The sequence below is a fragment of the Hemicordylus capensis genome, chromosome 6, assembly GCF_027244095.1.
Source record: "Hemicordylus capensis ecotype Gifberg chromosome 6, rHemCap1.1.pri, whole genome shotgun sequence".
Lineage (NCBI taxonomy): Eukaryota > Metazoa > Chordata > Lepidosauria > Squamata > Cordylidae > Hemicordylus > Hemicordylus capensis.
Window position 1 is genome coordinate 164,365,939 of NC_069662.1, and position 56,103 is coordinate 164,422,041.

The following is a 56,103-nucleotide window of genomic DNA, read 5'->3' on the forward strand; positions in this document are numbered from 1 at the left end:
GGTACCTGCCATGGCCATTGACCTGGGGCCAGAGGCAGGGTTCCATGAGGCAGGGTGAGAGTGTCACCTCAGTTGTGGGTGTGAAGACAAGCACAGGAGGTGGCAAACACTGCCACTCCCACCACCATGGATACACTCGCCCACAGACAGGGAGGGCATCCTATTGTCCTTCACTTCCTAAAGCAGCTCAGAGCGGCTTACAATAAACATTCAAGCCATTTAAAACATAAAATAAAAGCAATCAAAGTATTAACATAAGAGCCCATTTTAAAATCATTAAAACCATTTAAATAGTATTAAAAGCCAGGATGGATCTTTATGGCTTATCCAAAGAGGGATCTTTATGACTCTCTTGAAGGCTTCCAAAGATGATAAATCTTATACCCATGAAGACCACGTTCCACAACCCAGGGGCAGCCACTGAGAAATCCTGATCCCAAGTCACCACCAGATGATCGGGTGGCCCCCAAAGATGGACCACTCCTGGTGTTTTGGGCTGCCCCTGCTTGGGCCTGTCTCCATGGAGAGGAGACCTGGTCTAGTGATAGCAAGCATGACTTGTCCTTTTAGCTAAACAGGGTCTGCCCTGGTTGCATATGAATGGGAGACTAGAAGTGTGAGCACTGAGGATGGAGCCACTCTAGGAAGAGCATTTAGGTTCCTAGTTCCCTCCCTGGCAGCATCTCCAAGATAGGGCTGAGAGAGACTCCTGCCTACAACATTGGAGAAGCTGCTGCCAGTCTGTGTAGACAGTACTGAGCTAGATGGACCAATGGTCTGACTCCGTATATAGCAGCTTCCTATGTTCCTATGAAGGCCGTTCCCAAGAGCACCAGTGGATGCCTTCAGAGCAACTCTGCTCAAGACAAGGGTCTCGAGGTGGCAGTGGCAATGGATTGATTCCCCCAGCACCCAGAGAAACTTATCAATGAGGCCTCCATGGGGAAAGTAGGGCTGAGATTAAACTGTTCATCTGAGAAGTTTTGCCTCAGCAACTGAATGTGGGCCAATAGCCCACTCCGTTTTCAAGGGGATAGGCAACGTTCACAGAGGGCATGGAGGTGAAATTTGTTTGCTGTGCTGTTGTTCGTTCGCTGTGCTGTTGCTGTGCATTGGGCCTCTGTCATTATTACCTTTGTCTTTATACATGGGTTTTGTTATCAAGTTTTTGTCTGTTACCCGTGTTCCCCTTGTTTTTTCGTTGTACTCCTCCTGGCAGCTCCCATTTGTAATGCGCAGAAGCGCTCATCGGAGCACTGCCGTTTCATCGTATCACATTGTTCTAGGGGGCTTCTGGGTAAAGCCAGCAGAAGAAACACTGCAGGGCCGCTGAGTTTCTCTCCCATACCCCTATGGATTCCACCCCCACAAATCCCCTCATGTTTCACCCCCTGCAAATGGATTGGCATAGCCACTGGCGGATTAGAGAGGCAGTAGAGGCAACTGCCTATGGTGACAAAATTCCCCCAGTGGCAAATTTTAGTGTTGTGGGGGGGGGATGAAACTTTAAAAGGGGTGGGGGGGAGCTCAAATCTATTTTTTAACTTTAAAAACACCACCGTGCTGCGGGTGGCAATACCCCTCCTAACCCAAGCCCACCCACCTCCCAAATGACAGCTATGGCCCGATTTCAGGCTTTTCTGCACATGTGGCAGTGGCTTTAAAGTTAAAAAATAGACTTGCCCTCCCATCCTTCCTCCCTTGCTGCTGGGGCAGCAAATCTTTGGCCACCTATGGGCAGCAAAGAGCTTAATCCGCCCCTGGGCAGAGCTCAGTGGTAGAGCATCTGCTTCGTATGCAAAAGGTTCAATCCCTGGCAGCATCTCCAGGTAGGGTTGGGAGAGACTCCTGCCTGAAACCTTGGTGAAGCCGCTGCCCGTCAGACAATACGGAGCTGGATGGACCAAGGGTCTGACTCGGTAGATAGCAGCTTCCTATGTTCCTATGACATTTGGTCTTAGTCTTAGAAAGTATAATTCCATTTATATTTTAAATTTTCTTATTTTAATTAATTATTTCCCCACATTCTCTTTGGTTCCCTGGGTCCATCTCTTTTCTCACTTTGACTGTACAGCCCCTGCTGTTTAATATAGAACCCACCCTGAGACTTAGTGAGAGGAGGGGCTGTCAATCTAACCAAACAAGTACATTAAAATCCCGACCTCCTCCAATGTGGATAACCTAATTTGCACAACACACCCATGATTAGATGTTCTCATCATGCAAATTACATGCACTCTGTCAAATAGATCACATTTGCATAATTTGCTCAACCTTGGGTCTGGCATGCTAATGACCTGGATTCTAGTTTCACCAAGATGTAGTTGCTGGAGAAAATGACTAGGTCCCATCACAATACCTTAATGCCCAGTTCTGAGTTTCAAGGCAAGTGAAGGGCCAGTGATTCCCATCTGTGGAAGGGCAAAAGAAAGGACCCTGGATTGGACACTGAGGAGGGCGGAATCTGTCTCCCTCTGCAGGGAAGTCAAGCTACAGAAGTCTCATGTGAGGCAGGCAGGGGCCAAGGGAGGAATGTATAGGGGGCCAAGTGAAAGAGGAGTGATCACCTGGGGCAAATCAGGAGGGAGAGTCTAGTGCCATCTGGAGAGGGTAGGTCTGGGGAAGAGTGGCTGAGTTTAATTCCTCCAGGATGGAGCCTGATGGACACGGGGATGAAGTGTATAGCAAAAGCTCTCAAGCCACAAATAGCTGGGCAGTGTGGTGTAGTGGTTAGAGTGCTGGACTAGGACCGGGGAGTCCCGAGTTCAAATCCCCATTCAGCCATAAAACTAGCTGGGTGACTCTGGGCTAGTCACTTCTCTCTCAGCCTAACCTACTTCACAGGGTTGTTGTGAAGAGAAACCTAAGTATGTAGTACACCGCTCTGGGCTTCTTGGAGGAAGAGTGGGATATAAAACATTCATCAATCATCAATCATCATCATCATCATCATCATCATCACCCTGAGACGTCTGTAATGCATCCCACAGAGATGTTGAAATTTCAATCCAAGCCCCAGGGAAAGTGCTGGAGGACTTAAATGAGGGGACTCCTGCAGCAGGGCACAGCCCCCTTATGCCTGGCACCACCAGAGCAGCTCACAGATTAAAGGAATTACTTCCCAGAGTAGCCTCATCCCCTGAGGGGAATATCTTACAGACATATAGTCTGCCTCCCATTCCAATGCAAGCTGGGGCAGACCCTGCTTAGCAAAGGGAACCATTCATGCTTACTGCCACAAGACCAGCTCTCCTCCCTGCTGGCAACCCGAACTGACAGGAGATTCTTTCATTCAGGACAACCTCCAGGTTTGAAGGACCCTTGCAAAGATCCTTATAGACCCCTTCCCTTTCCTGTGGATGCGAGTGTCTTTCATTCTTGGCAAGCCAACAGCAGCCACAACAATGTTCTCGCCATCGGCCATGATTTCTCCCACAGGGCATTGCATGGTATCAACCAGACTTGTTTCCCAGGACTTCTTCTGTCCTTCAAGGTGACACTCCAGAGAAATGAAGTCGCATCTCCCCAGTAGCAGATGCACCCTAAAGGCAGGTATCACTCAACCCTCTCCCTTTGCCTTAACCCAGGGAGATAGAAGATTCCACCCGCTTGAAGCTGATGGTTTTCCACAAGTGAATTTCTGTTTTGATGCAAGACAGCCTGTGGGGAGAGAGATCACTGTCGTGCTTTCCACCACAGATTTGCTAGTGGTGCTGGAGGGATAACTAGCACACACAGAGTGCCATGGCAGTTTGGGACCTATGACAGTCATGCGCAGAATACATGGATCATTAGCAGGAGGCATATAAAGCTGATTGGTCCATCTAGATCAGTACTGGCAACATTAACTGGGATCAGCTGTCCGGGATTTCAGTCATCCCTTGACCTACTTAGAGATGCCAAAGACTGAACCAGAGACCTTTTGCATGTGAAGACCCCTGCTAACTGGGCAAAGAGGCACCGTTTTAATGTGGTGATTCTCTTTATTGAGCAGGGGAAGAGTAACTGACCCTATCCACCCCCAGCACAGCACCTCCAGTGACTGTTGCTGGTGTCTGTCTTATGTTTCTTTTTAGATTGTGAGCCCTTTGGGGACAGGGAGCCATCTTATTTACTTATGCATAAGTATCATCCCCTGCTAACTGGGCAAAAAGGCACCTTTTACCATGGTGATTCTCTTTATTTAGCAGGGGGAGAGTAACTGGCCCTCTCCACCCCCAGCACAGGACCTCCCGTGACTGTTGCTGGGGTCTATCTTGTGGTGTGGTGTTTTTTTAAAGAATGTGAGCCCTTTGGGGACAGGGAGCCATCTTATCTTATTTATTATTTCTCTGTGTAAACCGCTTTGGAAACTTCTGATGAAAAGCAGTATGTAAATATTTGTTGTTGTTGTAAAGCAGATGCCGTACCACTGAGCCCGAGCCTTCCTCTAAAGGCGAACGAAGCAGAGTGGCTAGAGCAAGGAAAGCAGTTGCAGCTCCCCTAACTTCTGAGCTGCCATGATCCTACCTCAAATCTGAACATGAACCCCATTATCGGTAGCCCTCACACTCACCCCTTCCCACCCAACCCCGCCCTGCAGACAAGAACTGGCAAGGCAAGAAAAGGCAGGTGCAGCACCATGGATAGCTCCAGGGGACAAGCTCTTTAAAAGCAGACTGAACTCTTTTTAAAACACACACACACAATTTAACGTTTTTTGACATTTTGCATTTTACGTACATCTTTCCCCATTTCCCCCCACCCGCCCCAAGCCCGTCCTTCCCTCCTCTAGACAGCCTTTGCACGCTGCGCTGTCTTGGCGGGGGGGGGGGTGGGAAAAGAAAGGAGAGATGGGGGGAAAGAGAGAGCAGAAGAGGGGGAGCAGGAGGGGAGGGGAGAAGAAGAGAAGGAGAAACCCCTGCTAACTGGGCAAAGAGGCACCTTTTAAGGTGGTGATTCTCTTTATTTAGCAGGGGGAGAGTAACTGGCCCTCTCCACCCCCAGCACAGCATCCCTCCAGTGGATGTTGCTAGTGTCTATCTTGTGTTTCTTTTTAGAATGTGTGAGCCCTTTGGGGACAGGGAGCCATCTTATTTGTTATTTCTCTTTGTAAACTGCCCTGAGCCATTTTTGGAAGGGCGGTATAGAAATCAAATTATTTATTATTATTATTATTATTATTATTAAACACACCACTGCACCAATAGATGTGAGTAAATCAGAAAGGGTGTTTTGGGCTGGTTTTGTTTGTTTGTTTGTTTGTTTGTGTGTTCCTCTAGCACTAGTAGTACTTACATTTATATACCGCTCTATAGCCGGAGCTCTCTAAGAGGTTTACAATGATTTTAGCATATTGCCCCCAACATTCTGGGTACTCATTTTACCGACCTCGGAAGGATGGAAGGCTGAGTCAACCTTGAGCCCCTGGTCAGGATCGAACTTGTAACCTTCTGGTTACAGGGCAGCAGTTTTACCACTGCGCCACCAGGGGCTCCTCTACACCTTAAGGCAGGCTTCCCCAACCTGCAGCCCTCCAGATGTTGCTGAACTACAGCTCCCAGCATCCCTAGCCACAATTTATTGTGGCTGGGTATGCTGGGAGTTCAGCAACATCTGGAGGGCCGCAGGTTGGGGAAGCCTGCCTTAAGAGATTAAAAATGGCCTCAGATAGTTGTTGCTGGAGATGTGTTCCCCATGCCAACTTCACGCTTATGTTCTGGGATTGCCCCTTAGTGCAAGGATTACATAGGAACATAGGAAGCTTCCGTAGACTGAGTCAGACCACAGGTCCATCTAACGTAGTATTGTCTACACAGACTGACAGTGGCTTCTCCAAGGTTGCAGGCAGGAGCCTCTCTCAGCCCTACCTTGGAGATGCTGCCAGGGAGGGAACTTGCACAGGAACATAGGAAGCTGCCATATACTGAGTCAGACAACAGGTCCATCTAACTCAGTATTGTCTACACAGACTGCAGCAGCTTCTCCAAAGTTGCAGGAATCTCTCTCAGCCGTATCTTGGAGATACCAGGGAGGGAACTTGGGACCTAGATGTTCTTCCCAGAGCGGCCCCATCCCCTGAGGGGCATATCTCACAGTGCTCACACATCAAGTCTCCCACTCATATGCAACCAGGGTGGATCCTGCTTAGCTAAGGGGACAAGTTCTTTCAAGCTCTGGTCCATCGTCAAGGTGCAGGGCTGGATCTCGTGCTGGTCTTGTCTTCTCAGGGTAAGATTCAGGCTCGGGCCTGGGTGTCGGGACATATCCATGCATAAACCTACTCCCTCTCCATTCCACTGGCCTGTCTGTGTATCCATTATTAATATACACAGCTTTGCTCCTTCTCTGGGCTCTGGTTGGTGCTTCCTAATAAGAATTTACAGCAGAGTACCCTTTGGGTGAGGAGCAGATTGCATCCACTGGCTGGCAGCCGAAAATCTTTCATCAGCATTCTAAGGCATGGTGTGCTGAGGAAGCTATCCAAGGTTGTTTTGACATCGAGCCTTCGTTGTGTTGTGCCTCTCAAGATCCTCTCTTATCTGGGGAGAAATCTGCCAGGGAGGAATCTGCTACAGGCAGACAGACAAGAGGCTCGTAGGGATAGTAGTAATGTGAGAGGCATTAGACCTGTCATGACTTAGCATGCAGATGGATATACCCATTCCGCAGGATTCAGGAAGGAAAATGGAAGCAATGGAAGCTGCCATATACCGAGTCAGACCATTGGTGCAACTAGCTCAGTATTATCTACACAGACTGGCAGTGGCTTCTCCAGGGTTGCAGACAAAGGTGTCTCTCTCAGCCCTATCTGGAGATGCCAGGGAGGGAACTTGGAAGTTTTTGCATGCCAGCATGCAGGTGATCTTCCCAGAGCAGGCCCGTCCACTAAGGGGAATATCTTACAGGGCTCACATGTAGTCTCCCATCAAATGCAAACCAGGGTGAACCCTGCTTAGCAAAGGGGACAATTCAAAAGAACAGCCCTGCTGGATCAGGCCCAAGGCCTATCTACTCCAGCATCCTGTTTCACACAGTGGCCCACCAGGTGCCTCTGGGAAGCCCCCAAGCAAGAGGTGAGGGCATGCCCTCTCTCCTGCTGTTCCTCTCCTGCTTGCTGCAATTCACGCTTGCTACCACAAGACCAGCTCTCCTCCCACAGACACATGCTTAACTAGGATCTTGGTTTGGGAATTTCCAGCAATGATGCTGAAGCGAGCTTGGACCTGATTACAGACAGCTTATATACACATATAGCCAACTGCCAACATTTCGTCGCATTCTAAGCCTTATTCACACATGATGTTCAACACAGGTACAATATGTGTGCAGTGTACACAGATACAGACCTGAACACAGGTACAGACATTCACATGTTATGCTGAACACAGGTACAGCAGTACACTTCCTATCTCTACCATGCATTTGAAGGACCTGTAGCCAGGCTGACTCTTAAAATCAACAGAGATACAGCCATTTGCACAAAAATATGTACCTGGGTTGAGATATCAGTACATTTATTTGTTTGTTTGTTTGATTGATTATTTATTTATTTATTTGTTAAATTTATACCCCGCCTTTCATTAAGAAAATCCCAAGGCAGTTCACAATAAAATTTAAAAACAAGATTATAAAAAAGACACATTAAAACATTGAGCTAAACAAATATAAAGACAAATCTGATTCTAAAAAAAATTAAAACTCAAGCATAAAAACAGTACAAAATACAAGAAGCAGCGGTGGAGACAATGATTTGACATACTTTCTAAAAACTGTGATGGAGACTGAGGAGCGGATACCCACCGGGAGAGCATTCCAGAGTCTGGGGGCAGCAACAGAGAAGGCCCTGTCTCAGGTACACAACAACTGAGCCTCCCTCATTGTCAGCACCCAGAGCAGAGCCCCCTCAGATGACCTTATACAATATAATGTCTGAACAGGGCTACAGTTATCCACACATTATGTTCAATGCATATACAGTACAGTAGTACACTTCCTACCCGTACCCTTCATTTGAGGGAGCTTATACCTAGGTTCACTTTTAGATATACATATGTACCATCCGTCGCACAAACCCATGTACATTGTACACAGGTACACTATTCACTATTTTCTAGCTGGGAGCCACTTGCGGGGGGGGGGCCTTCAACACGAGAGACATTTCCCAGTGTCCTCCACACAGTACAGTGCTTTTCTCAGTGCTGGGAGAGCCCTTTAAGAGAGGAAGAGCCCTTTTTAAAGAGCTCTAAGAGGTCACCGGTTTGAATCCCCGCTGGTAGGTTTCCCAGACTATGGGAAACACCTCTATCGGGCAGCAGCGATATAGGAAGATGCTGAAAGGCATCATCCCATACTGCGTGGGAGGAGGCAATGGTCAACCCCTCCTGTATTCTACCAAAAGAAAACCACAGGGCTCTGTGGTCGCCAGGAGTCGACACCGACTCGACAGCACAACTTGAGGAGGAAAGCGCTGGGAAGGGTTCTACTTCCCAGCACTCCATGCATGCCTTCCAAGATGCTGCCGGGGCTCAAGAGGTCTCCGTTAGCCTTAAAGGAGCAGCACTGCATGGGAAGAAGGGCTGTGCTGATGATGCCAGGGAGGGCTGTGCAGAGTATTTAGCTCCAGCCCAAGCTTCACACAGGCCCAAGAAACAATTTGCCAGGGACCTGCACTTAGGATGATGGGGGCCACCACTGGGCTCTTGGGCCTTACAGTAACACTGATGTCATGTCTGAACAGGGCTTTCCTGGGGCCCAGAACCAGAAGAACCCGACACAGGCCGGTGCAATGGCATGCCGTGTAGGCACGGTGGAGCTGGAGCCAGGATTGGTCTCCTCCTCCCTGCACCAAGAGGGCCACTGGACTAGGAAGGAGACTTTGCCCAAGATGCAAACATCAGCCCAAAGCCAGGGATGGTAGCTTGGCAGTCAATCAGCTGCCCTGCAAGCCAGAGGTCCCTGTTCAATCTCTGGGAATGGCTCCTGCCAAAAATGAATCATATAATTCATTTTCCCATTAAAGTTGTACATGAGTATTTTTATGGTTTGTATTATAATCATATTCATATATTTCATGAATATATTTTTGACATTTTTCATACTTGATTCGTTTCTTCCTTTTCCTTTTCCTTTTTCACTCTGTTGTGAGCATTGACCCCCCTTTGTGTTTACTTGGCACCTGGGAGAAGCCGCTGCCGGTCAGTGTTGACAGGACTGAGCTAGATGGAACAAGGGTCTGACTCAGCGGAAGGCAGCTTCCTGTGTCCCTGTGCACTTGGGGAGCGGTCTAGTGCCTCTGCCTGCAAGAAAGTTTGCCAGATCTGCTTCGTTCCCTCTGTCTTTTGTGCCCATAAGTTTCCTCCTGTGTAACAAATCGTACTTATGGGAAGGTAATCTGGATCCTGACAGTGGTGGAGGGGGGAAAGGGTGGGATTTTCCTCCTAGCTGAGTGCCTGACTGCCCCGGTTTGTGGTGTAGCTTGGCCATATTACAATAGTGGTACTGAACATGATTGATCTTTCACTTGAGTATGCAAACGATTCTGAATGACGTCATTATTACTGAGGGATGTAGGAGCCACTGCACACCTCATTCGATGCAGCCAAATTCAAATCCAATTTGCCTTCCGTTAGGAGGAAATGGAGACCCCTTTTAAGGATCCACCCCACCCACCCCAAGCAAAACAAACTCAAACACCCACCTCACCGCAACTCCTCTTTCCAAAAATTTGCTCAGTACAATTAAATTGGCAACTTGCAGTTAGAACCGGAACCCCGCGCTGGGGAGAAATGAGATGCACAATTAGTCACTGGCAGCTTGAGCTAATGTTGGGCCGTAACTCCACTTCCACACATGCACAGGCGGTAGAAATCAAGGCACATGTGTATTGCAATATTGAAAGAAGCAGTATTCCTCCAACTGCAATCAGGACTAATAGTCATTTTGTTGAGAGCAGGGAATATACAGAGCAATCTCAATCAGCCCACGTCCAAGAGGAAAACCATCCTCTAGCTGCCTCTTGGGTTTCCCTGTCCCGGAGGAGGCTCTGAGGAAAGAGGCCTGCTGCAACGTCTTCCCTGGGAACTCTCATGCACTGCAGTGAGAGCTGGTCTTGGGCTTGCAAACATGAATTGTCCTCTTTGCTAAGCAGGGTTTGCCTTGGTATGCATTTGGATGGGTGGCTACATGTGAGCGGCCGGTGGGCCACGGAGAAATGGCCACCGAGGGAGAACTAGGGGTTCAGATGCTCTGCGCTAGGTCAGCTTGTTTTATTTATTTCTATCTATGTACCCCGCTTTGGGAACTTTTGTTGAAGAGCTGTATATAAATATCCGTCGTATTCATATTCGTATTCACAATAGCCATATACCAGCATTTATAACTCTAGCAGAGGTAAAGCATTAAGTCCGGATGCATGTCCATCAGAGCGTCCATGTAACATGGGAATTCTCTTGTTAACATTATAGCCAAGCCTTTTACTTCATACTCAGAAAAGCAATTTATTTTATTTGAATTTAAGCCTGTGATTTTCTGGGGAGACGGCCCGTTTTACAACCTCACTTAGAGGGCCTTGCAAGGGGATAAGGGTTCCCCATGTAACAAATGAACCCATGGCAATGGAATTAAAGTGCGTGCCGAACAGGTAACATGCATCTCAGCCCTGTGACTCCAAATAAAACTTCCCAGCTTCCTTCAGCAACTTTTTATTTCTGGCTTTGAAATATCACACCAGCAGTGAGCACTGGGGTACAGTAAAAACCAGGACAGTTCTATCTGAATTTAGTTGCACATTCTGCCAAGGATCCAGATGGCCTTCATTTGGCAGGGAAATAAATGTATCCCTCCAATGTGTACTATAGCACTATCGGCAGTCTGGGCTTGGAGCAGAGAAAGAGCCAGGCGTGAGCACAAACCGTGTTTTGGGAATAAGAGGAATTCTGTTTTGGGAAACTGCATTGGAAGCCAATCCTAGGGAAGCTGCGTCCCTGGACTTCAGGTCCTTGCATGCTTCTTGCATTTGGAGAGCAGAAACAAGCTCCACCCCTTTGTGAATGTCAGTGTCGTGAAACTAAGTTTTGAATTCAAGTTTATTCCTAGCCCCACAACTCTCCTCCACCAAATCCAAAGTGGTACAGTCCATTCTTCCAGAACAAAGGGGCAGAGACCTCTCCTGGAGAGCAGCAACACACAGCAGAGCTCTTGTAAAAACTCAACTATTTATTGCTTACAACTCACTGGAAAAACCCAGTGCATAAAACACAGCATCAGTGAAAAGAAAAGAAAAAGGCACAACTTATCTGAATGGGCATCTCTAGTTTCTAGTCCACCTGGACCTCCCTGGGGAGACTGCATGCCCCACCACTCATGCAGACTTCTGCTGAACTGTTTCCCCAGTTCTCTCATGTGGCCTCTCTCATCCTGAGGCCTTCTGGGTATGGCTCTTAATGAGGCAGGGCGTAACTACAATAGGGCAAGGGGAGACAGTTGTCTGGGGGCCCATGGCCTTGGGGGGGCCCCCAGAGGCAAGTCACATTATTGACTCCCCCAGCCACACACCCGCCTGGGCTTCCTTCGACAGTATTCATCCTCCAAAATTGAGGTGAGTGTTAAAACCTGTTGCTACCAGAACAGCATGTCTTTCTCTAGTACCATTAAATGACTTGCATTGACCACAATTTACAAAACCTTTAAAAAAATAATTTAGGATGATGTTCTATGGTAGAACATAGGTTGTGTGCGTGTGTGTATAAATAAAGTTTACTATGGTTTTTGTTACCACTATTCATCCTCATTTAAGATTTCTTTGCTTCATGAGCTGAGCTTCGGTGGGGTGGCATTTTAAAATCTTGTCTCTGGGCCCACTCCAACCTTGCTACGCTCCTGTAAATGAGGAAACGCACAATGACCTGAAGTTGCAGAGAAGAGCATTTATTGCCCAATGCGTTTTGAGTATGAGTATGTAAGTCTTCCTCAGAGGCCATTCTAATTCAATGTTTTCAAAGAAATATGAGAAATGCCCACACCAGCAGATCAAATCATAATCAGATGAGATGATGGTGTGCACCGTTTCGGTTTGAAAATAACCAAATTAGTTGCCCTTGACAAAGAGTCTCCGCACTCAAGACTCATTGTGCCATAAATCATTTTCTCTGCACCTTGACAGTCACATATTTTGTTTGTTTGTACACACACACACACACACTTTTTGTCCCTGAGTTTGGTGTCTTCTGCCACTGTATTCTACCACCTTATCCTGCAGAGCGTGTGGTGTGGAGCGGCTTCTTCTGTTGGAAGTGTGAAAGCAGGACATCCAGCTGCCAACGTGCCCGGCTAATCAGTTTTAAATCCCAAGGGCAACTCCTGCCATCTGTCTTAACACTCCTCAGCAGAGCACACGGCCCACAGCAAGGGGCAGATACAAGCCACTGAAATGCCATGGCCTTTACCTTTATTGGCTGTGTGCATTTCTGAATAGAGAGGCCGTTTATCTACAGTAGCTGATTGACAAATGGCTCTAATCTCCCGCCGGAGCCTGTCAACTGATTCAAGCTGGAGCTTTGCCAGGGGCTTTGAATCTCTGACTCTGCAGCGCACTAGCAGAGAATATATACAGAACAGTCAGCCAGCATGCTCATATATGCCTTGTCAAAGCTGTGCGTGGGGAGCACCTCCAAGCTGGCTTTAAAGGGGGGTTGTCATGCACGGAAACACCTCCAGTTCTCATTACCCAGATGGGCTAGTCTCTTGCTTCTTCCAGAAACGTGGGAACAGCCTAAAACTGTGATTGTCTGTGCCATGCGACACTCTGTGCCATGGCAACACATGAGTAGACCCACGACAAGGAGACTACAGCCACTTATGCTCTGTCTGGATCTTTGGTAAATAAGGTTATAAAAACTGTAATTTTATAAATATGCTACAAAAAGGCCATAAGTCTCTCCTCCGGAAGAAAATAACCTCAGTAGTGCTACCCAGTCATGCAACCCCAAGAACTTCTCACCATCTGGGGAGCTGGGTGAGCACAAGCTGCCGTCCATCACAGTTTCTGAGGCATATGCCGTGTGACAAGGCCATATGTCGGGTACCATCTTTTTCTGATTCTAATATGCCCGCATGCATAATACGCACTTGGATGGACATGAGGCAGCTTCCTGTGTTTCTATGACTTCTGTGACAGGGAGTAAGCATGTAGTGGTAGAAAATAGAGAGTAGGTAACATCAACAACTTTATTTTCAAACCTGCTTGTCCTCAGAGCAGGGGGTGGGGTATGTGTGTCAGCCTTTGGGCTCAGAGCTGACAGAGAGGCGGAATGGGGTGGGTGAGATGTTGGATGATTCTCCAAGGTTCCCATGACCATCATCTTCGGCAAAATTTTCAGATTCCAGCTCTGGATCAGTGGATTCAAATATCACCCAAAGGCTGGTCTCTTCACAGTCTCCAAACCGGTTGGTTGGGCAGTATTTCTTTCTGAACTACAACAAATATTCCTCGCCATATAATGGTAGGGTCTATTGCCTCCTACATCTCTTTGATCCACCAGGTGATAACAGAAAGGTGTGGTTTCTTCATATGGCCTGATGGGATGAGTTCCCTCACCCAAGAGTACATCCGCTCCACATGTTTCCTCTGAAACAGCTGCTTGAAGGGCCAATTAAGGGTGTGCAAACAGGTTCGATGTCAAATGTGTGCGACATTGAACTGGTTTGGTTCGACAGTTTGGGGTTGAACCCAATCACCCCCTGTTCGGTCCGACCCCAGACTGAACACCCCTGAATGTTCGGGGGGGTGCGGACCACTTTTAGTTTAATTTTTTTTCTAATCTTTACTCCCCTCGAGGGAGTTCCTGGAGGTGGCAGGGGGGTCCGTGGAGGTTCCCCCTCCCCCCGCCAGCCTTCCTCATGCCTCCCTCAACCAGGTGAGCCACACAGAGGCCAAGCGTGCAGGCGCGCGGGCTGCATAATGGCCACTGGGCCACCGTGTGAAGGCTGAAAACCGGTCGAAGGGCGGCCGAACCGGCCGAGGGGGGCATGAGGAAGGCCGGCGGGGGAGGGGTAAACTCCGTGGATCCCCACCCCCTGCCTTCAGGAACTCTCCCAAGGGGAGAAAGAGTTTTTAAAAAATATTCATTAAAGTGGTCTGCGAAACCCCACCCCCACCCAGACCCGACCGGACCGGGAGGGGTTTGAGGGGATGCCAGACAGAACTGGCCCGGTTGGATTCAAGGCCTTTCCAGCCTTGAACCAAACCAGGCCAGGCGGTTCCGTGCACATTCCTAGGGCCGATTGCAACTCACACTCATGCCCTGCAGCTAGCTCGTCATGCCCACTGGGATGATTATGGCGAGGACTGGTTTTACGGATGCCATTCTGTGGGGCCTGAATGCGTCCAGTACCAGCATTCAGCGTCTTCTGTGGGGCAGGGGGCAACCAGACCGATCTAAGCCAGTCCTCAGTCAAATGTTGATCCATCCAACCCTGTTTGTGTGCACATACTATCACCCCATGGGGCCAGCTTGCATTATTTGGCAGCATCTTCCTTTTAAACACGATGTACGGAGACAACTTCTCATTGCCAAGTGCCCCAGCATCACCATGAAGTGATTCTTCTCATTCCCAGTTCTCAGCAGGACAGTTTTCTCCCCTTTCCTTGAAACTGTTTGCCTGTGAGGAAGGTTGAAGCTCAGTGGTGTCTGGTCAACATTTGCAATTTGCCAGCAGAGTTCTGGTGTTGCTTACGGAGCTGCAATATGAATCGCTGATACTGGCACAGCTGGTGATCAAAGTCCTGTGGCAGACGTCGAGCTACTGAAGTGCACCTCCAGATGGACAGCTGATGCTTCCCTGAGGCCTTGAAAGTGCTGAGGGCATCCATCCTTAGAGAAAGCTGAATTGCTTTCGAGCGGATTCCCCCAGTGCTGACAGCACACCTTTGGGATCGCCCATCCAGAACATACTGGAGCAGTTGCCTTTTAGGGGTGTGCAGAACCAGTTCAAATTGAACCGGGTTAAATTCAAACTGACCCAGTCTGACCGGTTCAAACTCAAACCAGACCAGCCTCAAAAAAAGGCTGCTGGTCCGAGTTTGAACCGAACTGGGCCTGGTCTGTCACGGACCGGTTCGAACTGGTTCGAGGGCCTATGCCCTCAAAAGGGGAATCGGGTGAAGATTCCCCTTTACAAGCAAAGGGGAATCCTTCGTCAAAAGCTTCTAAGGGCAGCCAGGGAGCAGTGAGAGTGCCCCTTACTGGCACCGGCTGCGGGTCCTCTAAATCCTGGCACTCTCCTCCAATAGTGTGGCCCATGCAGCAGCAGTGCCATTCTGGCCTTCATGCATGGGGGTCCTAGAAAGGGGGGCACCTTCCCCTCTGCCCCTCAAAGTCAGGGGACCAAGCTTGAACCTTGCACCTGAAAAAGAGCCTGGAAGGGGACATAACCAACTCCCCCTGTCTGCCTGGAAGTCATGGGGGAGACCTTGAATCTTAAGCCTGGAAGGGGGCCCAGGAAGTGGTGAGCCACCTCCCTCTGTCCAGCTGAAAGCCAGGGGACAAGCCATGAACCTTCAGCCAGGAAGGGTGCATGGGAAAGGGGTCAGCTAAGAGGTGCTGGAGCTTCCAATGGGGATAGATTCGATTGCTTTATGCAAGAAGGAGTTCCACAGCCCTGGCCACTGTTTTGGATTCAACCCAGTCTCTGATGGACTCTCGGGGTAAGCCTTACACATACTTGGGCATGTGCCAGGAGACCTCTAGGAGAACCAGGTTTTTGGAACCGATGGCAGCTCAGTTACCCTGTCCAACTGAAGGAAATGATGGGAGCCTGGATAACCATCCCACCTCTGCCCAGGAAGGGGGCTGGAAGTGGGGCAACCACCTCCCTCTGTCTGCCTGGAAGAAAGGGGACCAACTTTGAACCTTAAGCCAGGGGATGTGGTTACAGGCTGGGGTATAGGCTGGTTTGGCGCAGGGAGAGAAGCTTGGGGCTCCTACCCAGGAAAAGGACTTGGCCAATGAGCAGTTGTTTGAGTTTGGTTTTCTGCCCTTCAGCCAAGCCCCTTTCCTGGGTAGAAAACCTGGAAGCCAGGACTACCCCCCCTTGGTTTGCCCAAAACTCAGACCTGGTTGCCTGCCTGGGCATTTATGAACCTACCTTCCTCTCGCCCCCATTTCCCCCTGTGAAAAAAGCACATAATAAACAGGAAAAAATGGTACTTTTGCATTTGTCTGCCTGGTTTGACAGCTGCAATTTAGAAAAAGAGAAGAGCTCGCGCACAAACGAAAGAGATTTCACAAGCCCTCTGCACAAATAAACGCAGCGATAATCCCTGCCACAGCAGAAGAGACAGACCCACATTATGCGGGGAGCCTGGCATTGAAATCCAGTTGACTTCCACAGGGCTTAATGCCATCTCTGGTGCCGTTCAGTATGTCCGCCGATAATTCAGCTGAAGGACCAGACAACAGTGCACTTATCCAATCTGCAGATGGGAGAAGAGCTGGCAGGAATTGCAAACACTTTCCTTATGTATTGCTGTGTGCTCCCCACTTCCCCAAACCAGAAGATGCCAGGGATGTGGCCAGCTCAGTGGCTATGGAGACCTTCAATCTGCTTGACATGAAGACGGTCCCACATTCCGTTCCTGGCAGCGTGTCCAATTAGGGCTGGGAAAGACTCCTCCCTGGAACCTTAGAGAAGCTGCTGCCAGTCAGTGTAGGCAGTTCTGAGCTAGATGGACCAACAATCAGAGTCAGTATAAAGCAGGTTTCTGTGTAAGGCCATAGCTCAGTGGTAGAGCATCTGCGTGTCCTGTAGAAGGTTCCAGGTTCACTCCCTGGTGCCATCTCCAGGTAGGGCTAGGAAAGATTCCTGCTTGGGACTTTGGAGAGCTGCTGCCAGTCAGTGTAGACAACATTGAGCTAGAGTCAGGCCTGCTCAACTTAGGCCCCCCAGCTGTTTTTGGACTACAACTCCCATAATCCCCAGCCACAGTGGCCAATAGCCAGGGAGGAGTTCCAGAGGCACTGCTGCTAGATTCATCCCCCTTTGGATGACAGGGTACTGGAGACTTGAGGGCATTTTTGTAATATTTGCTTTCTTTACAAACATACAAGCAGAGCATAAGTGAGTTCAAATAGTAGGCAGATACAAGGCAGCAGACCCTCTACTTTAGGGATTCTCAACCTTGTTGGGCTGCAAACCCACCCCCATCATGACCTGCCACAATGGCCAAAGGCTGGGGGTCATGGGATATGTAGTCCACCAACATCTGGGAACCCAAGTTGGAAAACCCCTGGGAAGGACCGCTAGGGTTCCCTGTGATTCTAAAAAGCTGCTACTTTCGTTTGAGTTCCCTAGTCAGAGCAACACGTTAACAGTTCTCCTTGGGACTGCAAAGCAACCTCTTCTCAATGAGAAGCAGATCGTCATTCATGCTCTCAGGTCATTTTAGGTTACCCATGAGGAAGATGTTAGCACAGTTTAATTAAAGAGATGTCCAGGCAGGTAGCTGAGGTGCTCTACCGAATCAGGGCCTTGATGCAAAAACAATCTCGCTGGTAATAGGGCCTTTGCATAACCTTTTCTGTGGCTGAATTATTCAGATGTTCCAGCCAAATGAACATTTAACACCGAAGCAATCAATTTGGAATGGGGGGTGGATTATGTTGGCTATCCTTTTGCATGGTCTTCAAGGAGATTCCATTGCCAGTTCTGTACTGGAGGGAGAGAGAGAGAGAAATAAAATTAAGACATGACTGCAAAAAAAGATTTATTTGCATGAAAATGTGAAAAGAAAGATTGATGACACCGTCTCCTAAAACCTAATCTTTCAGCACAACAGCAAAGCTTGGTCTTTCATGCCAGGAGTGAGTGAAGGAGAGTCATCTATCCAAAGCGGAAAGATAGCCAATCCTATCTTTCCTAGCTCTGTAGACTTCCCTGACAGGTACTTCTTGTTAAATTACAAATCTCCCTTAAAGTACTATGGCTGTTTCCCCCACACGGTGACTGAATCAGGATCCAATTCCCCCACTGTAGAGACCAAAGTCAGTTTCTCATATAAATTACTTTGTTAAGGACCTATTTGGTGCAAGGGGTTGCTTTTCCCAATGATCCCTATGGCACATACATGAAATTTTGCCACCTTTTATGAAAGTTCTGTGTCCTTAGCAGCATGTCGGCAAGCAGAAATTAATCAGGTGTTCCTGTTGCTGTATCTTCATGCTGTGAAAATATTTGCCTGGTGATTTCTGTCTGCTTTCCAGTTGCAGAAGGCACTTAAGCTTTGTCTACAGAAAATCCTGCATCCAGGAGCAGAGTTCAAGTTCTAAATTTAGAGGCAGTGTGGTGTAGTGGTTAGAATGCCAGACATCTGTCCAGCCATAAAGCTCAGGGGTGATCTTGGGCCAATCACCATCCCTTCGGCTAACCTCCCTTACAGGGCTGTTGTGGGGATAAAATGAGGAGCAGAAGGAAAACTGGCTATGTTGTCGTGAGCTCCTTAGAGTAAGAGTGGGACATACATATAATAAATAAAATACCCCATTACACTTCCTGTTCCATTTGTTGTCTCTCCCCATGTCCAAATCAGACTGTAACATCTTTGGGGCAGGGACTTGTCCATTCCCCCCCAGTGTTCTTGGGTTTGTTATTCTGTAGCAACAGAGTGCTAGGGGTGCTACATTGGGATGTGCAAAAAAATAGGGTGTTTCAAGTTTCCCCATTGTTCCCTATGGCCAAAACACTTGAATCATTTCAAAGTCTGTACCGTAAAGACAACCAAGTTGACCTCTGTTTCGACAAAACATTTTGGCCTTCTGCGTTTTATTTCAAGCTTGAAACAAAATCTGTTTGGCCTGGCCTTCCAGGGCTTTTAAGCTGTTTTAAATTGTTTTAAAATGGTCACCCTGGTTTTTAGCTGTTTGAATGTTTAATGGGTTTTATTCTGTTTTTATAGTTTTGATTTTAATTGTTAACTGGTTTTAATTGTTTTCATCCTGTTGTAAACTGCCCTGAGCCATTTTGGAAGGGCTATAAATTGAATATTGAAGGGTATATAAATTGAATAAATATATAAATAATAAAATGCAAAATCTGTTTCATGCACATCCCTAGTGTGAAATATGGGTGAATATAACTGTTTTTCAGACTTTTACCTTCAGAGAACACTTTGTTTACTGACTATATTTATATACCGTAGTAAAAAAGGAATGTTGATCTAGTTTCCCAAGAAGCCTTGCAGATATGCCACAGGAGCCCTGTGCAATGCAGGAGATTTTGGGACATGTTCCAGGGCTCATAGGCCATGCCAGTGTTCCCTCTAAGGCGTGCATATGTGCATGCGCACCCAAGTTTTTTAAATGACCACTCAGTTAATTTAAGATCCTGCTCAGGTTGAATCAGGAGAAGGCCCCAGTCTGAATGCATGTGTGCACACACTGCCTTGATATTGCCGTCCAGAACCCAAACTCATTCTGCACACTGGTGAAAAGAATTAGAGGGAACACAGAGCCAGACCCATTCAGCCCCACATTAAAAGAGCAGGGAACCTAGAGCAGACCCAAGAAAAGTGCACGGAGGAAGTTGTTTTTTACCAAATCAGAAGACTGTTGGTCTATCCTGCTATTATCGTCTGTGCTGACAGATAGCAGCACTCCAGAGTTTCAGGTAGGGGTCTTTCCCAGCCTTACCTGGGCTCTTTCCAGACTAGCTGCTGGAACAGTAGCAAAATGCCTCATTCAGGCAAGTCGCATTCGGAACGTAAACAGCAGGGGGAGCAGTTTTGCAGCAACTAACAACCCGAAAAAACAGCAACTTTTTCACACCGGATGTACGACGTCCTTGTTCTACATCTCAGCTATTAAATTCGCAACAAGGCATTGGAAATGTAAACGGCACCCTGCTGTCCCCGTAGGGACTGCAGTGTCACGACACAGGAAGTGTGGAAGCACACTTCTGAGATTCGTCCTGACCCGGTTGTAGGGTCTAGTCTGGAAAGCAACCTGGAGACGCTGCCAGGGATTGAACCTGGGGCCTTCTGAATGCAAAACAGGCAACCAATGCACTACAGCCCCATCTCCTGTGGGGGAGATGGGCTGCAGTCCAAGCTATCCTACAAAGGAGCTGGGAGGAAAGCTAGTCTTGTAGCAGCAAGCATGAATTGTCCCCTTTGCTAAGCAGGGTCCACCCTGACTTGCATTTGAATGGGAGCCTACATGTGTGAGCACTGTAAGATATTTCTCTTAGGGGATGGGGCCACTTTGGGAAGAGCACCTGCCTGCTTGCATGGAGAAGGTCCCAGGTTCCCTCCCTGGCAGCATCTCAAAGAGAGGGCTGACAGAGACTCCTGCCTGCAACCTTGGAGAAGCCGCTGCCAGTCTGTGCAGACAATACTGAGCTAGATGGAATGAATACGGATACGAAAAGTTCCCGAGGCAGTTTACATAGATATAAATAAATAAATAAAATGATTCCCTGTCCCCAAAAGGCTCACATAAGCTACCCATCAGCAACAGCCACTGGAGGGATGTTGTGCTGATGATGGATCTATGGTCTGACTCAGTAGAAGGCAGCTTCCTATGTTGAGCTCGCCCTCCATGGTCAAACTTCTCATTGAGCAATCCCTACATTTCCAAAGAACCTCAGGATTCCCTGGAACAGAATGAGAATCATTGATATCCAGATAAATCCTCCAAGTCCAAGTCACTTTATTTCAGTCATCGACCAGAAACAGAATCATAAGCAAGCAAGCGGCACTTACACACTATATAACAGTATTTAGCCACTGAGTTAGTCAACTTAGAGTTAAAATTAGAGAGTAAAAGATTTAGGTAGAATTCATCTGGATGACCAAGATATGTCTTCAGCCAGGATAAAATAAAATTAATATGAATATCCTTGTGGAGGTCAAATGTAAAATAACGTGATCGGTAGTCTCCATAGCAACCGAACCATAAGGGGCAAAGACGTGAAGGGTAAGGAACCTCCTTAAACCTCCCATAGAGCACCGCCGTTGGAAGCACATTTAATTGCGCTAAAGATAAGGCATGCCTGAATTTGGGAAGTGTACTATTACTTAGGTATGCAGCAGGGTTCAGGCTAAAGAGCTGATCTCCCAGATATACACCTTTGGGAATTTTAGCTACTTCAGGTTGTCAGTCAGTGTCCAGTATTCGCTGCCTGATGAGCTTCATAGCAGAGTCATAGCCCAAGCTGCTTAGCTCATCAAGCGAGATCCCATAAAACTGAGATTTTGTTTCAACCAGTCATTTCCATTTGGAGTTAAATGGATCAATTAATGTAAGTGGAGCAAGTCCCGGTTGGAGGTAAAATGATTTTAACCAAAATGAAAAAATGCATTTCCAATATTATCTAAAGTACAGAGGCCTAATAAATTTTGTTTGAATAACCTCCGAAGATGTAAAATTGCCAAAAGGACCAAGTTGAGCTCCATATAATAACTGCAGGTAAACCTTGGCAACAAATAATTTGATAGCTGCTGGAATGTATAGATCCCTCTTCGTGAAATAGAAAGATCTGATTAAATTGGTCAATAATTGGGCATTCTGCATGATGTAATTTAAATGTGCCTGGCGACAGCCTGAAAAATGAAAGACCACGCCAAGGTATTTAAAGATTTTTACCTGTTCCAGTGGATGACCATTTGTTTGCCATGTATGCAGTTTGGGGCACTTAGCAAAAACAAGTACTTTTGTTTTTTGGTGGTTTACCTCAATGCGCTCTCCAGCACAGAAGGAACTGAGTAATGAAAGTGCCCGCCTCAAACCCACAAGTATCAAGGACATATCATCAGCATACATAAGGATGGAAATATGTTTATGGGCAAGTTTGGGTGGGTGTATCAAGGGCACATTCATAACAGATACGATAGATGTTTTCATGTAGTTTGTAAATCAGTGCAAGCAAACACTTGTCCAGTGATAGATCCTGCAATTTAACCCATAGACAGTCCCTAGAAATGGGATTGAAAGGTGATTTCAGATCGATAAGCGCCACATAGAAGGCCGAGCCCAGCTTACTAGAATACTTCTCTACCAGATATCGCAGTGTAAACGGTTGCTCCGTAGTGGAACGCCCCTGGCAAAAACCAGCCTGTTCAGGGGCCAAGATATTATGGGTTTCGATCCAATCAATGAGTTTTGCCAAGAGATGTTTGGCATATAGTTTGGCAATAATGCTCAATAGACTTATGGGTCGATAATTTGATGGATCTGATCAACTCCCCTTTTTATAGATAGGAACTATTATCGTGATGCCCCAATCCGGGTGGACTTTGGCAATGCTATTGATAAATGTAAACAGGGAGGTGAGAACAGGTGCCCACCAATCCAAACTGGCCCGTATGATCTCAATAATAATGTCACTCACAGGGGCTTCAGATAAGTCCTCTAGTTCAGGCTCAGAAGATGATGCACGCTTTATTTACTCTTCTAATATGGCAGGAAATTTAATCTGGAGTTCCGTAAAATATGGTTCAAGACATGACCAGATCCGGTTGATATAGACTTTCTGGCGTCTCGGTGGTAAATATACATTGACCACTATAAGGGATAAATTACCCAGTTGTATATAAATGGCCATAGCAATGGAGTCTGGAGACGTAGCTTCCCTAGCCTGCACCCTAAATGACATCAACACAAACACTGCAAGACCACCAGATGGTCTCCCCTTTCTCTCTCTCCCACCCAACCCCCAAGATGTCTTGGTCACATATACATAAAACCCCTCCAGGGTCACATCTTCCACCATCCATGTGTCCTGGCACATAAAAATGTCTATTTTAGAAACATAGTCAGTAAATGATGGATCAGCCAACTTAGCCTTGAGGCCCACCACATTCCATATGGTGATCTTCAAAACATTTGGATTCCTCTGGGAGAGTCGTTTGGTAGATACGGCGATAGAATTCTCCAGAGGAATGGAAGCTGGTGGCTCCGTGTCTTCCGGAAGACCCATCCCGGGGCCATTGTAATTGGCTGGCGGTGATTTCTGTGGCCCCTATGGTGTTGAGGTGCTCTTCAAGTTGTTTTGGAACTGCACCCAGGGCGCCAATTACCACTGGGATGATTTTGGTCTTTTTCTGCCACAGCCTTTCAATTTCAATTTGTAGATCTTTGTATTTGGTGATTTTTTCTATTTCTTTTTCTTCTATTCTGCTATATTGCTATGTCGATTATTTTAACTTGTTTTTCTTTCTTCTCGACTACAGTTATATCTGGTGTATTGTGTGGCAAACGTTTGTCTGTTTGTAGTCGGAAGTCCCATAATATTTTTGCATCTTCGTTTTCTACCACTTTTTCAATTTTATGGTCCCACCAATTTTTGGCTACAGGTAGCTTGTATTTTTTGCAGATGTTCCAGTGTATCAACCCTGCTACCTTGTCATGCCTTTGTTTGTAGTCAGTCTGTGCGATCTTTTGACAACAGTTGATTAGGTGGTCCACTGTTTCATCTGCTTCTTTACAAAGGCGGCACTTGCTATTTGTTGTTGATTTTTCGACTTTTGCTCTCATTGCATTTGTTCTTAGTGCCTGTTCTTGTGCAGCCAATATCAGACCCTCTGTTTCTTTCTTCAGGTTGCCATTCTTAAGCCATTGCCAGGTCTTGGTGATGTCTGATTTTCCAGTTATATTGTGCAAATATTGACCATGCAGTGGCTTATTTTTCCATTTTTCTGCTCGGTTCTTGACTTGTTCTTTGTTGTAGGCCTGCTTTCTTTCATTGGTGTTGAATAGTTTCTCATTATTGACCATTTGAAGTGCATCTTCTTCACTGTCCTTGATATATTCTTCAAGGCCTCTTTTCTCCTCCTCTACTGTTGGACTTGCAGCATTCCTCTTCCACCTGAGCTGCGAGGGAGTTAACCTATCTACATCACTGTGGGGGTGCAGAGCATGATTGGCAGTCATTATTTTCCTGTTCTTACGATCTAGCATCTCTAGCTCTGCCTGGGTCCAGTCTATTATTCCTGCAGTGTATCTGATAACAGGTATAGCCCAGGTGTTTATGGCTTGTATGGTGTTCCCGCCACTGAGTTTGGATATTAGGATTTTTCTAACTCTCCTGATGTATTAACTTCCATTTTTTCTTTTAACTTCAGTGTGTGCAATGTTATCAGCCTGGAGAATGCCCAAGTATTTCTAATGTTCTTTCTCTTCCAGGTTCTTGATCTTGCTTCCATTGGGCAGTTCTATTCCTTTGTTTTTCTTATTTTTCCTCTGTTCGTTATTAATGCAGCACACTTGTCTAGTCCAAATTCTATTGCTTTATCACTACTGAATATACGGACAGTGTTAGCAGTGATTCGATTTCTGATTGGGACTTTCCATACAACTTCAGATCATCCATGTACAGCAGATGGTTGATTTTACTGGATGTTTTAGATGTTTGGTATCCGAGGCCTGTTTTGTTTAGTATTTGTGAAAGTGGAGTCATGGCGATTACAAACAAGAGAGGGGATAGTGAGTCCCCTTGGAAAATACCTCTTCTAATGCTAACCTGTCCAAGGGTCTCGCCATTGATTGTTAACTGTGTACTCCACATGCTCATTGCTTTTTTATATAAATATCTGAATGTTTTTGCTGACACCAGTTGTTTCTAAACATTTTAGTATCCATGTGTGAGGCAATGAGTCGAAGGCTTTCTTGTAGTCAATCCATGCAACACTTAGATTGGTTTTTCTTCTCTTGCAATTTTCTAAAATCATTTTGTCAATCAGCAGCTGGTCTTTTGAGCCTCTGGTGTTTGGACAATTTCCTTTCTGTTCAACTGGAAGCTGTTTGTTAGTTAATAAGTGTTGCATTACTTCATCTGCTATTATTCCAGTTAATAATTTGAACATGGTTGGCAGGCAGGTGATCGGTCTATAATTACTTGGAACTGCACCTTTTTGCTGGGTCTTTCATTACGAGATGAGTTTTCCCAGTTGTTAGCCATTGTTCAATATCACCTCCTTGCAAAATGTGATTGAACTGTTTTGAGAGTTGTTTATGAAGGCTTGTTAGGTGTTTAAACCAAAAGCCATGCAGTTCATCGTCGCCTGGTGCAGTCCAATTTTTAATTTTCTTTGCTCTTTCACTTATTAATTCTGGTGTTATTATTAGATCTTGCATTTGTTGGTTACATGTTTTGACCTCTTTTACTCAGCCTGCTTTTTTATTATAATCTATTGCATTGTCCCATAATTTCCCCCAGAATTGCACTGTTTCTTCTTTATTTGGTGTTTCTAGGTTTCTTGCAGTTTCTCCTTCTATGCTTTGGTAGAAACGTCTCTGATTCTGGAATTCAGAATCTGGAATTGGAGATTCTGCCTGTGTTGTGCAATTCTGGCTTCGTATCTGCTAATCTTCTTTGACACTGCTGTTATTTGCTGCTTTATTATTTCCAGGACTTCTTTAATTTTCCTTGAATCTAGGTGGTATTTTTGGATCAGATACTGTTTGGTGTTTTCATTCTTCAGCTTCTTGTCTTTCATATCTTTCCATTTACTAGCATCTGATCTGGTGATTTTATTTTCTAATCTAATCTTCCATTTAGGTGATGTACTACTTGCTTTTTTTTTCAGGCCCACTGATCTTATATCCGAGCTCTTGTGTTGTTATTGTTGCTGCACTGTACATTAGTTGGTTTGTTTCTTGCAAATTATTGGTTGTTATTTCTGCAAGTGTAGTATTTACATCTTTTAATGCCTGAGCAAGTTGTTTTTTGGCAACTGTTTTTAGAGCTGGAAGTCGAACCCTGGTGGTTGTTTGGTTCATGTGCTCAGTTATTTTTTGCTTTAGTTCTTGTTGCTTTTCTGTTAAAGGGCATTCAGGTTTTTGAGGTGAAGGTAAAGGGGAGGTTGCTTGGTTTTGATTTTGAAACAGTTCAGCAACAGTGGCATCCTCTATTTCCAACACCTCCTCCACCTGTGCCTGAGCAACTTCCTCAGTTGATGGTAATTCTTCTTCCATATCTTGAGCCTGTGTTGCTCTTTGCAGTTCTTCCAGCTCAACTTCTGTGAATACTTTATTTCTTATTATGAATCTTCTCTGGTCTGCTAGCCTTTGTTCTGTTATTTCTGTATCTGGATGCTTCTCCTTCCAAATTTGGTACATTCTTTTAAAATAACCTCTTCTAATTGGACTAGACTTGTAATAGCAGATCATTATTTCCTTGTTGGCATTTTTCATATATTTTTTCTGGTTAAGCGACGTTTCTTCCAGTAACCTTGCAGTCTCCAGCCCTGGTTGCTCAACTGAAGATCCTGAGTCCTGTTGCCCACTTGCCACCAGATGTCCAGGGACTCCAGCACCTGGAACGGTCCTTGTTGACCCGGGCGACGACCGATCCGGTATAGATTTATTAAAGTTATGTCTCACCATATTGTTGATGGGAGAGGCACTCTTTGTCTGGCTTCTCTGGTAAGACCTGTCCAGTATGGTTGGACCTCTGGCATAGCTCTCACCTTCCTCAGAGCACGCAAGCCCCACAACCACACCAAGGTAGTGCCTCACTGGGGGTATTATTATTATTATTTATTTACACAGTCAGTCAGGTGCTATTGACTGGTTTGTTTTATCCAGACACTGAGTCCTTCCCAAGGACCTGGGCTGGCTGAATTTTATTATCAATATTGTTGCTGTTATTTATTTATTATTATTATTATTTATTTTTTATTATGTATTTTTTATTATTATTACTACTACTTCTCCTCCTCCTTTTCTTCTTTTTATGAGCACAATCATTTAATATTCTCTCCACAGCCATGAGGCTAAAGAACTTCTTTTTCAAGCTAACACAATCAGAAAATTTTCATGCTTGGATCAAGAGCCTCAGAATAAAGCAATATTGCTTCGGAGGCCCGAAGGGTGAACATCCCAGTTTTAATCTTCTCCCCCCCCCCTTTTCTTTCAGAGGCCTTTTATCTTCAATCTCTTCCATCTTTTTTTTTTTTTTTAGTTTTAAAAAAGAGACCTTCCGGCTATATGGGGGAAATTAAAGGTAAACGAAACTGGTTAAAACTTGATTGGGACCAGCTAGGGTTGCCAAGGCTTGTGCTGGCTGTGCTCCTGTGTCTTTATTGGCAGCCTAGAGGTGCCACTTAGGCAGGACACAAATAAGTCAGCCCTCAGCTCTGTCTCTGAGGCCACATGTGATTATCTATATCGGGGGATTCAAATTCTGAGACCACAGATGTTGTTGGACTACAACTCCCATCATCCCCATTGTGGCTGGGAATGATGAAAGTTGCAATCCAACAAAATCTGGGGACTCCAGGATGATAATCCATATTTTGGGCCAGTTCACTGGTTCCAAGCACTGTTGTCATCCATCCATCCATCCATTCAATTTTTATACCGCCTTTCACAAGACATCCAGTTTACAAAAGTTAAAATACAGTAAAACTCCATTAAAATCACATTTAAAACCTCAAAATCAGTTAAACAATCCCACTGAAACTCCAAATGCCTCCCCCCACACACACACCAGGTTTGTCTTCTGCCACTTGGTTAAAACTTTTTTCTTCAGATAACAATTTTCTTTGTGACTTGGCTGTTGCTCTTAAGCTCTCTTGGACATCCGAACTTTTATGAGGGTTGAAACATTTCTTTTTCCATTGTGTTTTGTTGCTTTCCATCCTTATTGGATGCCACTTTTGAGCCCTGTTCTACAAAAAAGCAGCCTATAAACCTAATAAATAAATATCCTGCCTTCCCTGAAGATATACAGTCAACATTCTTATTATCAACGGCTACTAGTAGGAGGGCTGTGGGCCACCTCCAGCCTCGGGGGCGGGGTGCCTCTGAGTACCAGTTGCAGGGGAGTCACAGCAGGAGAGAGGGCATGCCCTCCACTCCTGCCTGTAGGCTTCCAGCGGCATCTGGTGGGCCACTGTGTGAAACAGGATGCTGGACTAGATGGGCTTCCTGGGCCTGATCCAGCAGGGCTGTTCTTATGTTCTTAACATACATGTGGGTACGCACTCCCCCCCCCCCCGCAAATATCTTATACGGGGAGCGGATGCTTGAGGGTTCTTGCCCTGTGTCTCAGGAACATAGGAAGCTGCCTTATACCGAGTCAGTCCCTGGTCCATTTAGCTCAGTATTGCCTACTCTGACTGTCAGAAGCTCTCCAAGGTCTCAGGCAGGAGTCTTTTCCCAGCCCTACCTGGAGATGCTGCCAGGGATTGAACCTGGGACCTCCACTTGAGCTATGGCCCCACCCCCAATAAAGGGGATGAAGCATACCTTGGGTGTAGTGTGTGTGTGTGTAGGCTAGTGGGAATGTTTAGGATCAGGGGCTATGTGAAGGGCCAGCTGGGAAACTTTTAGGGCCTCTACTCTCTTGGACAGCCACCTTAAGTGGGGCAGCGGGGAAATGCTTGACTAACAAGCAGAAGGTTGCCGGTTCAAATCCCTGCTGGTACTACATCAGGCAGCAGCGATATCGGAAGATGCTGAAAGGCAACATCTCACACTGCGTGGGAGGAGGCAGTGGTCAACCCCTCCTGGATTCTACCAAAGACAACCACAGGGCTCTGTGGGCGCCAGGAGTTGAAATCGACTTGGCACGCTTTACCTTTACTCTCTTGGACAAAGGAAGGGTCACCTCAACACCTCTGCATTACTTTACCAATGTTTCTTTGAACTTAAGAGTAAGAACTTATGAACAGCAGAAAGTCAGACTAGAAGGACTGGCCGATTCTGTAGCCCCCTGACTATTATCTGTCCTTTTCCCGCTCATGCCATGTTCTTTGGTAGACTGCTGCCCTCTTGTGCCTGAAAGGCAGATGCTCAAGGAAAGCGTTTCCCACAGAGAGAGAAGGTTGAGGGCCAGATGCTTAACAAGACGGTTACACCCCCTTATTCTACCAGCAGGATGTTTAAAGAGCCGGTAAATGAAGGCTCTCTTTCAACTCTTCATGCATGCTTATAGTCTGTTTATTTCTCAAATGTGTACATCACCCTTCCTGCCGGGAGCTCAGAGCAGTGTACACAGGGTCACTACACTTTAACCTCACAACAACCCTGTGGGGTAGTAGTCTATGTTTCCCTGATGTGCCTGTGCAAGGGCACCCCTTCCATGAGGCAGAGTGAGGCGGCCTCAGTGGGTGTGGGGAGGGGCACGGGGGAGGGCTGCCCCCCCATCACCACCACCAGAGTTGCCAGCCTATTGTGCATGGCCATTGCCCATCTTCATCCTGCTTGGGCATGCTGTTCACTGACAGGCAGGAGCGCACCTAGGCAATTTTGGCACCCAGACTGCCCCCACTGCGAGGGACTGCCCCTCCTGCCGCACCGAACCTCCATTTTGTTTTGTTTTTATTTCCGCCATCATGCAGCTGAGCGGTGGCTGCCAGGGGGGTGAGCTCGGCAATCCTCTCCCCCCACCCACCCCGGCAGCAGCCAGCGTGGCACTGGGCCTGTCCGTTCGGCCCAGCGTCTCTTTCTAACCGTGAGGCACGCCTGCGCAGTTGGGAGAGATCGTTGCAGGCCTGTGACATCACAAGCATGCGGCGATCTCCCTCAACTGGCACCTTTTAACACGGTGATTCTCTTTATTGAGCAGGGGGAGAGTAACTGGCCCTCTCCACCCCCAGCACAGCACCCCTCCAGTGACTGTAGCTGGTGTCTATCTTATGTTTCTTTTTAGATTGTGAGCCCTTTGGGGACAGGGAGCCATCTTATTTATTTATGCATAAGTATCATCCCCTGCTAACTGGTCAAAGAGAGGCACCTTTTAACGTGGTGATTCTCTTTATTTAGCTGGGGGAGAGTAACTGGCCCTCTCCACGCCCAGCACAGGACCTCCAGTGCCTGTGGCTGGTGTCTATCTTATGCTTCTTTTTAGATTTTCAGCCCTTTGGGGACAGGGATCCATCTTACTTATTTGTTATTTTTCTGTGTAAGCCACCCTGAGCCATTTTTGGAAGGGCGGTATAGAAATTGAATGAATGAATAAATGAATGAATGAATGTGCAGGCGCACCTTGTCGTTAGAAAGAGGCTGGGCTGAAGGGAGAGGCTCAGCGTCGCTCCGACCACCACCACTGGGCTCACCCCTTGGCAGAAGCCCTTGGGCGCATGGTGGCTGGAATCAAAACAAAACGGAGGTTTGGCACAGCGGGGCAGGGGCAGGGTGGCCCCCCTGGCCATTTGGAGCCCCCCCCCACTCCCAGACGTTGGAAGCCATGGACTGGGGCCCCAAGGTCTGGGGATTTGAGTGCCTCTGTTGACAGGGAGGCACCCTGTTGTCCTTCGGCAGAAAAATGTCTTGGAGCAGCCCTGCTATGGGACTGAGACTGCCTTGGTCGCTCTAGTGGATGACCTACGCTGGGAACTAGACAGGGGGAGTGCGTCCCTGTTGGTTCTGCTGGACCTCTCAGTGGCGTTCGATACCATCGACCATGGTATCCTTCTGGGCCGCCTCTCGAGTATGGGAATCGGAGGCACTGCGTTGCAGTGGTTCCGGTCCTTTCTTGAGGGGAGGGCCCAGAAGGTGGTGCTGGGGGACTACTGCTCGGCCCCGTGGCCGTTGGCCTGTGGGGTCCCGCAGGGTTCGGTCTTGTCCCCCATGCTGTTTAACATCTACATGAAGCCGCTGGGAGAGGTCATCCGGGGATTTGGACTGAGTTGTCAGCAATATGCGGATGACACTCAGCTCTATCTCTCCTTGTCATCTGATCCTAGGGAGGGGGTGGATGTCCTGAATCGGGGGCTGGAGGCCGTGATGGGTTGGATGTGGGCTAACAAACTGAAATTTGTTATCCAGATTTGAATCCAGATAAGATGGAGGTACTGTTGGTCAGTAGGAGAGCCAGTCGGGATGAGGAGATTTTACCGGTTCTGGATGGGGTTGCACTCCCCTTGAAGGAGCAAGTACGCAGCTTGGGGGTACTACTGGACCCGGCTCTACTTTTGGAAGCTCAGGTAGAGGCGGTGGCCAGGGGTGCCTTCGCACGGCTTTGGTGGTGCGTCAGCTGCGTCCCTTTCTCGAGAAGGCAGATCTGGCCACGGTTACCCACGCCTTAGTCACATCGCGGCTGGATTACTGTAACGCGCTCTACCTGGGGCTGCCCTTGAGGAATATCCGGAAACTGCAGCTAGTGCAAAACGCGGCAGCGAGGGTTTTATCCGGAGCTGCCCGTTGGGAACATATCACCCCCATTTTGAAAGAGCTGCACTGGCTACCGGTTCGTTTCCGGGTCCAATTCAAGGTGCTGGTTTTGACCTTTAAAGCCCTTAACGGTTTGGGCCCAGGATATTTGAGGGACCGCCTGCTCCCAAGGGTTGCTGCCTGCTTGACGAGGACATCTGAGGGGACCCTGCTCCAGGTGCCAACAATGAGGGAGGCCCGGCTGTGGTGCACTCAGGACAGGGCCTTCTCTGTTGCTGCTCCTAGACTCTGGAATGCTCTCCCAGTGGCCATTCGCTCCTCAGACTCTATCACAGCTTTTAGGAAGCTTTTAAAGATCTGGCTTTTTACCCAGGCTTTTACATAATCATTTTTACTGCTGCTTCTGTGTGTTTTTATTTGTTGTCTTGTTTTTATGCTTGTTTTATATGTTTTTAGCTTGATGTTTTTATTGCTTTTTATTGTATGTTTTAATTTTTGTAAACCGCCTTGGGGTTTTCTTTTAACGAAAGGCGGTATAGAAATGTAAAAATAAATAAATAAATAAATAAATTTCTGTCCTTCCTCCCCTTTACCACTGTGTCTGTGCTCTGGGCAGCGAATGCAGGCCGAAAGTCTATTCATCTGTGGATAGTCTATCCCCTGTGAAGCAGGTGCCATTTTTCTACCCGTCGAACACGAGGTCTATCAGCCAGTCAATCTGCAGCAAAGCGGCCTCCGTGCAACCCCTCCAGGAATGCAGGTAGCAGCTCCCTCTTGGAAATCTCTGCACAGCTGGAGCAGGGCACCCCTAGAATGCGAGCGCTGCAGACATTGGCCTGGTTTCCCTATCGCTGGACTGCTCCTGTCAGAATACCACCCCCAAAATGGATCGTTGCTGGTGAAGTGGCACAGCCGTATTTACCCGAATAGAAGACAACCCTGAATTTAAGATGACCCCCTAAAAAACAAATACGGTTATACCTGTATTTACCCTGCTTAGCTAAGGCGACAAGTCATGCTTGCTACCACCAGACCAGCTCTCCTCTCATGCTGCTCTTTATCGGCTTCCATCATCCAAAGAAAGTTCTCTTGAATTATGCGTGGCCTATGTATCTTACATTAGGACCCCACTGAGTTGTGAAGCTCGGGTTCAGCATAGCTAGGGTTGCATGGCTAGGACGGTCCAAGAACTGGACATCCTCTGCAGGATATAGGGAAAGTGACTTTGTGGGTATGAAGTGTGCAGGTTGGAGAGCAGGAAAATTGCTTTAATGAAGGTTACCCATTTTTCTGGTGCTTCTCTCCAGGCATTGTAGATACAAGGTATCAGTGTTTAAAAGCCCCATGTTCTTACTCTTTGGCCTCATTCACACGTAACACGGAACCACAGATCCAATGCACCCACAGTTCCGCTCCCCCAAATGTCTGAATTCAGATGTAACAGAGAGCAACCTCTCTGCAACATCAGCTGCCATGCACTGAGTCAGACCCTTGCTCCATCTCGCTCAGTATTGTCTACACAGACTGGCAGCGGCTTCTCCAGGGTTGCAGGCAGGAGTCTCTCTCAGCCCTATCTTGGAGATGCTGCCAGGGAGAGAACTTGGAACCTTGGAACTTGGAATTCTTTCCAACCCCGCGGCAAAAATTTAAGGTTTTAAAAATGTCAATCCTAGTCAAAAAACTTGTGCACACCTCCCTCCTGGATGGTTGTGTCTAGGAATTCTCTCTGACAAATGTGGCAAACCTGGACAGAGCTGTGTCAGACAGGTTACTACTACTACTACAAATATTTATATACTGCTCTTCAACCGAAGTTCTCAAAGCGGTTTATACAGAAAAACAAATACTACATAAATAAGATGGCTCCCTGCCCCCAAAGAAATAGCAACAGGCAAATACCAGCAACAGCCACTGGAGGGATGCTGTGCTAGGGTTGGATAGGGCCAGTTGCTCTCCCCCTGCTAAATATAAGAGAATCACTACTTTGAAAAGGTGCCTCTTTGCTCAGTTAGCAGGGGTAGCAAAAGAATGTAGCAAGCGACCAGAAGGTCAAGGGAAGGCAAGCGAGGCTTGTGCCTCTCTTACCCAAGCTGTACAGATTACAATTGGCCAGTAAATACAAAAAATGTCATTTATTCTTTTGCTCTAATGGTCTGTTCGTTATATACATATTATACACTCATGCAAAAATGACTTTACAGAAATCAACACAAGGTCAGTCTTCTTCATACAGTGCAAAAATGTTTCCCTCCAAAAAACCAATGCCCCCTTTCCAAAAAGAGTTGGGAATATCTTTGGTTTAAAAATTAATTTTTTTTAAAGGGTGGGGGGTGCATGCAGGAGCCTGATATGGCTAATATCTCCAGCAATCTCTCCAGCTGTAGCACTGTTTGCTCTGAACAAACGTGTTGGCTTTTATCTGGAAGGAAAACCAAGATGAAGGATGAGGAAGCGGAAATTGGGCAGGTGCGAGACAGATTTTCCAGACCACAAAGTAGCACTAAAGCAGAGATAATCCTGCAATCTGTGTTCACAACATAACCTCAACTCTGCCTTTTTTCGACAAAGCTGACTGAGCTCCCTTACCAATTTGTTTTGGTCTTCAGTCCAATTTGAGGGGGAAATAGAGGGTTTATGGCCCAAGAGCAGCCAGGCTATGTCACATGGACATTAGGATATAGTCCAAACACTAATTCTCACTGCAGGGATACACGTATGCCTGAGCTATACAACTTCAGACAGTTGGTAGCAACAAACACTCAGTAACAGAAAGAAAATCCCTTCACATGGAAAGCTATGCCAGGGAATAGGGCTTTAGCCTAGCCTCTTCCTTGATATAGTGATTTTTTACATGCAGGGAATTCCTTGGTACAGAGTAGCATTCAGAGAGCCTGCCTGCAATCCAATACGGCACAGCCCAGACACAGATGTACCATCTTCGTACGATCTAGGCCCAAATTTCCATTCTGCCGAAGCCTTCTTGCAGTAGAGTAGAATGAATTTCCCCATCAGAGCAGCAGACAATGCTTTTAAAAAAAAACTCTCAGAAAGACTTGAAATAAATACATCAAACATCGTCCTGCTCCATTAAAAGATGCAATACCAATTTATTTTTTTTAAGTGACCAGGGTAGTTGAGGAGGATAGTGTGGTCTTGAGCATGGGGAACTATGCCTCAAAGCCTTGCTCTGGGCAGATCGTTCTCTTAGCCTCAGTTTCTCATCTGCAAAATACAAAGGAGGAACCTAACCAGACTGGGATTATTGAGAAGAGGACAAACAAGGCTGCAAATGTGCCCTCTCTGCATGGCAGGAGTCACCCTCATAAATGTCAGGCTGTGTTATGGCAGCTTGAGAAAAGCCCACCCCAAGGAGCGGCCTCACAGGAGTGTCTTCAGCTGCTAGCTCTGCATTTTTAACACTAAACTAAACCAGGGACATAAAAGGCACCCAAACTGCCGTTTTGTTCTGCACATGAGCCTTTGATTGCTTCCCCTGCCATGTTGGTGAGTGGAACTTTGCATGAGGATTGGCACAGTGGCCAGCAAAAACCCAGATCCATTGCCTTGGAAAGTCAAGTCCAATTTATTTCAATGACTCTGATTTTCAAGTAAGAGCTATTTCCAAGCGAGAGATACAATTTGCAAGCTAGGTTCCAAGGCATACTACTGGGAATAATAGTTGCTTTAGGGCTTCTCAATCTTGGGTCCTCCACTGTTGTTGGACTACAACTCCCATCAGCCCCAGCTCCAATGTCATTGGCCAGTGGAGCTGAGGATGATGGGAGCTGTAGTCCAACAACAGCTGGGGACCCAAGTCTGTGAAGCCCTGAGATATCAGGAAGCAACTGTGGGAGAGGGCTGTTTGCCTACGTGGCTCACTTCTGGGCCTCCCTGGGACATATGGTTGGCCACCGTGGGAAACAGGAGGCAGGACTAGATAGACCAGATCCAGAGGGGCCCATCTTTTAGCCGTACAAATGCTCTGCCACACAAAAGATCCCCTGCTTATGAAAAGGTAGCAGGTCAGGGAAATTCTGTCTAACATGCTAGCATTCGAACGAGCAGGGAATTTTTGTACTGGGGCATTCAAAAGGGCAGTGCCCTTCTGCATAATGAACTGGTCCCAAGAAGACTGCAGCAAGTGGTCTTTTTTCTTAAGTGTTTAATTAATTAAGTGCCCCCCCTTAATGTTTGTCAAGGATCAGAGGCAGAGTTTTAAACAACTTCCATTTTATAAAAAGGTGCAGACACATACCAAATGCATACCATGAGGTGGATATTAGCAGTTAGATTAGCAATGAAATCTCAGTATGCATCACCATGAGATTTTAGGGAACAGTGAATCTCCTCCGTTTTCATTTCAGGCTGGCTGAAGACCAAAAAACCCCACCAAAAACCCAACCCAAAAGCTTCCCACAGCCAAGAGAGAACAGAAATCCTCTGTGAGGGACAAATCCATGCAACAAGGATGGCTTGTGCGATGTCTCGTGATGGCACAATTGAATGTGTCACTGTAGATCCAAAGGATCGCATGGGAGGGTATCCGTAACTTCTCAATCCGACGGGTCTCTTGAGAAAATCTGCATCAAAATGTTACTCAAAAAGCTTTTCCCAAAAGTTATCAAAAGGTTCACAAATGGTAAACGCTGGCATATATATATATTATATATATTTCCACATATTAAGTACCAGAATATACAATGCAGCAGAGGCGGAGAGAGGTGTGGTTCTAGTTACTACTTTCAAAAGTGCATGCTCAGAAGTTAAACTTGGATCACCAAAAAAGAAAAAGAACCCCTCCCCACACACACACACCAAGCAGCTGCAATTTGGGCATCTGCGACTGAGAGTGAGCCAGCTCTGCTCTCCATCACGGGGAGGGGGAAGACGGCTTTCCTTAATATTAACTTATCACAGATTCTTTTAAGAGCCAAGGGAGAGCTTATATCAGAGTGTGGGAGGGAGTAACCTTTGCAGTGCATGTCAGAAGTCCAAAGTATAAGACTGTGGCTTAGTCTTCTACTCGGAGAGCCAGCGTGGTGTAGTGCTTAGAGTGCTGGACAAGGACCGGGGAGACCCGAGTTCAAATCCCCATTCAGCCATGAAACTTGCTGGGTGACTCTGGGCCCGTCACTTCTCTCTCAGCCTAGCCTACCTCACAGGGTTGTTGTGAGGAGAAACCTAAGTATGTAGTACACCGCTCTGGGCTCCTTGGAGGAAAAGCAGGATGTAAAATGTAAATAATAAAATAATAATAATAAATAGTTCTTGCTGAGGTGGCAACCCTATATCCACACTGTGCCACTTCAAACTGCAGGTGGAAATCCACGTAACTGAATACTTCTCCTATGACCAACACTATTCCCAGCATGCATAGAAGGAGATGCCAGGAAAAGAGCGAGGCTGGAACCCTTCTCCCTAACATCCCCTACATGCAGGGAATTCTTTCTCGGACGGAGCAGTCATGTGGGTCCACACCTGTCGTATCAAGTGGTACAGCCCAGGTACAGGCTTGGCACCAGTGAGGACTCAGCCAGTGTCACTCTAGTGCACAAAGCAGCTGTTTTGTGGTTTGGCCTCTCGTCTGCTTAATCAGGAAGCTGTGCAATGCAGAAGAGGCAGGCTGGAAGGCAGGCAAGTCTATGCTGCAGCCAGGCCCCAGAAGCCCCTGCTCTCCATCTGGTAGGGGTGCGCACAAACGGTTTGGACCACACTGATTCACCTCAAACCAGGGCCGGTTCGTTAGTTCGATCGTCGACTGGAGGGGGGGGTTTCACCGGTTTGGCACAAGTGGTCCAAGCAGGGGCAGCAAGCAGAGGACACACAAGAGCTCCTTGGTGTAGAAAGGAGATACCAATGTATGGTAAGAGGCATTTTCACTCATTTGAGCTGCGACACAGACGGGCAAGGAGCGGCAGGCAGAGTTCCTTCTAACAGGGATTCCCAGCTGTTGTCGACTACAGCTCCCAGAATCCCCAGCTGCAATGGCTTTTGCTTGGGTTTTCTGGGAATTGTAGTCCGCAGCATCTGGGAATCCCTGTCAGAGGGAACACGGGCGGCAGGGAAGGCAAACCCATGCAGCCCTTTGGAGGTGTCAGCTCACTTGGAGTAGGCGGCCAAGTAGTTTTTGCTGATAATGTTCTGCAAATGGCCAATTCTGAAAATACTCCTTTGCTAGAATACATTTTAATGATTTTTTCCCCTCTAAAAAAATGACACCAATACCACTTGGGCTGATGGTGGATGGGAACAGCCTGTGTTAGAGGCAGTTCTCATAATGACAAGTCTAGGTACTCTGTTGCAAAATAGTGCAATATGAAGCGGGGGGGGAATGGACCATGAGGTATTGGCAGGCAGTGGAAGTGGAGACTGAAGCCCATCTCAGCCCCCCTACTTCCTGATCAATGAGGACTGGAAACTTTATTTTATTTAAAAAAAATGAAAACTGGGATTCTACTCATTTAGGGTTCTCTGATTCTTGTCAGCCACATCCTAAGGCTATACACATGATGATAATGGGGCAGGGAAAGCGGGCTCTCCCAAACGGTCCGTGTGCTCCAAGCAGCGCAGACCTCTGGAGGCCGGAACGATGCATCCCAGCCTCCACGTATCGCTCAATGCACTCTGCAATGAGCACAGTGCATTGGGGGATACCCCATGTGAAGGGTGCTCTGGGTGTCCATCTCTGTGTGGGCACCTAGAGCTGCATCATCCCCAGAAAGGATGTACGCCAATTCCCTAACGCAACCCTTGCAACATCCGACAGGCACAGGGGAATCCCAGAAGGTGCCCCTCCCTCACACAACCTCGGAACCGAGGTCAAGGGTGCACCCGCGCCCTTAACCTTGGTAAAAGGCTGGGGTTAAAAGCTGGGTCAGGTGGGCGGGCAGTGCCGGGACCCACACAGGTCCCAGTGCTGCACATGAGCAGCCGAAGTTACCCAGGCTGGGCTGCCCGAGCCTGGATTAGGCTGCTTGTGACAACAGCCTTCATGTCTGGTGTTCAGTTCATGGCGTTTCCCCCACGGCAGATTTGCACGGCAAATCTGTGGCTGTGTGCATGTGTGGAAAGTTGACACAAGGAGAGCACAGCTAGCATGCAAATTGCCCGCTGAAGTTCAGGGTCAGCATGGTGCTCTCAATTCGACTGTTGCACCTCTAGCTGCTGATTGGGGGAGAGAGGAAACTCCCCCCAGGGACTTCTAACCCGTACCTAGGGTTTGTCCGCAGCTTATCCATTACGATTAGCTTAAAGCACACAAACCTTGCCTTATCATTGGTATCAGACACTCCCCAGCTACCACAGTTATTAGGCATCAGCTACCGTTTAGATCGACCTTTGCTATAAACCCGCAGAAGGCTCCCTTAATCCTACTCATGGCTTAGAAATGCTGGAATCTGAGGGTGGGAGATGCTCCATGCCATGGACACCACCTCGTGAAGGGCCCATGCTGCAGAGCAGGGACTTCTGGGAACCTGTCTGGGAACGGAGGCAGCCTCTCCGGGGCCAGCATCTTCCCCCCAGATCCCTTGCATTCAGTTTCTATCCATCCACACTGCTAGTATTTGCTACCTGAGGATCTAGAGCAGCGCTGCTCGACTTCAGTCCTCCGGCAGATGTTCGCCTACAACTCCCATAATCCCTGGCTATTGGCCACTGTGTCTGGGGATTATGGGAGCTGTAGTCCAAAAACAGCTGGGGGGCCTAAGTTGAGCAGGTCTGATCTAGACCAACCCAATTGAGAGATGTTCGCACAGCCTGGGTTTAGGGCTCCTTTTCCTGCTCGATCCACACAATCGAAGACTATCTTCTAATTTTACACGTTGGAAAGACATGTGCAACCGTTGCAATCATGGAGAGCTGAGCTAAACATCAAGCAGAACCATGCCGCACTGGCCTTGCTGGAAAGTACCACTGCAGAGAGCAGAGGGGAATCTGCACATTTGAATTCTCCCCTGGAGGGAGGGAGGGTGAGCTTCTAATGTCAGGGAGAGGGCTAGAACTTTCCCCCACTACATGCAGAGAATGTCCTCTATGTGCAGAGAACTCAGGAGGAGAGGAACCCCTTACCTGCAGTCTAAAGTGGCCCCAATACAAGGGGTGTACCACGCAATTCTGCAGAGTGTGTGCTGACTTGAAGAGCAATTCAAGGAGACTACTGGGGTGTGCTGAGGCCAGGTGGAGACCATGTGATCCTTGCTATGCCAGCCATTGCGGCTGAGGATGATGGGAGCTGTAGTCCAACAACATCTGGGGACCCAAGGAACTCTGGGATGTTTGATCAGCTGGTGCACATTTCTAGGGTTTCCTTCTCACAGGTTTCAGAATGCACGCAGCATGGACCAGCACTGTCGAGCCTTTTTTCATCTCCCCCAGTAGTGTGATGCGAGTTGACCCGCTGGTGTCATCCCACGCAGCCTATGTCTCGTAGTCTGCTCTCTGCTTGGAAATGCCACGGTCCAGGTTGGATGTTTCCGGCTGGTGACAGCTGCAGCCTGCTCAAAACCCAAAGAAGCAGACAGGAAACCCCCACAAGGTCTCCCTCTGTAGGACTGCTGGGGCCCAGATCTGCTTTGTTTCAAGCGATCTTCAGACCATCCTCTGGATTAATCTGCACAGGACTGATAGGCTGAGCAGGGGTGGGCAACCTTGGCTCTTCAGGTGTCGCTGAACTACAACTCCCATCATCCCCAGCCACAGAGGCTGGGGATGATGGGAGTGGTAGTTCAGCAACAGCTGGAGAGCCATAGCTGCCTACTCTGGTGTAGAGGATCCTGCCTCAAGCCAACCTTCTCGCCTCTTCCAGCCCAATGAATCTATGACTATTCATGCCACCATCTACACCCTTGGGAGAACCACTGCTAAAAACCCCACCCTATTACCTAAGCTATTTTTGACCAGCATTAAATACCCCCTAGCAAAAGTTGTTTTTAAAAAAACCCCAAAAACCACAGAAGGAACCCCAGAGTTATGTTCATACTCCAAAGTCCGGCTGTTTCTCCACAACTTGCCGTGTCAGTATCTGATGTGAGGAAAGAGAAGCCACGCCTATGTGGAAAAGGATCTGCCAGATGTTCCTTAATCCATACAGGTAGATGTTGCATAGACAGACCGTGACAAACAGTACAAAGACCTTGATCTTCCTTGCTGAACTGTAGAACAGGTAAAGGTAGCACTGCAAGGAGGAGGAGGAGAGCACCAGAGAGAGAACGTTAGCAACCAGGCTGTGGACGCACAGCAGAACGATTTCTATGGGCGTCAGGAATCGTGCAGACGTTATGGAGAGGGGTCCCCAACCTTGGGTCCTCAGGTGGTGCTCCACTACAACTCCCATCATCCCCAGCCACCATACTGTAGTCCAGCCACCATTCTTCTCACCCCAATGGGAGGAGAGCTGGTCTTATGGTCGACAGCATGATATTGATGGGAAGAGCATCCGAGGGCCCAAGTTCCCTCCCCGGCATCTCCATCTCCCTTGCTGGAAAGATCCAGGAGGGAGGAAGCATCAGGAATCCAGTGCTCTCTGCTCAGCGTTCTTTGCTGTGTGTAGAGTTGGCATTCCGTTTCCAGCCTAACACTTGCCATGTGTATCCTCACCCCCAGGGATCATTCCAAAACATGCCCAAAGACAAGGAGGCAGGGAAACTGCGTGGGGATCTGCTCCTGGTGGCTGCAGAAATGCAGACCTGACCTGACCAGGGTTCCCTCTAACAAGCATTCCCAGATGTTGTTGACTACAACTCCCAGAATCCCCAAGCAAAAGCCCTTCCTGCTGAGGATTCTGGGAGTCGTAGTCAACCACATCTGGGAATCCTAGTTAGATGGAACACTGGGGCTGACTGCAAGCCCTCCAGGGGGTTGCCTGCAGCAGTCATATTTGCAGAAGTCTCTCGCCACACGACAGCTGCCTGCAATCCAAGAGTTGCCCCACTATCCTCAACACCACGGGGAGGGGTCTGGGGCACCCCTCCCAGACAGCACAGCTCAGCTGCTTGGATGGCAAATTTTCTCACAGGAAATGGATAAAGCAGGGTCCCCCAAAGTTGGGGACTTTTACAAAGAGCTGGTCTTGTGGTAGCAAGCATGAATTGTCCCCTTTGCCAAGTAGGGTCAGCCCTGGTTTGCATTTGAACGGACTACATGTGTGAGCACTGTCAGATATTCCCCTTAGGAGATGGGGCCACTCTGGGAAGAGCACCTGTCTGATTGCACGCAGAAGGTTCCAAGTTCCCTCCCTGGCAGCATCTCCAAGATAGGGCTGAGAGAAATTCCTGCCTGAAATCTTGGAGAAGCCGCTGCCAGTCTGTGTAGACAATACTGAGCTAGATGGACCAAAGGTCTGACTCAGTATGTGGCAGCTTCTTATGTTCCAAACAACATCTGGACTACATTATGCAGTACCCAAGGTTGGGAACCCTTGGTTCAGAGCATTTCTGCACTTGGGTTGCTTTAGAATGGGCCACCAACTGCCAGTTGCACATTGTATTCACTCCTGAAATACTTGCACGTTGCAGAATTCCCCGTCCCAAGAATGAAACCAAAATAAACCGTACAATTATAGGACCATGGTCACATATCCCAGTACACAGACCTTAAGGTGTGAACGCATAAAATATAACATCAAAATGAGCCAAAGGTGAGCCTGTACTCATCAAATTTGGAAGTTCTGGAACAACCACTATAACATGCAAGCTTTAATTATAACCAAGCCATTGGAAGACACCTCAAGGTCCTCATGCACCATTTTATTGGTCTGCAAGCTTTCAAGTTTTACACAGCACTTTGCCAGGTTTAAGTTAGTGCAAGAATACATTCAGGAGGCAAGGAAGAGAGACTGCAAGATGCATTTATAAAGTATTTCTAACTCTGCCTTGAGATCAATATAATTTTTTGCTCCCTTATATGTCCATGCTTTTTTTTTTTAAACCCACAATACTGTAAAAGAGGCATCAAAAGACCAAAAAAGCAGACAATTTACTTACCAAAACAAAGCAGGCTACAAAAGGTAGGAGGAATGCAATTACATTTCCAATTCCCTTGTGATCTTCCTGTTGCAAGAAGATATTTGAAGGTCAGATTAAGTCAGCCGTGCAAACAGGTCCACAAAACTACTACACAAAATTTTAGGCTGCCTATGACTGCAACTGTCATTTCTGCCTAAAAATAACAGGGGTGAGGAGAGGACTGTAGATCTCCCCTTCCTGGTCACCTATGAGAAATTCTTTACTTGCTAGGGAAGACCAGGTGAGCAACCACTTATGACGAGCCTAAAATAACTTTTTGGAAGTGCCTGTTTTCAAATGGGCACACCAGTCTTACCTGATTTGGGCACTGAAAAAAACCACAGAATCAGGGGAGAGCTAAACCAATATTTAAATTACTGGAAATAGAGATGTCAAGCTAAATTGCACTTAGTGGGTTACCAATACTGAAGTAAAAATGAAAATACAGTATGCTGAAGTGCTGAGACCAGGTTGTTATTGCACAACAGATTTCCTAAGTTGGTATAATAATGCACTTTTAGAGTTTTGTGCCTATTTTTAAAAGTGCTTATGTTTACATTAAAAGGAGGAGAGCTGGCCTTGTGGCAGTGAGCAGGAGTTGTCCCCTTTGCTAAGCAGGGTTCACCTTGGTTTGCATTTGGATGGGAGACTACATGAGAGCACTGTAAGATATTCCCCTTAGAGGATAGGAGCAGTGGAAAGGTTCCAGGTTCAATCCCTGACAGCATCTCCAGGTACGGCTGGGAGAGTCTCCTGCCTGTAACCTTGGAAAGCCACTGTCAGTCAGTGCAGACAATATTGAGCTAGATGGACCAAAGGTCTGACTCAGTAGAAGGCAGTTTCCTATGTAAATCTTTCTAGAATGTTGTTTACAATTCTGAGACAGAACATTATATCTCTTTCGTCTTTCTGAACCAATTTTTATTGACGCTCAAGCAAGCAAGCTTTAAAGTTATACAAAACACTTTGCTAGATCTAAGTTAATCCAGGCATATCACTGATGTTCCAGTAAAAGCCCAGTAAAATAACTTTACAAATATACCTAACTCTGCTTGAAGTGAGTATGATTTTTTGCTCCCATGATTGTTTGACAGAATGAATTCTAGGCGTATGTTTCTGGGAGTTAGACATCTTCTCCAGGTTACCAGTAAAAAAATTCTAGTGGCTACAGGCACTTTTAGTACTCTGTCCTCTGTAACTTGGCGTTGCTCTTTTTTTCCTCAGGCTGCACCACTGGGCAGATCACCATTGTGATTTGGCCCCCAGCTGCCTCTGGTGGAGACCTATCTGATAGTGACCCCAAGCCCACGGAGGTGGAGTGGTTAGAATGTTGGACTAGGACTGGGGAGTCCTGATTTTAAATCCCGTTCAGCCATGACACTCACTGAGTGACTCTAGGCCAGTCACTTCTCTCTCAGCCTAGCCTACCTCACAGGGTTATTCTGAGGATAGACAGAACCATATACAATGCTCTAGGCTCCTCAGAGGGAGAGTGGGATATAAATGTAAAGACAAATAAATAAATCAAACAATCTTTACCTTAGCAATGTCACATGGTTATGTCATTCAGGTAAACCATTTTGATCCATTTTGATTTAGTGACCACAACTCACTAAATGAACCTGGCAATGTAAAGGCATCCCATCTACAATGTCAAGCACAACTGCGGAAACCAGGCCTTAAGATCCGGTCCACTTCCCAACTCCATTAGCTCTCAAGTTACCTGAAAAGAATATTCTGCGAGATGAACGCCTCGAATGAGATTCAGCGCCCCACACATGATGTTGAGGACAAGGGACAAGATGCCCAAGGCAGACACAGGTTGCATTCTCTGAGCAGGGGCTTCAGGCCAATTCCAGAGGAGAGGGAAGCAAGAAAAAAAAAATCAGTGGCCTTTGCTTGGAAGTTTATATTATTTCCTCATGCTTCTTGCATGTTCTGGCATCTGCGCTGGCTTCCTACAGTTTCACGGTTTCAGCAATTTCTACAGTACACTTAGGCCTGGCTCACACAATCATTCAAATTCAGGTTTGTGGGTCACTGAGATTGGCATGACTGTGTGAACCTATGCCAAGTGGTTTATAGCCTGAGATGCATCTGAGATTCCCGCCTTGGCATGGATTCACACAATCATGCTAATGTCAGTAAACCACATTAAACCTAGATTTGATCAACTGTGTGAAACAGGCTTTAGTAGGGATGTGCACGGAGTACTACTTGTGATTCGGTCCAAATTCGGACTGAACTGAGCCAAAGTGAACTGGTTTGGTCACACCAATCAGCTGGGCTGGTCGGTTCAACAAACCAGCGTGAACCAGTTCACAATTGAACCGGCCTGGTTCATGGTGTCCCGGTTCGATCATGAACTACACATCCCCAGACCTTAGAGACCCCTTATTCCCATAGTCGCTCTTGGATCTCAGAAAACAAGTGAACAAATATATGTCCACGTGACAAGAATACAATAAAGGAAAAATCATGGATGAGCAAACACCTAAATGCCAGTTTCCCAGGCTTGCCCCAAAATACCACTGGACCAGAGTAGCTCATTCTTTAGACCCCCAGTGAGAATCTACAAGTAGAGCCTCTGATAAGGAAAAATATGTTCACACACACATGCGCACACACACACCCCATAGCTAATGGGGCAGCTGTTGGGAGCAACATAGGACTAGTGCTAGGGCTAGGAGGGAATTCTGAAGAGGGGTGTTTTATGCTTGTGACACCCCAAGACATGTTAAGACCAGCCCTGTGTACCTCAGACTCTAAGGGATAAAGCACAGAAAACAATGATCAAGAAAACCCTTCAATGTGTGTCCCCAGCTAAAACTTTCCTCCCCCCGCCCCCCAAGTTCAGAGGACAGAATCAGAAAGTGACACCTGGCAGACTGCAGTGGTCACGATTACGCACACGAGTAGAACTGGTTCCTCCAGTAAGACAGCTGAGAGGAGCAGAAGGCTTACAAGTCACGCAGGCTTCTTAAGTCGTGATAAGACGATAACAGAAGCCCAGGTGTACTAGCGATCTTTCCATCTGCATTAAGATTCTTATCTTGTTCTATTTATATTCAGATTAGAGATTATTCAATGTCCGCATTATCAGATTTGTTTGCAGATTAAAAATACCCCAAATATTTACTTAGTGGCAAGATAAGGAAGTTTCATCTTTCAAGAATCTACCTTTGTTCTTTCTTGGATCCAGAGAGCTGGTATAACACAGTGAAGCTGTTCTCATGCACAGCCTAACCCAGGCTAGGGACACCCAGCCTGGATTAGGCTGCATATTAGAACCACCAGGATCAGGCCCGATCCCAGCGGGCAGTACCACCAAGCCTGGCTTTTTAGCCCGGCTGCTAGCCGAGGTTAAGCGAGAGAGCACTCCCTTAACCCGGCCTTGCTGCTTGTGTGCAAGCCGGGTTGCTTCCAGGATCAGGCTCCTAGAGCGCCCATCTCTTTGGGGGAACTCAAAATGCACCATGAGACACACACACTGTCCCAGCCTCTGGAGCCAGGCACTGCACCATGCAGCGCTACTAGTTCGGGAGCATGGTTCACAGTCCCCACAACAAGAGATCTGTTGCCCACCCAGTCATGTGAATGACCTCAGTGACTGAGAGACTGAGCTGCAAGTCTGGAAGGCCCTAGTTTGACTCTCACCTCTGCCAGGAGCAAACCAAGTGAGCTTTGGAAAGGCACTAGTCTCTTAGTGCCCCCATCTGCAATATTTATTTTGGAGACCGCCCCAAACAGCAGTCTCTGGGTGGTTTACAACAACATCAAACAGATTAAAAATGAAGGCCTTAAAAATATTTAAAACCACAGTCCAGTTGAAAAGCTTGGGTGAAAAAATAAATCTGTAGGGACATTTTAAAGGTTGTCAGGAATGGAGAGGCTCTCATTTCAGCAAGGAGCACGTTCCAGCGTGTCAGGGCAGCAATAGAGAACGCCCATCCATGCATAGCCACCAGACGAGACGGTGGCAACTGCAGACAAACCTCTCCAGATAATCTCAATGGCCAGTGGGGCTCATGGTGAAGACAACGTTCTCTTAACTACCCAGGGCCTAAGCTGTTTAGGGCTCTATAGGTTATAACTAGCACCTTGTATTCTGCCCAGAAACATATTGGAAGCCAGTGTAGCTCTTTTAATATAGGAGTCATATGGTCTCTCCGAGATGATCCAGAGACCAACCTGACTGCAACGTTCTGTACCAACTGCAGTTTCCGGACTACGTACAAAAGCAGCCCCACCTAGAGCGCATTGAAGTCTGGAGCAGTGTTCCCTCTAAGAGGGATTCCCAGATGTTGTTGACTACAACTCCCAGAATCCCCAAGCAAAAGCCATCGCAGCTGGAGATTCTGGGAGTTGTAGTCAACAACATCTGGAAATGCCAGCTAGAGGAAACACTGGTCTGGAGGTTACCAGCATATGTACCACTGTTCTGAGGTAGTTTATCTCAAGAAACAGATGCAGCTGGCATATCAGCCAACGCCAACAGAAAGCACAATATGGGGATTGCATACTGATCAACCTTACAGGGTCGTTGTGAGAATTACAACAAGATAATGTAGCTGAAGGGCTCTGATTGCTAAAACACCACATAAATTATAAACTCCAATCTGTATTGTCAGCCAGTTTCCATATTAAGGGATCTCATTTTGGCAAATGTTCAGGATCCACATTATTCATTTATAACATTGCTTATAATGTATTTGTTTATTCCGTATTTGCCTTTGATTACTTCAGTGATCTTTGGCCAAAGCAATTAATCAGCGACTTTGAACTTTCATTAAGCAAACCTTGAGCATTAGCAACCAAGAATTCGCCTTGTTGTACTGGTACTTACCAGATTCCACATGGAGCTCCACATGTCCATTAACCATCCCGTTCCTCAGCTCCACATCGTCCAACGTCACCAGCGCAGGAGGCTGCAAGCGAAGCTCTTCTTTGATTTTTTCCAAGTTGAACTTGGTCTGAGCACAGTTTGTGTAATTGAAACGGTTTTTGACTTTCTGAATGACATTGTCTGCAACAGAGAAGCAGGGAAAGCAGGCACTGAGCATGCAAAACAACAGTGCATCTTTGCATAATATATGCAAGCCACGGAATTCGGCTTTTCTAAGGGGCAGAATCGGCATAGAATTTTTATTTCATGCTGAGAATACAACATCCAGGAAACTGGATGAACATTTGAAGGCAATCAAGCTCCCACAGAATAATGCTTGCCATTTGCCATAAAAAGTAGCAAGGAAGTCACCTGCTCTGGGACTTTAAAAGCACACCGCAACAGCCAATTGCTTTGGATGGGCTCCCCCGAGCAAAAGATATAAATCTATGGAAGTGTTTGGGGAAGAGCACTGTGTCTACAGTGAACCACAGAGTGCTTCTGCAAGGCTGCTCCGTTGATGAATGGTCGCCCCCAGCGTTGGGCAACCTCATTTGATTTGGGCAAAAACTGGCTTAAAGTTGTATGTGGCTGCATATTCCCACACCTCATTTTAGAGCAAAATTTTCAATCCTTGCTAGTTCTTACATCATTAGGGTACCACCAGTATCCTGCTACTTCTTCCATTATCCGTACACCAGCCAAGCAAACAAAACAAATCACCAAATATTTGATTGTTTACACAGGGCTGCTGTTGCTCTGGAGGATAAAATCATTAAGATCCAAGCCATTACAGTATATCAGCAAATGCAAGAACGGATGTTTAACCATGCTACTTGAAAATTTGAAAACTGGTACTTGCTAGATTCCTACAATTGGGGGTGGGGGGGTATGCATGTGTCTCACACACCAAACTCGAGAAAGGCATATGGTCTGGAAGCCAAGCCCACACTTGTAGCATCGTAGGAAGCGATGAATTCCCAGTGGAGCTCTTCCAGGAAACAGAACACCATGACAGCTGGGTAACTGCTGGTACATATGCCCATGCAGGCAATGTCTCCAGAAGAATGGAAGCTGAGGAGAAGAAGGGGGGGGGCAGTCAGAATTCACTATGAACACCATGCACAAATTGTACAGAAAGAAGAAATGCAGCAGAAATAAACAGAAATGAGAAAGGTGCACTGGAAAAAGGTCTGCGGCAATCAAAGGTCTGTTCTTAAAATCTAAGTACAGGAGATAGGCGGCTTGCTATGCAGACGCAGAACTGGATACTGTGCATGAAATGTGGCAGTCTGTGAACATGACAGCAACTGCTTACCACAGATGGAAACACACGTCTGTGCTGCTGTTGCTGCTCTTAGAAATCCCAAGCACAGACGAGGGCCTAATCTACAAATTAACCTGGTATGGGGCTGCTTCCTGTTATCAGCCTATGGAGAGATTTGGACGGACAATCTTCTTGGCTTTACTATTAAGGAACTTCGAATATCCAATTGGCAGGGAAACCAGCGCAACACTGTGCACCAGCTGGTCCAAGTTCTTGGGAAATATGGAATAAGCTACCTAAGAGGGACACCTTCAGCTTCTCGCTCCCACCAAGTCCCCCCGCCCCAGGCATCTTTTGAAAGTGTCCATTAAATGAGTGTTGTTTGTATTCCAGTTTTTAAGTTAAAACTAGCTGAACCGGGCACAGAGCTTCTGCACCTCTAGTTCTCCCACTTCCCCCCACCCCCCACTTTCTCCCCCGCTTTTTGGCCCCCCACTTCCACCACCACCACCTCCACTCACTGGCATGCCATTTGGCTGGCAGGCAGGCCCAGAGAGGGAGGCTGTGCCATCCTCTCCGCCACCTGCTCAGCCATTCTCCAGTGTGGGCCGACCTGGTGCCGGAGAGGGCGGCTGTGCTCCCCTCTCTGCGCTTCACATTTCAGCCTCAGTGTCTTCCTTTGGGTCGGCAGGCAGGCCGGAGAGAGAGGCTGCGCCCTTCACATTTGGCCCCACTGGGGGCCATGCTTCTTTGAGCTGGCAGGCAGGCCTCTTGTTCACCGCCGCCACTTCCCTGCCACCCGCCTGACCGCTTCCCCGCCACCCACCCAGCCACTTCCCCACTAGCTGGCTGGCTGGCTGCCACTCGGCGCCCCACCTGCCAGCTGCTGTTTTCTTCTCTGCCCACCCACTGCCGTCCCCCCCCCCCACCCACTGGCCTGGCTGCCGCCGCCATTTTCTTCCCTCCCACTTGTGCCCATCGCTATCCAGGCAGCTGCTCACGAACTCTCGCGAGAGCTGCCACACATGGGATTAGTGACAGGTACGTTTAAGAGAATGATAGATAGATAGATAGATAGATAGATAGATAGATAGATAGATAGATAGACAGATAGATAGATGGCTGGCTGGCTGGCTGGCTGAGATCAACTTTTGGACAGGCAGAATCATATACTGAACACATTTGGATGGCATGGCTAATTGGCTCGTGTATTTTAAATCAAGAAGTGCTTCAAAAGCTTTTATTTTTAAAATAAATTACGTGAGCCCTTACTGCTGCAAAGCAAAGCTTGAACAGAGACAGAGAAAACTGCAAGAGGCAGAGAAGGCCTCAGCAAAGCTCCCTGTCCTCCTCACTTACAACATCTGAGCTTGCATAGCTCCCTGACCCATTTGCTAAGCTTTGCTAAGCAGGGTCCACCCTGGTTTGCATGTGGATGGGAAACTACATGTGAGCACTGGGAACTACATATTCCTTTTAGGAGATGGGGCTGTCCCTGGAAGAGCACCTGCATGCTTCATGCAGAAGCTTCCAAGTTCCCTCCCTGGTATGTCCAGATAGAGCTGAGAGAGACTCCTGTCTACAACTTTGGAGAAGGCGCTGCCAGTCTGTGTAGACAATAGCTAGATGGACCAAGGGTCTAACTCAGTATAAGGCACTTCCCATGTCCCTATGACTAGCACTGATACAAAATAAGCAGATCTCTGCAAATGTTCCCAGTTTGTTTTGGTTGCAGAATTCAGTTCTTAGTTTTAAAAAAATCTGGATTACAGCCATGCAGAATTTGTTTTATTGTTTTAGGACAGAGCAGATACGGCTCTGATTGTTGGCTGACTGGTCATGTCACATCTCTTCAAGATGAAGAAAGGGAGTGCCATACCCACCTGAAAGCAGAATTTGTATTAGATAATTAAAATTACAGGATACAGAAAACGTGTGTATAACACTTTAAAGAACAACTTATCAGACTGTGGGGCACACTCCTCATCTATACAGCTCCAGTCATGTTCTTTCAATAGTTTCTCCTTCAGATGTATCAAGCCAGGAGCAGAAAAGCCACATAATTATCAGCGACATGCTCAAGAATCCACCCCTTAAGGCTATTTTAGGGAGAGTCAACATTTTTCTCAAAATGTGCGGCTTACTGTATACTGAGGTCACGTTCTTGGGCTGTACCCCGATCTGGATACTGTGTCAGAAGGGATGACAAGGCCTTGAGTCTCTTCCTGCATTCCAAGTAGTCCTGGTCTAGGTGGAAGTCCGTGGAGGCAGAGAGCGGAAGTCCATCCCTCACCCGCACCACGCAGGCAAAGAGGATCATGGACATCCTCCACAGGAGAATTCATGGGGACAGTCTGCAAATAAGTGCATGGACAGGTGTTCATACAACATTTAAATAGGTTCTACCCACTCTCACTCTCTAATAAGCACCAGAGGTGCCTTCTCTCAGCTTCGGCTGATACGCCAGCTGCGCCCATTTCTTGAGATAGATGACCTCAAAGCAGTGGTACATCTGCTGGTCACCTCCAGACTGGATTACTGCAATGTGCTCTATGTGGGGCTGCCCTTGTATGTAGTCTGGAAACTGCAGTTGGTTCAGAATGCGGCAGCCAGGCTGGTCTCTGGGACATCAAGGAGAGACCATATTACTCCCGTATTGAAGGAGTTACACTGGCTGCCGATATGTTTCGGGGGGAAATACAAGGTGTTGGTCATAACCTATAAAGCCCTAAACAGCTTGGGCCCTGGGTATTTAAGAGAACGTCTTCTTCGTTAAGAACCCCACAGCCCACTGAGATCATCAGGAGAGGTCCGTCGGCATTTGCCACCGGCTCATCTGGTGGCCACTCAGGGACGGGCCTTCTCCGTTGCTGCCCCGAGGCTTTGGAATGCTCTCCCTAGTGAAATAAGAGCCTCCCCATCCTTGACAATTTTTAAAAAGTCTTTAAAGACACACCTGTTCACCCAGGCTTTTAACTGATACTGTTTTGATTGTTTTTAATGTTATTTTAGAATATTGTTTTTAAAATTTGAAATTGTCATATTTTATATTTCTTGTTTTTGTTTTTAACTAATGTTTTTATTTTGTTGTAAACCACCCAGAGACGTAAGTTTTGGGCAGTATAAAAATATATAAAATAAATAAATAATAAATAATTCCCTTGGGGCTTCTGAATATAAGAAGTGTAGGCAGGGTGGACTGGGGAGGTCTAATCTTTTGCTAAAAATAAACTGCAATAGTAGGGTAAAGGAAACCATGAGAGACATTCTATGTAACTCCATCATTCCTCACAATGCTTACGTTGTAAAAGTCCACAATACAAGCACATAGTCTAATCTTACAAGATTAAACCTTGTCTAATAGTCTAATCTTACAAGAGTAAACCTTGTCTAATCTTACAGGATTAAAGAATGCACTGTTTCACAAGACTTTCACCAGATTCCAAAGTATAACTCTAACTCAAAGCATAGCTCTCCTCTATTACTTTAAGCTGTCTGCAGAATTGAATCCAAGAAGAAAGACATGTTTATATCAGCTTGAGTTTCTAGTGTTCTCTTTAGACTCTGAAACGGCTAAACTCTGCAACTTTACATGTATCCTGTTCTAACAGAGCCAGCATGTAGTGGTTAAGAGTATCAGGCTAGGACCGGAGAGTCTCAGGTTCAAATCCTCACTCATCCATGAGGTTCACTGGGTGACCCTGGACCAGTGTTCCCTCTAAGGTATGTGCACATGTGTGTGTTCACAAGTTTTTTAATGTCCACTCCGTGAATTTTAGATCCTGCTCTTGTTGAATCACGAAGGCCCCACTCTGAAAGCATTCACACACACACTGCCTTGATGCTGCCGCCCAGAACACAATTCATTCTGCACACAGATGAAAAGAATTAGAGAGAACACTGCCCTGGATCATCACTGAACCTAACCTACCTCATAGGGTTGTTGTGAGACTAGGGCAAAAACCATGCATATTACCTGGAGATCCTTGGGGGATTAAAAAAAGTAAGCAAAGAAATGAATGAGTGTTGAACATTCAAGTATCAGACACCAGAGATGTGTATGAGCTGGTTAAGCACCTCTGGGAAGGGCCAAACCAGCTCAGGCACTTGGCGGGGTGGGAGCTGTTTCCTTAAAAAACAGGTAAGCAGCTCCTTACTGCTCACCTGCCGCTTTTCCGGCAGCAGCACCCGCTCTCCAAAAGGCCGTGCATGGCGCAGTTCCCTGAAGCCTCCTTGTGCACACCAGCCATGTGAATGCTGACACCGCAAGAAGGCTGCAGGGAACGACACCGCTTTTTCGAGAGTAGGTGTCGCTGCCAGAAAAGCGGTGGGGCAAAGTGATCAGGTAAGGAGCTGTTTACCTGCTTTTTAAGGGAACCGCTCCCCACCCTGCTGGTAGCTGGCCGCTGATGTGTGTCTGTTCACACACATCAGCGGTGTTGTGTGTCTGTTCACACACATCCCTATCAGACACTGACTTCCCTCCTTCAAAAGCATCAGCACCAACGGGGGCACTTTTCTGCATGCACAGCTCTCAAACCAGCTTACCACACACAGCTCATCCAAAACAGCCAACTCAAATCTCAACACCAAGCCATTTTGTCCTGCCTTTCCTGATCTGACCGTCCGCGACACCTCAGCACCCTCGCTACAGCCGCGCTCTCATGCGTCCCCCATCGACAACAGACCATTAGAGGGAATCTCTGACCCACAGCTATTCTTAGTCGAAATTTCTGTGGCTCTCAGTCTCCCATCCTCAGAACTACCCCAGTCATCTGCTAGCATCTTCCAACAGGACTAGGCAACCTTGGCACACCAGCTGTTGTTGAACTCCAGATCCCACCACCGACAGCGACAACTGCAGCTAGGGATTATGGGAGTTGTAGTTCAACTTTAATGAAAGGCGGTATATAAATTTAACAATAAATAAACAAACAAACAAACAGCAGCTAGCGTGCCAAGGCTACTGACCCCTGCTGCTTCACACAGCCCCTGACTCCCTGCCACCCAGCTCAGAATGCCTCTTCCATCAGCCATTGCTTGCTGGCCTGCAGAATGACAATCCAGCAACTCTAGAAAGCACAGCCACCCTCAGCCTGCCAAAGACCCCCTTTGCCCAGCTTTAGCCGCACTAAACTGGCTTGGACTTCACGGTGGCCAAGCCCAGCGGCCCTACGAAATCAATTCCATCATTCTTTTTCAGCTCCAAGAAACCGATCCGATCCTACCAGGAACGCTGCTCCCTCGACTTCCCTTCCCCGTCTTCGGCCCTCCAGCTGCTGTCGGACTACAACTCCCATCACCCCCTGCCAGCGTGGCCAACAGCGAGGGGTGATGGGAGTTGTAGTCCAGCATCTGCAGGAGGACGGCCGAAGTTGTGCAGCCCTCTCGTGCGTGCTGCTTCTTCCACCACCTCCCTGCTCCTGGCAATGCCGCCCCCCCAGCCTTACACGCTGCTACCAGCCTACGCAGGAGGACCCGCGTCCTTGGCGCTTGTACACGCTGGAGGGTGGGTGCCCGCCTCGAGCCCCGCCCCCCGCCAGGACCCCGCCCACTCCCCTTTGAAGCACCCCTTCCGAAAAAGCCTCGCCCTCTGCTGTCGGGTCTCACCTCGCCCTGTCTCCGCCGGGCCTCGCTGTCACGGGCAGGCAGCAGGCTCCACCACCACCACAACAAATGCACCCAGCCCACCCCCACTTCCGGCCACAGAGACGGGGGCGGCCAGAGTGGAGGCGCAGCAGCAGCATAGACGCGGAGGCAAGAGAAGTACACGAGAGACTTCCGCCCATAGAGATGGATATCCTAGGAAGGACCTGGGGGGGGCAGACGAGGGCTGGGGACTGTGGGGGCGGGAGGGGTTGTGGGCAGAAAACAGAAGGAGCTTCATTTGACCATACTGAGCATGCGCCAGTGGTGTTTGTTTGTTTGTTTGTTTGTTTGTTTTTGCTGGTGAGGAATATTTATATACTACTTTCCCACCAAAGGTTCCCAAAACGGGAACTCTATAAATAGATAAATAAAGAGGGCTCCCTGTCCCCAAAGGGCTCGCAATCTCAAAAAGAAACATAAGCTGGAGACCAGCAAGAGCCACTGGAGGGATGCTGTGTTGGGGGCTGGATAGGGCCAGCTGCTCTCCCCTTGCTCAATAAAGAGCATTGCCACTCTAAAAAGGTGTCTCTGTGCTCCGTTAGCCGGGGATGCTAATGCTCAGATGCCCAGGAAAGGAGGCTCTGCTGACAAATATGAGAAAGTGTTACTGCAGCGGTTGGGTGGTTGCCTTCAGGGCGGAGGGTGATGGGAGGAAGGGAGAGGAGAAACTTAAATATGTAGTACACCGCTCTGGGCTCCTTGGAGGAAGAGCGGGATATGAAAATGGAAAAAAATTAAAATAAGTGGGGAGGTGGTTTGCAAGCGGTTTGCAAGGCGGGGGACCCTGTAGGAGGGGAACCCGCAACCCCCAAGATTGGCGAGGAGGTATAGGGAGTTGATGAGATGGTTGTGGAGGAGCTGAGCTGTCCACTTCCCCCAGCTGGTGGGAGGAGAGGGCAGAACCCGAGAGGCGAGGGCTTGATTGGTGGCTGGCACTGGCTGCCCTTGTTGTGGGAAGGTCTCAGAAGGCGGGGTGCATTTGGGAACGGCCCATCTGCTCGCAATCCCGAAATACAGGGGAAGCAGCGTCCTCCTGTATGGGATAAGCTATTTTTGAATCCCAAATGGGACGTCCCGCCCAATACCGCACTGCTGGGAACCTTAGAACACCCCTTAGATCCGTGTAAGGGTTCTCAGGCTCCAGTATGCTGTAATCGTTTGGGGGGGGGGATCATAGCCCTGGTTTTAGGGGCTGTGCAGTGGCCAGAGCCTGGGAGATTCAGAGTCTCTCAGGGTAAAGCAAGGGATTTCTGCTGCTGCTGCGATCAACTTTTGCACAGAGTGGGCTGGAGCTGGAGGTGCTGATCTCCCTGATTTGGCCCCCCACCTCTCCCTCATCTCCGGCTTCAGCTGGAGGGGGGCCTCAGGTGGGGGGAGGCGGCTGCTATGATGCTTGTTTCAAAGGAGGAGTTTGTAGCATTTATGGTGGAGGTGGCTAATTACACACACTGAAAGGAGGTCTGAAAAGATGGTAGTTATTCTGAGGGCGGCACGAAAGTATTTGGTAGTGGAGGGTTCTGGATGGGGTGGTTTATAAATGTAATAAATAAATAAAATAGACTATGGAGAGACTTTGCCGTTTGTCAGAACAACCCAAAACATAAAGTGTCTGTTCGATCTGAGGATTTTAAGTTGAAATGCACAACAACAACAACAACAACAACATATGCTGTAGGGAGGTGCACGAACTGCTCATGCAGGCACTCATGCAGTTCCATTAAGCAGGTAAGCATGGCGGCCACGTGTGCAGGCTGCAGAGAACAGCACCACAGCCACGTGAGGCCTTTGCTAGAGCAAGCACCGTGGCCAGAAAAGCAGCAGGGCTCGGGTGTTGAAGGAAGGAAGAGAGTCAAAGGGAGTCAAAGACATCCAAGGAAAGAGACTCAAAGGGAGCCCCCCCTACTCAAAACAGAGGTTCTCCTTAATGCAAACAGCCACTCCCCCATCCCTCCCAGAATCTCTGTCCTTATGAAGAGCCACATAGCTAGGCCACACAAAATTCAATTCCTTAGTAAGCCAAATCTCTTGTATACAGATTAACTGGGGGGGGGGGGTCCTGCAGAGTGGTAAAAAAGTTTTTCAGTTCTTGTAGAACAAGCACTGTGCCCAGAAAAGTAGCAGGGCAGCATCAGAGAGGAGAGATGGTTTTGTGGTAGCAAGCATGACTCTTAAAAAAAAAAAAAAATTGTTAAATTTATATACTGCCTT

The 56,103-nt window shown here is 47.5% G+C and overlaps 1 protein-coding gene across 4 annotated transcripts; it reads right to left on the bottom strand.

Annotated features, from left to right (window-relative positions):
- Positions 1 to 16,169: 16,169 nt before the first annotated feature.
- SEC22C (SEC22 homolog C, vesicle trafficking protein) lies at positions 16,170 to 53,960 on the bottom strand. Of its 4 annotated transcripts, XR_008310289.1 has the most exons (8): positions 53,379 to 53,506; positions 50,391 to 50,600; positions 47,890 to 48,053; positions 46,941 to 47,120; positions 43,818 to 43,936; positions 42,074 to 42,139; positions 39,162 to 40,266; positions 33,209 to 35,671 (listed from the first exon to the last, which is right to left on the bottom strand). XR_008310289.1 is itself a non-coding variant. In XM_053264779.1 (7 exons), exons 2-7 carry the CDS (start codon positions 50,570 to 50,572, stop codon positions 17,613 to 17,615), a joined length of 789 nt encoding a protein of 262 aa, XP_053120754.1. In that variant the 5' UTR covers positions 50,573 to 50,600; positions 53,379 to 53,506; the 3' UTR covers positions 16,170 to 17,612. The 4 variants fall into 4 exon arrangements, 3 of the variants coding, with proteins under 3 accessions (XP_053120754.1, XP_053120753.1, XP_053120752.1); XM_053264779.1 differs by lacking the exons at positions 33,209 to 35,671; positions 39,162 to 40,266 and adding an exon at positions 16,170 to 17,690; XM_053264778.1 differs by lacking the exon at positions 53,379 to 53,506 and adding an exon at positions 53,857 to 53,960 and having other exon boundaries at positions 33,209 to 40,266.
- Positions 53,961 to 56,103: the final 2,143 nt, after the last annotated feature.

What these genes read in the sequence shown, in the direction of transcription:
- SEC22C (XM_053264778.1), bottom strand. Translation starts at nt 50,572, where the DNA reads ATGTCCATGATCCTCTTTGCCTGCGTGGTGCGGGTGAGGGATGGACTT. An exon ending in GAACGTGACCTCAGTATACA is followed by an intron (nt 48,054 to 50,390) that starts GTAAGCCGCACA and finishes TCTTCTCCTCAG; the next exon opens with CTTCCATTCTTCTGGAGACA. An exon ending in TCGCAGAATATTCTTTTCAG is followed by an intron (nt 42,140 to 43,817) that starts GTAACTTGAGAG and finishes TTCTTGCAACAG; the next exon opens with GAAGATCACAAGGGAATTGG.